We start from the raw sequence: 72,089 nt of genomic DNA, 5'->3' as shown, positions 1-72,089 counted from the left end.
GAGCAGCTTGTTTTGCAGTGAGCAACAGTTGAGGCAGAGGCTTCATGGCTACTCAAGTGGTGAGAGCAAGTGTCTGTTGAGTGTAGCAGTGAGCGTCACCTCTGCTGTAAGGGTCTAGGGACAGGGACAGTGCTGTGAAAGTCTCTCATCTGCATGACCAGGCTGCAGCAAAGCAGCTGCTGTGGCTACCTTCCTAAGACCTACACACAAAAACACACGAAGGGAAGAGGGAGGCTTGTTTGTAAAAAGTAGGTCAGCAGGAGTCGGAAGACCATCAAAAAGTCCAAAAGGGTGAACCTCATCATAATATCAACAGATAAAATTGTCAAAAATTTAAATAATAAAAAAATATTTCAAGTCAAAAAAAAAACAAAAAAAAACAAACAAACAAAAACAAAACAAAACAAACAAACAAACAAACAAAACAAGCCCAGAGGTTTGGGGTCATGGGAATGAATCAGTCTGATTTATGAAGTCGTTCAAGCCTCTCATGGGGAAGAGAACAGTGGGTGGCTTCAAATCTATTAGCACTACAGCCTGCTGAACCCAAAGGTGTTTAATCTGCAGAACACCTTCAGGCTCTCGGGCAAGAAGAAGCAACTTTTATCCTTACGTGCCAGGTTAATGGAGAAGCAGGTTTCAGACTGCAAATTTTAAGAATTTCAGTCTAAAGGTCAGAGGCTCTCGATGCTTCATAAGAAATCACACTTGTGAGGGCTGGCATGGCCTCTGCAGCTGTTTCAATCTGCTGTGAGTCAGATAGGCAGCAAATGGAGCATGCTTGTTCTTTATAGATGCCTTTGCTACAAAGACCTGGCAACAAAGAGGAGCGGTTTTCTTCAAGTTTAGCCTCATATGAGCCAGAGAACCTTTGACTAAGAGAAAACGTCAAGAAATAAAGCAAGCAACACCAGTGAAGAAATATGCACGTGATGTCTGGGGGTATCAAACATGTTTGCTTGCAGTCTGTGTTCTTTAATAGAACTTTGGCAGAGTGTTGGGTATTTGGGGCACAGTAGTGGGAGTGCCGTCACGATGTAACCAAAGACAGTGGGGATTGTTTTGGAGAGACTGAGAGCCAACTAAACCTTTGCCCATGCCAGGAACTAAGAGCAAGTCAACCCACTGCAAGTGTTAAAAGTGTTGAGTCATTAACTTCCTGTGTGGCTCATCTGCTTCTGAATATGTCTGCTTTCTTTCTTTTCTTCTTTTTTAAACTTAAGAAATAGACGTTTGGGTGGCATCCGGGAAATAAATCTCTGCTTACTATAGCTCAGAATATACAAAGGGATGAGAACTGAATGAAAAATCCTCATTAAGATACACTCATGAATTCCACAGTTTTTATTTGATCCCCGATATGCCTTTTTATAGTCTGTTCTCTACATAGAATCTGAGAAATGTCAACAGTTATGAGACTTGCTTGGGTAGCATGTATTTCAGAGAATATTAGGAAATGGAGGCAGGAAACTTTAAATATCAGCCCCAAATCCTTTAGTCTTGAAGTAGCCATTAACTGTTCAGTGGTGTGAGGTGAAATCTAGGTCTTCAGTTTATTCTCTCTCTCTCTCTCTCTCCCTCTCTCTCTCTCTCTCTGGTTCTCTAGATGAGAACACGGCTTTTTAAATTAGTTCAGTTCTCTATAGACATTAGCGAGACAAACAACTTCGGAGTACATTTATTCAGTCTTAGATAATCATGGTATAAAAACCCTCACCAGAAGGAATGAAAAGGGACCTCAGCAAAAAACCAATGAATTCATTCAAAACTGAACTGTATCCACTTGTCAGTGAGTACTTATTGTGTGAGTTCTTTTGTGATTGAGTTACCTCACTCAGGATGATGCCCTCCAGGTCCATACAAAATTCATTCTTTTTAATAGCTGAGTAGTACTCCACTGTGTAAATGTACCACATTTTCTGTATCCATTCCTCTGTTGAGGGACATCTGGGTACTTTCCAGCTTCTGGTTATTATAAATAAGGCTGCTATGAACATAGTGGAGCATGTGTCTTTCTTACCAGTTGGAACATCTTCTGGATATATGCCCAGGAGAGGTATTGCGGGATCCTCTGGTAGTACCATGTCCAATTTTCTGAGGAACCGCCAGACTGATTTCCAGAGTGGTTGTGCAAGCTTGCAATCCCACCAACAATGGCGGAGTGTTCCTCTTTCTCCACATCCTCGCCAGCATCTGCTGTCACCTGAATTTTTGATCTTAGCCATTCTGACTGGTGTGAGGTGGAATCTCAGGGTTGTTTTGATTTGCATTTCCCTGATGATTAAGGATGTTGAACATTTTTTTCAGGTGCTTCTCAGCCATTCGGTATTCCTCGGGTGAGAATTCTTTGTTCAGCTCTGAGCCCCACTTTTTAATGGGGTTATTTGATTTTCTGGAGTCCACCTTCTTAAGTTCTTTATACATATTGGATATTAGTCCCCTATCTGATTTAGGATAGGTAAATATTATAGGATAGGATAGGATAGGATAGGATAGGATAGGATAGGTAAATATTAGCCCAGAAACTTAGGATACCCAAGATAAAAGATACAACTTGCTAAACACATGAAACTCAAGAAGACCGAAGACCAAAGTGTGGACACTTTGCTCCTTCTTAGAATTGGGAACAAAACACCCATGGAAGGAGTTACAGAGACAAAGTTTGGAGCTGAGACGAAAGGATAGACCATCTAGAGACTGCCATTTCCGGGGACCCATCCCATAATCAGCTTCCAAACGCTGACACCATTGCATACACTATTTTATTGCACACAAGATTTTGCTGAAAGGACCCTGATATAGCTGTCTCTTGTGAGACTATGCAGGGGCCTAGCAAACACAGAAGTGGATGCTCACAGTCAGCTATTGGATGGATCATAGGGCCCCCAATGGAGGAGCTAGAGAAAGTACCCAAGGAGCTAAAAGGATCTGCAATCCTATAGGTGGAACAACAATATGAACTAACTAGTACCCCCTGGGGCTCGTGTCCCTAGCTGCATATGAATCAGAAGATGGCCTAGTTGGCCATCAGTGGAAAGAGAGGCCCATTGGTGGTGCAAACTTTATATGCCCCAGTACAGGGGAACACCAGGGCCAAGAAGTGGGAGTGGGTGGGTGGGGGAGTTGGTGGGGGAGTGGGAAGGGGAGCATGTGGGGACTTTTGGAATAGCATTGGAAATGTAAATGAAATAAATACCCAATAAAAAAAAGAACATTAAGAAAAAACAAAACAAAACTGAACTGTAGTTATCCACGTTCTCCGTCTTTAAATATACTAAGCAGCCAGCCAATCAACACCTCAGTGAAGCTTTCTGAGAGCTGATTAGATGCAACACTAGAACCAGAGAACCTTGGGATGCCGAACAGCTTCGTCATTTACAGACAGTGCTGATGTAGATAGGTGACTAGTATATCTCATCAAACGCAATGTGCTCAGTTTTCACCCCTCTCTTCCCCTCCCTGCTGCTCCACACAGACCACTTTTTGTTTGTTCCTGAAAACTTCTTATACTGCTCCAGGCAGAATTCTGCCTTTGCATCTGCTTTCTTGGTTCCAGGGATAGACCTCTATGGAGGAACTTATTTGTTGTGGCATTTTGTATACGTTTGACCTGGGGAGTGGCACTATTAGAAGATGTGGCCTTGTTGAAGTAGGTATGTCTCTGTGGGTGTGGGCTTTAAGACCCTCATCCTAGCTGCCTAGAAGCCAGTCTTCCACTAGCAGCCTTCAGGTGAAGATGTAGAACTCTCAGCTCTTCCTGCACCATGCCTGCCTGGATGCGGTCATGCTCCTGCCTTGATAATAATAGACTGAACCTCTGAACCTCTGAACCTGTATGCCAGCCCCAATTAAATATTATTTTCATAGGAGTTACCTTGGTCATGGTATCTGTTCATAGCCGTAAAACCCTAACTAAGCCAGTAGTTTTCAGAATTATCTCTTTAGGTTTATATTTCTCCTCATCTACAACTAGGCTATGACAAGAATCATTCCAGAGTCAGGCTTTTGCCTCGGTACTCAGTATGTAGAAAATGGCCACGAATTGCCTGCTGAGTGTGCATGTAACATGGACAACTGAGTTAATGGAAGCATAGAGAGTGAGTAATTTTGGAAAACTAAAAAGCAGAAAGTGACTTGTCTAAAGTCTATAATGTGCCAAGCATCTATCATAACCTTTAAACTCCGATCTATGTAGCTATATTGCCTGATTCTTCTGAAAACCTTCCTAAGTACCCAGGCTGAGCTTTGCCTGTAACAGGGACATCGCCTCATGCCTGTGGATAATCTTACTTCCCACTTGATTCCTCAGCACTAAGAGAGTCTCACTTAAAGTAGGGATGAGTAAATTGCTTTTTTTTTCTTGCTAACAAATGTAAAGAAAGTCAGTGGCTTCAACATCTTATAGGTAACAATTTATCTTTACGTTTTATGCAACAGGGTAATTCCTCCAAAACCCAAGAGCCAATGATCATTGCCTTTTTATGCCTGAGAAAAATCACAACACATTGTATATATGCATGAAACTATCAATAATAAAACGTAAGAAGAAAAAAAGAAAATTATAAGAACATCGTAGTGAATCCATATTGAGTGTGGAATTAATTCCCCCCTGACCTATACTTTAAGAAGATAGAGTAGTTATTAGCAATACAATCACAGGTAGGAAGACAGGTTCAGTCTGGTAAAGCACTCGTCATGAGTGTGAGTGTGAGTGTGAGTGTGAGTGAGGACTGAGACCGAATCCCTGACCCGCAGGGAAGCCAAGTACGGCAGCACACAACAGTAATCCCACTGCTCTTAGGCCATGATGGGAGGTCGAGGAAATTCCCAGAAGCCTGTGGGTCACGGTGGTGTTACACAGCAGTGAACAACAAAGAGAGACCTTGCCCCAGACAGGAGGAAGTCAAGGACAGGCAACCAAGGTCATTCTTTGAACTGTGTGTGTGTGTGTGTGTGTGTGTGTGTGTGTGTGTGTGTGTGTGTGTGATATGTATGCATGTACACATATGTCCACACATATCACAGTGTGACCCAGAGGATGAGTGCTTTCTATAGTTACCATAAGCATGGGGTAGTTTCCTAAATTCCTAAGGAAGGTTCAAAGTCATGGTTTTTACTCAAGTTGAGAGAAATGTATACTTTATGTAAACATTTAGAATGCATTAACCTTGAAAGTAGATCAGTAAGACACATGAGCAAGTTAGTGATAAATTAAGAAGCTAGGGATGGCATCTTTGTTTTTTGAGGTTATAGAAAAGAATTATAATTTCCAGCCAATTACAATTACATTTAGGATGATTATGGGCCTTGGTGCTCCCATTAGAAGTGAAGAGATAGAAAGTTATAGGGACGACTTGCCTGAGATGTTTTAGAGTACTTTCATGTGGATGTAGTTTATTGGCAGGTTGTAGTGAGAATTCTAGATTTTTTTTTTTTAACACAGAAATATTACAAGAATGAGCTTTGGTTTTAATCCCAGGTGTGGGACATGGAGCTGCTTCAGACTGCACAGCAGCTGACAATGATTTGCCTCATGCTCTAGCAGATGCATGATTTTGCCAGTTACAGATAGTTGTTGTGATTGTGTGACTCTGGAATTATGAGAACTTTTCAGAGGGTGTATAGATACTAGCCCCCCTCCCCCCACGGGGTTGGTGGTTGGTTGTCTTCTAGAGAGGCTGGTTGTGGCTTGTTAGTAGCTGTGGTCAAAGAAGAAACAAAAGGAAAGAAATTCGATTCTGAGATATCTCTCTCTCTCTCTCTCTCCTTCTCCCTTTCCCTTTGTGCCTTCCTCTCCCCCCCCCATCCTTTCTCTCCAGTGTGTATGGGTGAATAAAGGGTGGGGAAAAAACCCCACAATGAAGCAAATCCCAGCTACAGTGGGTCACTTGTCTAGTTTTTGTAAGGCTCTAGGCTTAACTCCAGTACTCAAGATAAAATAATAGCCAAGCTACAGACATTGGTGGAGAGTGTTGTGTTAATAAGCCCAGCATTTGCTGGCTGCTGGTGATACATGCCTTTAATCTCAGCACTCTGGAGGCAGAAGCTAGCTTGGTCTTCAGAGAAAGTTCCAGGAAAGCCAGAGCTACACAGAGAAACCCTGTGTAGGAAAACCAGAACCAAAAAACTAAACCAACCCCCAAAACCAAACCAAACCAAATCTCAATAAGAACAGTCTTGAAAAGGCTGAACCAGGAGAGTAGTGAAGTCTGAGTTTGAGATCTGCCTGTGTTATACACTGTGAGGTGAAACCCAACTACTGCTAACAGCAAGACCGGATCTCCAGTACAGAGGCACCTAGCGCGAACAAGACCCTCAATTTCAGCCTCAGCAGCATACAAATAAACTCCAAAATAACATACTGTGCAAAGCCCGGTGAACAGTTTCTCTCATGGAAGAGAGCCTCCTTATATTCATGTCTCCTCTAATGGTACTGAAACTCCAAACAACAAAAACCAAAGGATTATGAAACAATGTTAACACGAACCTGGTCATCTTCATTTTCCCTCTCTGCTTCCTGTTTCCCTGATTCCCCTACGGAATTTCTCACATTATGTCTCTAGGATCTGATGTCAAAGCATGAAGTACAGAGTAAGATATTCCCTTGGCATTTTGCTTTCAAATATCTGATTGTGGATCTTGGGTTTTGTGTGTATGTGTGTGTGTGTGTGTGTGGGGGTGTTTAACACAGAGCAGAGCTCTTGCAATCCACGGGATTACAGCTAACACTTTTGACAGAGGGAAGGAGGACAAATTAGGGGACTCAAGACACGGATGGTGTAAATGAATTCTGGACCTTGTCTTGCAATAAAGGCAAAACCTTAGGGAAGGGTGATAGCCAGACCTCAGGTCTGCATACCTGAGAACTGAGGGACTGGGCCTTCCTTTGTTTCCTCCCAGGAATGGTGAATAAATACCTACCCTGTGCAGAAGAGAAGGCCTAAGACTTCTTAGCTCAGATTGGGATGGAGCAACTGAGTTTGGGAAGGACACAGTGTTGCCAGCCTAGAGATCTGCATCGTCCACTTCCCCTTACCAGAAAGCGATACATCTCTGCCAAGCTCTCCCATGTACGTGAGAAGGATCTTAAAGGGAGCCACTTGGATGGCATCACCTGGTTGGTACGGACCAACCAGAAGTAGTTGCATGACTGTTGAGCCCCCTAGAGGGCTTTGGCTGTATCTGATTGCTGAACGCACTGTGTTGAGAATGTGGATAGATTAGCATCAGCGCTGGGGACCATGATGAAAGTCCAGCAGGACTTCTTCATCGTCTTTAGTGGTGACACTGAAAAGCCAGCAGGATTCAAGGGGTGCAGCTATCCGAAGATGACTTACAGACCAAGATGCCACTGCTGCTCTCCAAGTCCGAGCTGGGGAAATTACACACAAAACTCAGGGCAACGAGGCTGGGAAAGAACATATAAATCAATTGCTAGATAAGTAAAGCTGTCTCTTCTCCACAAAGAATGCTACGGGCGCTTGGGCCACTGTCTGCCCGAAGGAACATCTCAAAGAGTTGCCTCCTCTTTATCATAACGGCGAGGACAGGGAGGGCCTGGGAACCCCACAGACCTTCAGCGGTGCACAGGCTTCTTGCATTCCAAGTCTCAACTCACTTGGAAAACTGCCATGTGTTTGAGGATACTGAGCGTCAGTGCTTCCTAATACATCTCCAACGATATCTCATGGTTTGCTTGATTTTATTGAACTCGTCTTGAAAATGAACGCTGCAGATGGGCGCGCGTGCTCTTTGTTCCTGTAGTTCTTCCTGTTATCTGAGAAGTGGAGAACGGGAGTTATATGGTTCAGCCTTTTTGTTCGTGATAGTGGTTTTATTCTGTGCACAGGGAACAAGATTTGGCTCACAATAAAGCGAGCCCGCGAGAGAGAACACTTTAAGACAGTCTCGCATTGTGCTCGGCAGTGGAGAGTACAAATAAAGACGCCAACAGAAGCCATTCAAACTCCTGTTCAAGTAGTTTCTAAATTATTGGTCTCTCTGCGAGAACATTTTCCTCTGATATAAACAGTGCCCATGAATAGGATGAGTGTTTGAACAGAACAAAAGTACCAGGTTTCTTCCTGTTACCCAAACAGCAATCAACACCAATGGTACAGCACCCTACACAGCAGCTCACATCTCACAATGGGCTCATGGAAAAGGGCTGAGACGTTCAGTTCTCTGCTAACATGAATGTCCAGTTCCAGCTGGGGAGACACCAACAGCCAAAATGAACAGTTGCAAAAAAAAAAAAAAAGCCATTGAAGGGACAGGGAGAGGCTTCATACCCTCCAAAGCCACCGCTGAATGCATCTGGATACATCTGGATGTAAGGATGAATCATGCCATTGTCTTAGGAACTGAGTGCACAGCCTCTCTTATCCTTCTTGCTTCTGCAAGCTGTTCCCAAAGATGTTGATTTATTTTATCAGGACTGCTTGTAGCTATACATGCCTGTGTTGAAGTGTGAACACACACACACACACACACACACACACACACACACCCCACACACACCCCAAAAGGAAGGCTATAAACAAAAACATAAAATGCTAAGTGGTTCTGAAACACTAAAAAGCAGAGATGATTAGTCTAATGTTTATAATGTGAGAAGGGTCAAACCTAGCTTTAAAACTCTAATACACCCGAGGCTTGAACACAGAAGGCTTTGTGAGTGAGATGCACCTCGGGTGTGTCTGGCTCCCGATTCTCTCTCGGTGACTTTTGCTTCTTTTGACTACAATTCTCGAGAGGAAATCTATTTTCTGTTGAGATCTAGTACTTGATTCAAATGGGCAAAACCCGAAAGATTCACAAAATAACTACTGAATAGTGTGTTCCCTCCCTTCCTGATCAGGATGTCAGTATTTGGGCAGTTATATTTTCCTTCACAGAAGGAACACTACAGGGACATGGTTGGTGAGGCTCAAGCCACAGGCATTTTAAAGTGACATACGTCAAATATCCAAGTGCCCCACCCCACCCCCAGCCTTGGCTATCCTGCCTATCAGAATCCAAATTCCTCTTTAGCTGACAATTTTATTTCTGGGCTTTTCTAGGATAGAGATTACCCCACTGTAGAAACGACTTTCAGCTTTCTTATGAGCCATTTTTTTTTCAATCTGTCTACTTCTACTTTCTATTTTAAGTGACAAGGCTTCTATTCTGTCAGCACATCCTGGTGTTAGGATATGCCTTACCACACAAGGCAGACAGGAACACTAACCTAGGCTTTGCCATATAAATCTAAAGGGTATTTTTCTTACAGTTTAAAATCATCTTAACATTTTAGGGATCGCTTTGGCCTGTGTTACCAAGAACGTTCCTTCACTTGACGGTTACCCTTGCTTGTCCTCTCAAGTAAAAAAAATTGGAAAAAAGGCAGATGGGAGAGGATTGTCATTGGTGACAGTTCTGTGTCTTGTCTAGTGGTCGTCAAGATTGGTCAAGCGGCTGACGAGGTTACTCAGTAGATTAAAACACTGGTTGTGAAAACCTGAAAATCCAAGTTCAAATTCGCAGCATCCATCTGAGAATGGATCTGTAACCTGAATGCCGGGGTATGCAAAGTCAGGATGCCGGCCTGGCTCCAGCATCAGTGAGGAGCTTGTAACAAGGGAGCAAGGCAGGGAGTGGCACAGCAGATGGACTGGCATTTTCAACCAGCCTCTGGGTTACCACATGGGAATGTGTGCCCCACACAGATACACACATTTGTTTGTTTGTTTATTATGTTAAGAACGGTCAAAACACTGTCTGCCAATCCTGTGTAGGTTGGTTATATTGCATGCACATCATCATTTTATGGTTTCCTCTGTTCTTCATACCCTGTCCTATTATAAAAATGCCAGTGGCTAATGAAAGATGACTCCCATGTCACCCTCATACAGAGACCAACCAAGGCCCATCAGCCATCACCTAAGAGTCTTCATTTGCTGGCTCGTTTACACTGTGCCTGGAAATCTGTGACGTGGTCATCATTAGTCTATGCTTGTTCGTTTCTCAATGGAAAGACGGAGTCTGTTTCAAAGAAGCCTTCACCTGATAGAGTTGGAACTAAGTTTAAAATATTATTTCAAACCTTAAGAGCTCATAGCTCACTGTTCGCTGAAGAGAGAACTTCACTTCTCTTTAGATTTTGTTTTCAATTTGAGACTCGGTTTCTCTGCACACCCTAGGCAGGCTTTCAACTCACAATCCCATCTCAGCCTCTTGAATGTTGTTATTATAGTTGTACGCCACAATGTCGAGCCTCTCTTTAGATTACCTTTAAAGTTTAACATCCAGCGTTTTAAAGATCCTTTATATTTCAGGCCACACAGTTTCAAGTGAGAAATCAAGCTCTGACTAAGTATGGTATCGTTTATTCCCCACCCTACCCCCTGCCTTCCCTGAAGTGTGTGAAACAAGAGTTCTACAGAGATCAAGGCCATCACCGGAAGTGAAGGCTTACTAATTGGTGAACAAATGAATATGATTCACAGCAGCAGGATTAAAAGGAAGAAGGTTATATTTAGGAAGTATGGAAAGTATAGCATGCACTGTGGGATTGACTATGTCAGAAGTGAGATAACTCAGGATGTCCTCAGGAGCCATGGGGCAGATATGATGGTAGTGGTGGCATGATGATGATGAAGATGATGGTGGTGGTGGTGGGATGATGATGACGGTGATGATGATGAAGATGATGGTGGTGGTGGTAGTGGTGGTGACGACTAAGAAGGAAGGTGTTGTTAATGGACATATTCAGACAAATATGGAACTTGTTTGGCTCTAGGTCCCTGAAGGTCAGTCCAGCAGAAAGGACACACACAATAGATGAAGGTCTAGAAAAGTGAGCACAGCTTCTAGATTCTATCAATGTATGGGAGACATTTGCTGGACTGCAGTTCCCGAGTCTCATCCTTAGCTCTTCTGCTCCATGAGGCCCATCAATGTACACTTTAAACCCTCACCCTAGTGATTCTAGGGAAGGCTGGGGACAGTAAGTTCCAAGAAATCATAATGAAGTACCAACCATCCATAGTGTGGCAAACTGTTCTGAGCAGTTGGTGAACAGGCTGGATGTGTCATTTCATCATGTAGAATATTGTAGTAATGCGGCTGGACCTCACACTTGTGCTGTTAGGTACTATTGCTCCCCGTAGTTTACATTAGGAAATGGAATCATGTCACACTTGTAAGTAGCAGATAGGGGATTTGAACTTATGGACCCCACTTTGATGGCTGGAGCCTGCATTTGTGTTGGGAGCCGCGCCCACATTCGCCGTTACAAGATGGCGCTGACAGCTGTGTTCTAAGTGGTAAACAAATAATCTGCGCATGTGCCAAGGGTATCTTATGACTACTTGTGCTCTGCCTTCCCCGTGACGTCAACTCGGCCGATGGGCTGCAGCCAATCAGGGAGTGACACGTCCGAGGCGAAGGAGAATGCTCCTTAAGAGGGACGGGGTTTCGTTTTCTCTCTCTCTTGCTTCTCTCTCTCTTGCTTTTCGCTCTCTCTTGCTTCTTGCGCTCTTGCTTCTTGCACTCTTGCTCCTGAAGATGTAAGAAATAAAGCTTTGCCGCAGAAGATTCTGGTCTGTGGTGTTCTTCCTGGCCGGTCGTGAGAACGCGTCTAATAACAATTGGTGCCGAAAGACCGGGAAGAAAAACCCGGGAGGGAGTTAACCATCACCGGCGCAGGAGGGATACTTCATTTCAGAACCAGAACTGCGGATCACGTTTATAAAGGTTCCCGTAACACAGACTGTTGAGAAGGATTCAACTGCCGAATTCAGAACTCATCAGCTGGGGAACGACGGTGATAAAGGTTCCCGTAAAGCAGACTGTTAAGAAGGATTCAACTGTATGAATTCAGAACTTTTCAGCTGGGGAACGAGAGTACCAGTGAGTACAGCTTTACGAGGTAAGTCTGATCTTGAACTTTCTAACGAAATTCAAGACAGTCTATCAGAAGTAAAGTGGAATATGTTTGGCCTTGAATTTTTTCTGGTGTTAGGAGCCCTTTTGTTCCTTTTCACATGTTATCAAGTGATTAAGATAGGGCTGAAAATTCTAGAGGAAATTCAGGACAAGCTATCAGAAGTAAAGCGGGGAGAGAGAGTAGGAACAAAGAGGAAATATGGTACACAAAATAAGTATACAGGCCTTTCCAAGGGTCTTGAACCCGAGGAAAAGTTAAGGTTAGGTAGGAATACCTGGAGAGAGATTAGAAGAAAAAGAGGAAAAAGGGAAAAGAAGAAAGATCAATTAGCGGAGGTCTCTAGGAGATACTCGTCACTAGATGAGCTCAGGAAGCCAGCTCTTAGTAGCTCTGAAGCAGGTGAAGAATTCTCCTCTGAGGAAACAGACTGGGAGGAAGAAGCAGCCCATTACCAGCCAGCTAATTGGTCAAGAAAAAAGCCAAAAGCGGCTGGCGAAGGCCAGTTTGCTGATTGGCCTCAGGGCAGTCGGCTTCAAGGTCCGCCCTATGCGGAGTCCCCGCCCTGCGTAGTGCGTCAGCAATGCGCAGAGAGGCAGTGCGCAGAGAGGCAGTGCGCAGACTCATTCATTCCCAGAGAGGAACAAAGGAAAATACAACAGGCATTTCCGGTCTTTGAAGGAGCCGAGGGTGGGCGTGTCCACGCTCCGGTAGAATACTTACAAATTAAAGAAATTGCTGAGTCGGTTCGTAAATACGGAACCAATGCTAATTTTACCTTGGTGCAGTTAGACAGGCTCGCTGGCATGGCACTAACTCCTGCTGACTGGCAAACGGTTGTAAAAGCCGCTCTCCCTAGTATGGGCAAATACATGGAATGGAGAGCGCTTTGGCACGAAGCTGCACAAGCGCAGGCCCGAGCAAACGCAGCTGCTTTGACTCCAGAGCAGAGAGATTGGACTTTTGACTTGTTAACGGGTCAGGGAGCTTATTCTGCTGATCAGACAAACTACCATTGGGGAGCTTATGCCCAGATTTCTTCCACGGCTATTAGGGCCTGGAAGGCGCTCTCTCGAGCAGGTGAAACCACTGGTCAGTTAACAAAGATAATCCAGGGACCTCAGGAATCCTTCTCAGATTTTGTGGCCAGAATGACAGAGGCAGCAGAGCGTATTTTTGGAGAGTCAGAGCAAGCTGCGCCTCTAATAGAACAGCTAATCTATGAGCAAGCCACAAAGGAGTGCCGAGCGGCCATAGCCCCAAGAAAGAACAAAGGCTTACAAGACTGGCTCAGGGTCTGTCGAGAGCTTGGGGGACCTCTCAGCAATGCAGGTTTAGCGGCTGCCATCCTTCAATCCCAAAACCGCTCCATGAGCAGAAATGATCAGAGGACATGTTTTAACTGCGGAAAGCCTGGGCATTTTAAGAAAGATTGCAGAGCTCCAGGTAAACAGGGAGGGACTCTCACTCTTTGCTCTAAGTGTGGCAAGGGTTATCATAGAGCTGACCAGTGTCGCTCTGTGAGGGATATAAAGGGCAGAATTCTTCCCCCACCTGATAGTCAATCAACTGATGTGCCAAAAAACGGGTCATCGGGCCCTCGGTCCCAGGGCCCTCAAAGATATGGGAACCGGTTTGTCAGGACCCAGGAAGCAGTCAGAGAGGCGACCCAGGAAGACCCACAAGGGTGGACCTGCGTGCCGCCTCCGACTTCCTATTAATGCCTCAAATGAGTATTCAGCCGGTGCCGGTGGAGCCTATACCATCCTTGCCCCCGGGAACCATGGGCCTTATTCTCGGCCGGGGTTCACTCACCTTGCAGGGCTTAGTAGTCCACCCTGGAGTTATGGATTGTCAACATTCCCCTGAAATACAGATCCTGTGCTCAAGCCCTAAAGGCGTTTTTTCTATTAGTAAAGGAGATAGGATAGCTCAGCTGCTGCTCCTCCCTGATAATACCAGGGAAAAATCTGCAGGACCTGAGATAAAGAAAATGGGCTCCTCAGGAAATGATTCTGCCTATTTGGTTGTATCTTTAAATGATAGACCTAAGCTCCGCCTTAAGATCAACGGAAAAGAGTTTGAAGGCATCCTTGATACCGGAGCAGATAAAAGTATAATCTCTACACATTGGTGGCCCAAAGCATGGCCCACCACAGAGTCATCTCATTCATTACAGGGCCTAGGTTATCAATCATGTCCCACTATAAGCTCCATTGCCTTGACGTGGGAATCCTCTGAAGGGCAGCAAGGGAAATTCATACCTTATGTGCTCCCACTCCCGGTTAACCTCTGGGGAAGGGATATTATGCAGCATTTGGGCCTTATTTTGTCCAATGAAAACACCCCATCAGGAGGGTATTCAGCTAAAGCAAAAAATATCATGGCAAAGATGGGTTATAAAGAAGGAAAAGGGTTAGGACATCAAGAACAGGGAAGGATAGAGCCCATCTCACCTAATGGAAACCAAGACAGACAGGGTCTGGGTTTTCCTTAGCGGCCATTGGGGCAGCACGACCCATACCATGGAAAACAGGGGACCCAGTGTGGGTTCCTCAATGGCACCTATCCTCTGAAAAACTAGAAGCTGTGATTCAACTGGTAGAGGAACAATTAAAACTAGGCCATATTGAGCCATCTACCTCACCTTGGAATACTCCAATTTTTGTAATTAAGAAAAAGTCAGGAAAGTGGAGACTGCTCCATGACCTCAGAGCCATTAATGAGCAAATGAACTTATTTGGCCCAGTACAGAGGGGTCTCCCTGTACTTTCCGCCTTACCACGTGGCTGGAATTTAATTATTATAGATATTAAAGATTGTTTCTTTTCTATACCTTTGTGTCCAAGAGATAGGCCCAGATTTGCCTTTACCATCCCCTCTATTAATCACATGGAACCTGATAAGAGGTATCAATGGAAGGTCTTACCACAGGGAATGTCCAATAGTCCTACTATGTGTCAACTTTATGTGCAAGAAGCTCTTTTGCCAGTGAGGGAACAATTCCCCTCTTTAATTTTGCTCCTTTACATGGATGACATCCTCCTGTGCCATAAAGACCTTACCATGCTACAAAAGGCATATCCTTTTCTACTTAAAACTTTAAGTCAGTGGGGTTTACAGATAGCCACAGAAAAGGTCCAAATTTCTGATACAGGACAATTCTTGGGCTCTGTGGTGTCCCCAGATAAGATTGTGCCCCAAAAGGTAGAGATAAGAAGAGATCACCTCCATACCTTAAATGATTTTCAAAAGCTGTTGGGAGATATTAATTGGCTCAGACCTTTTTTAAAGATTCCTTCCGCTGAGTTAAGGCCTTTGTTTAGTATTTTAGAAGGAGATCCTCATATCTCCTCCCCTAGGACTCTTACTCTAGCTGCTAACCAGGCCTTACAAAAAGTGGAAAAGGCCTTACAGAATGCACAATTACAACGTATTGAGGATTCGCAACCTTTCAGTTTGTGTGTCTTTAAGACAGCACAATTGCCAACTGCAGTTTTGTGGCAGAATGGGCCATTGTTGTGGATCCATCCAAACGTATCCCCAGCTAAAATAATAGATTGGTATCCTGATGCAATTGCACAGCTTGCCCTTAAAGGTCTAAAAGCAGCAATCACCCACTTTGGGCAAAGTCCATATCTTTTAATTGTACCTTATACCGCTGCACAGGTTCAAACCTTGGCAGCAACATCTAATGATTGGGCAGTTTTAGTTACCTCCTTTTCAGGAAAAATAGATAACCATTATCCAAAACATCCAATCTTACAGTTTGCCCAAAATCAATCTGTTGTGTTTCCACAAATAACAGTAAGAAACCCACTTAAAAATGGGATTGTGGTATATACTGATGGATCAAAAACTGGCATAGGTGCCTATGTGGCTAATGGTAAAGTGGTATCCAAACAATATAATGAAAATTCACCTCAAGTGGTAGAATGTTTAGTGGTCTTAGAAGTTTTAAAAACCTTTTTAGAACCCCTTAATATTGTGTCAGATTCCTATTATGTGGTTAATGCAGTAAATCTTTTAGAAGTGGCTGGAGTGATTAAGCCTTCCAGTAGAGTTGCCAATATTTTTCAGCAGATACAATTAGTTTTGTTATCTAGAAGATCTCCTGTTTATATTACTCATGTTAGAGCCCATTCAGGCCTACCTGGCCCCATGGCTCTGGGAAATGATTTGGCAGATAAGGCCACTAAAGTGGTGGCTGCTGCCCTATCATCCCCGGTAGAGGCTGCAAGAAATTTTCATAACAATTTTCATGTGACGGCTGAAACATTACGCAGTCGTTTCTCCTTGACAAGAAAAGAAGCCCGTGACATTGTTACTCAATGTCAAAGCTGCTGTGAGTTCTTGCCAGTTCCTCATGTGGGAATTAACCCACGCGGTATTCGACCTCTACAGGTCTGGCAAATGGATGTTACACATGTTTCTTCCTTTGGAAAACTTCAATATCTCCATGTGTCCATTGACACATGTTCTGGCATCATGTTTGCTTCTCCGTTAACCGGAGAAAAAGCCTCACATGTGATTCAACATTGTCTTGAGGCATGGAGTGCTTGGGGGAAACCCAGACTCCTTAAGACTGATAATGGACCAGCTTATACGTCTCAAAAATTCCAACAGTTCTGCCGTCAGATGGACGTAACCCACCTGACTGGACTTCCATACAACCCTCAAGGACAGGGTATTGTTGAGTGTGCGCATCGCACCCTCAAAGCCTATCTTATAAAACAGAAGAGGGGAACTTTTGAGGAGACTGTACCCCGAGCACCAAGAGTGTCGGTGTCTATGGCACTCTTTACACTCAATTTTTTAAATATTGATGCTCATGGCCATACTGCGGCTGAACGTCATTGTTCAGAGCCAGATAGGCCCAATGAGATGGTTAAATGGAAAAATGTCCTTGATAATAAATGGTATGGCCCGGATCCTATTTTGATAAGATCCAGGGGAGCTATCTGTGTTTTCCCACAGAATGAAGACAACCCATTTTGGTTACCAGAAAGACTCACCCGAAAAATCCAGACTGACCAAGGGAATACTAATGTCCCTCGTCTTGGTGATGTCCAGGGCGTCAATAATAAAGAGAGAGCAGCGTTGGGGGATAATGTCGACATTTCCACTCCCAATGACGGTGATGTATAATGCTCAAGTATTCTCCTGCTTTTTTACCACTAACTGGGAACTGGGTTTGGCCTTGATTCAGACAGCCTTGGCTCTGTCTGGACAGGTCCAGATGACTGACACCATTAACACTTTGTCAGCCTCAGTGACTACAGTCATAGATGAACAGGCCTCAGCTAATGTCAAGATACAGAGAGGTCTCATGCTGGTTAATCAACTCATAGATCTTGTCCAGATACAACTAGATGTATTATGACAAATAACTCAGCTGGGATGTGAACAAAAGTTTCCGGAATTGTGTGTTATTTCCATTCAGTATGTTAAATTTACTAGGGCAGCTAATTTGTCAAAAAGTCTTTTTCAGTATATGTTACAGAATTGGATGGCTGAATTTGAACAGATCCTTCGGGAATTGAGACTTCAGGTCAACTCCACGCGCTTGGACCTGTCGCTGACCAAAGGATTACCCAATTGGATCTCCTCAGCATTTTCTTTCTTTAAAAAATGGGTGGGATTAATATTATTTGGAGATACACTTTGCTGTGGATTAGTGTTGCTTCTTTGATTGGTCTGTAAGCTTAAGGCCCAAACTAGGAGAGACAAGGTGGTTATTGCCCAGGCGCTTGCAGGACTAGAACATGGAGCTCCCCCTGATATATGGTTATCTATGCTTAGGCAATAGGTCGCTGGCCACTCAGCTCTTATATCCCACGAGGCTAGTCTCATTGCACGGGATAGAGTGAGTGTGCTTCAGCAGCCCGAGAGAGTTGCAAGGCTAAGCACTGCAATGGAAAGGCTCTGCGGCATATATGAGCCTATTCTAGGGAGACATGTCATCTTTCATGAAGGTTCAGTGTCCTAGTTCCCTTCCCCCAGGCAAAACGACACGGGAGCAGGTCAGGGTTGCTCTGGGTAAAAGCCTGTGAGCCTAAGAGCTAATCCTGTACATGGCTCCTTTACCTACACACTGGGGATTTGACCTCTATCTCCACTCTCATTAATATGGGTGGCCTATTTGCTCTTATTAAAAGGATAGGGGGAGATGTTGGGAGCCGCGCCCACATTCGCCGTTACAAGATGGCGCTGACAGCTGTGTTCTAAGTGGTAAACAAATAATCTGCGCATGTGCCAAGGGTATCTTATGACTACTTGTGCTCTGCCTTCCCCGTGACGTCAACTCGGCCGATGGGCTGCAGCCAATCAGGGAGTGACACGTCCGAGGCGAAGGAGAATGCTCCTTAAGAGGGACGGGGTTTCGTTTTCTCTCTCTCTTGCTTCTCTCTCTCTTGCTTTTCGCTCTCTCTTGCTTCTTGCGCTCTTGCTTCTTGCACTCTTGCTCCTGAAGATGTAAGAAATAAAGCTTTGCCGCAGAAGATTCTGGTCTGTGGTGTTCTTCCTGGCCGGTCGTGAGAACGCGTCTAATAACACATTTGTAGTAGTTTCAGCCTACATCTTGCTCTGTTACTTTAGAGAGTGATGGATCATGCAAATGAGGTAAGATTGCTTATGACTGTCACTCATGTGAGTGAAGCAATACATACTGGATTTTAAATGTTTGTTTATTTGTTTGGTGAGTGTGTGTTTGTGTGTGTGTTCATTCTGTGTGGGTACACATGTATATGCAGGAGCTCAAACTTAGGTATCATTTCCCAGAAGCTATCTGCATTGCTTATTAAGACTGGGGACTCACTAGACTGCAGTTTACCAAGGCTCATGGGAGTCATGGGGGCCCCAAGATCAACTCAACCCTATCTCACCAGCACTGGAAATATAAGCATATATAAGCATGCACCACTCTTTAAGATTTAGTTATTTTGTTTTATTTATATGAGTACACTGTCGCTTCTTCAGACACACCAGAAGAGGGCATCAGATCCCCATTACAGATGGTTGTGAGCCACCATGTGGTTGCTGGGAATTGAACTCAGGACTTCTGGAAGAGCAGTCAGTGTTCTTAACCGCTGAGCCATCTCTCCAGGCCCCACTGCTGTGGTTTCTAATAGGTGTTCTGGGGTGGGACTCAGGCCTGCATGCTTATTTGTTTGCTTTTAACAGGAGTAATACATTTCTTCTGGTTTTGTTTTTTGTTTTCCAAGGCAGGGTTTCTCTGTACAGCCTTGGCTCTCCTGGAACTTGATCTGTAGAGCAGGGTGGTCTCAAAAACTCCCAGACATTGTCCTGCCTCTGCCTCCTGAGCACTGGGATCACAGGTGTGTGCTACCACTGCCCAGCTCCACATTTCTTACTATAAAAAGATGCGGAGAATGCAGAGCTCTTACATGAATGTCACAATAATATTACTGATAAAAATGTAGTTCTTTTTGTGTGTTCTGATGGCATACCTTTCCAAAATTATCACTTAATAGCATAGTATGAATGTATTTCTAGTATTTTCAAGTGTACTAGTCTTTTAAAAATTGCTAAAAATGGAAGAAAAACCTACAAGTCACAGAAGATATATAAATATTTTTTGTGGAATATATTTTACTTGTGAATGTTAAGCAATGGCTGCCAATATGAAGAAAAACGATCTTATTCCAGTGGGGGTTACCAAATGGCAATGGAAATAAAATTAATTTTGTTAGAATAAAATAAAAATAAAAGATAATAAATTCCACCCTGCTTGTTTGTTTGATATAAGGGGTTGGCTGTATGTGATAAAGATGTGTGTGTGTATGTGTGTGTGTGTGTGTGTGTGTATTGGACAGTTGTGGGTGGGGTGGGTCTGAGAAGGGAGTAGAAAAGAGACTGCTGAGCTGGACTCTGGTCAAGCTGAGTTATCTCAAGGGAACTGCAGAGGCCCTCGGCATACAGAAGGTGGGAGGGTTGGAGGATTCTGAGTGATCTGCATTCTGATCATGACGGAGACAAAGGAGTTAGCTAGACTTACCAAGAAGAGAAAACTTTTTGTTTGTTTGGTTGGTTTTAAGTAGAGCCTGGAACTTTTAGGAATGATGACATTTGCCTTGACAAGTGGAAGCGAATGTGGGTCACACAGTTAACAGTGGTGGCCAATGAGGATCTAATTCAGATCTGAATTAGATAACAGTCGCATCACAGCAAGCCACTCTTCTCCTGCTAACAGACTTTCTGAAGCAAAGAGCTAGTATGACAAACTGCTGGTGTGAGTTTTACTTTAGCTCCCTTGCCATAAAGTTATGCTAAAGGTGCTGGTGCCCAATAAAATAATTAAAAGTAAGATTTTTAGATAAATGAGTTCTAATTCATGATAAATGCTTTGATTTCCAAAGCTAACTAAAACAAATTCTTGTCTCCACTATCTGCCTGAGGAACACAAGGCCCACACCTGCATTTCTTATGCTACCCAGTAACCCCTTTTTCAGATCAACCCACTCTCAGCCCTCACCTGAGAGGCTTCTGTTTGCGATAGATGATAGTTGACATAGAGACCCACAACTTGCCACGGTGCAAAGAGGAAGAGAGTGCAGAGCGCTCAGTCTAGTATGGAACATGGCTGCACAGCACACACCTGTCCTCCCTGAGGCCCAGGGATCATTTTGGCAGAGAGTAAGCTTGAGGCAAGAAACAGTGTCTTTTAATCACAGTATGGCGGCTGACCACATACACTCACAGAGGTTGTCACAAGTATGCAGAAAGCCTGAGTAAGGCCAAGTCAGACCACACCCCACAAAGGATGTGGGACTTTGGCATGCAATCCCACCAGCAGCTAGGGAGTCATTGGCAACCGTTAGCTACTGGGACACAGAGAATCAGTTTTCTCCAAGAGTTCAGCCCCTGGTAAGTTGACCACACTGCACTGGCAGATCATACACACATGAACATTTGGGCACAGATTGGTCTTGATGAAGTAAAAAGGAAACAAACCTGGACCGATACCCAAGGGAGAGTGGATCTGGGAGGAGTTAGGGGAGGGCGGTGAATGTGACTAAACCATGTCATACAAATTCTCAAAGAATATAGATATTATTCCATTGGTGATTTCTAGTTTCTTTATATATATATATATATAAACAGATGTCTGTAGGTGTGTGGACTTGTGTCTGGGTCTTTGAGTTGATTCCATTGATCAACCTGTCGGTTTTTATGCCAATACCATGCAATTTTTACTACTATGGCTCTGTATGGAGTACAGCTTGAAATTAGGGATGGTGATTCCTCCAGAGGTTCTTTCATTGTACAGGATTGTTTTAGCTATCCTGGGTCCCCATCTCCCCCCCTCCCTTTTGAAGTTGAGCATTGTTCTTTCCAGATCTGTAAAGAATTGTGCTGTGATTTTGGTGAGGATTGTGTTTAATCTGTAGATTGCTTTTGGTAAAATGGCCATTTTTACTATGTTAATCCCACCGATCCACAAGCGAGGGAGATCTTTCTATCTTCTGATATCTTCTTCAATTTCTCTCTCCAAGGACTTGAAGTTATTATCATACAGGCCTTTCACTTGCTTGGCTAGATTTACCCCAAGATATTTTATATTATTTGTGGCTACTGTGTAGAGTGTCATTTCCATGATTTCTTTCTCAGTCTGTTTGTTATTTGTATAGAGAAGGGCTAGTGATTGTGTTGTTGTTGTTAATCTTGTATCCAGTCACTTTGCTGAAGGTGTTTATCAGCTAAAGGAATTTTCTGGTAGAGTTTTGGGGGTCACTTATCTATACTGTCATATCATCTACAAATACTGATACTTTGACCTCTTCCTTTCCAGTTTGTATCCACTTGATTTCCTTTAGTTATCTTATTGTTCTAGTTAGAACTTCAAGTACTATATTGAATAGATATGGAGAGAGTAGACAGATTTGTCTTGTCCATAACTTTAATGGAATTGCTTTGAGTTTCTCTCCATTCAATTTGATGTTGGCTATTGGCTTGCACTGGAAATGGTTTGTAATTCTCTTTGTTAAATGTTCGTGTGGTTTGGGCATAAGGGTGACTAGGGCCTCATAAAATGAATTTGCCAATGATTCTTATGTTTCTATTTGATGGAATAATTTGAGGAGTATTGTTATTAGCTCTTCTTTGAGAGTCTTGTAGAATCCTTTGCTAAAGCCATCTGCTCCTGGGCTTGCTTTGGTTGGGAGACTTTTAATGACTGGTTCTATTCCCTTAGAGATGTGCTTAGTCTTACTGAAACTTGAAATGCCATGTTTAGTTGATATCCTTGAGAGGTCTGCCCTTTTCTGAAGGGAAGTAGAGGAGGAGTGGATCTGGGGGAGAGGAGAGATGGGGGAAAGGAGAGGGGGGAACTATAGTCAGCTTGTAAAACATGAGAGAATAATTTTAAAAAAGAATATAAATATTAAAATTAGAAGACTTAAAAATAATTCCTGGGGAAAATAAATTAGAATGTTTCTCTATTTAACCAATCATGAATAGGTTTGCAATGATTTCAAATGTGGAAATATATAATTTGATGTCATTAATCACAGCACTCTGTGTAGTTATAAATCATACTCTATGTAATATATACTCTTAAAATTAATTTTTATTGGCTATACTCATTAAGTACATTTTGATGTGTGAAGTGATATTGTTCACATTGGTTGAAATGTAAGGGGAAGCTTTAATCTAGTAAAGCGCCTGGTCTAACCTAATGCAATGAGTTAAGGACCAGCCTTGTCAGCCATAGAAAATTACAGGTCCTTTAGAAGCAGCCATCATCAGCCACACAAACTCCTCCTCATTTTTCTCAGGATCAATCTAAGAATGGAAGCAGATAGAAGAGTTTCCCATACTAAATAATGAACTAGGATTTAAAGAGAAGATCTGCCACAGGCCCTCAGTGCTACCTATTGAGCCCCCAACCCTTTCTTGAAACAGTCTCTCTTCATTCTCTAAGTCCTAAGAGGAGACACTGTTTTCAGCAGCTCCTTCTCTCTCACTGTCCCAGTATACCTTAACTTTGGGCAATAGAAGCCTAGTAGCCAAAGTTCTGAATTAAATCATATGATTGATGATGCCAGTAAGTGCAGATCATTTGTAGAGGGACTGTATACTTTCAATGGATGGGCAGTCCTGCAACTGCATCCAGGCAGGGCCAGCTTCTGAAGGTAGAATGAAGGTCCTGCCTAGTGGATGGGCTGTCCTGCACCTGTGGAAATCATGTGGAAATCATGCCTCTACAACATGGGCCCGCTGGAAAAGGAGCAAGAGTTCCAGGGGCCTCCAGAGAAGGCTCTGTGGCCTAACAGTGCCCAGGTCTCAGGTAGGTAACCAGCCAGTGGCCAAAACCTTACCTCCATGACCTGTTAAGACAGGAATCCCACTCTTGTGCACAGAAGACTCTTGGAACTCCAGATGTCCACAGTTCCCTTCTCTTCAGAGCTCCCTGGCGTAAACATCCCTGGGTGCTTTGTTCTTTCCCATATACAATCCCCACAGCTGCTTTTGTTTATGAAACTTATGTCTGTTACATGTTCCTGCAACCAAGGAGGCCTTTTACATCCCGAATCAGCATCACAGGCTCCAATGAGAACAGACTCAGCTGAAAACTAGGCTTGTTGTGAACAGAATAAACATGAGCTTGGTTACCAGGTTATTCACACAATGAAAAATATTCACACAGAGCTTATCACTAGGAAATCATAAGACCGAGGGGATGGGGCGGTAGTGGTTCCACTGAGAGGTGGTCTCTGAGGTCATCATCAGCAACCACCTTCATCATCATCTTTCTGAAAGGTTAAAGTTTCCCAGTCTGTATGCAGGAACAGACAGCAACCGAAAATCGATGCATACCCTGAAACAATAAGATGCGGAGACAGACCAGCGCCAGAGAGACAGAGCCTGCTCAGCTGTTTCCTGATGGTCTGGCCCTGCACACTTCCGCCTCACAGTGAGTGTCTAAAGAGTAATTATGCAAAATGATGTCATGATGGATGGACTCTTTCCAAGGACCTCGTGGCTTATCTCTGGGGACAGAGAGTTAGGAGTAGTAACAAGCTGTGAACTGTTGTCACAGTTTGGTGGAGGGAGAGAAAGAAAGTTACAGGCCAGCTCTGTACTTCTCTCTTCTGGGTAGGACCTGCATTCTACCATCAGAAGCTGGCCCTGCCTGAATGTTACTCCTTAATAAGTCAATCTCAACTTCATTTACATACATAAATGTCAAGGTCACTGATTTTATAGTATGTGTTGGGTACTGTGTTTACTAGTTAGTTGGTAGATACTCCTATGAAGTGTGTAGTATGATGGGCTGGTGACTTGAGCAGGCCACATGGCTGATAAGTGGTAATGAGAGATTAAAGCCTGGCCTCGGAGACTGCCCTCAGTCAGTCTGTCCTTTTCATTGTCAGTATTTTCAATTCATTCTTATTCTAAAAGAAATTCTTAAGTGAAGCATTTAAAAATAAGACATGCTTGTCTCAGTAATAGACTTTGATTATGGGATGTCATGAACTTGGCAATGTTTTTGGTCTTAGTGAAGTGGTTTATTCTCTAAACTATCAAGTATCTTTGGGGATTTCTGGCTCCCACTTCTCAAACCAAAGAATGCGCCTTAAGGGAAGCCTGGAGCCTACTGGAGGGAGGTACAAAGCATGTCTCTGGGGAGCACATGTGCTTCTGTGGCAGATGCAGGAAGCTAGAGACCTGGGAGCATCTGTTGTTATACAGCAGGGAGAGTTAGCAGAGCCGGAACAGGAGAGACACAAGAACCAGGTCACTAACAAGTAGCTTTGTGCTGTAGGCTGGGTCTGGAGTTCTGGGTTAGTGTTCATGACTCCCTTCTATAGCTTGAATGTGCTCTGACGGAGACTCTAAGGCATACCAGCAGAAGGGAATGTACAATGTCTGTGTGAAAAATAAAGTTCCCGAAGACTCGGTGTGATCAGAAGGAAGGCTAGAAGAATTAAGTGTTGAAAATAGAAAAGCAGTTCTTAATTCAAGAGCCATTGACAATGCGTTTTACAAAAGCAGGAGGAGGGGGAAATCACCTCTTGATTTGAGGAAGGAAGAAGGAAAGGCACAGGAACAGCGAGGAAGAGAGTGAACGAAGGAGAAAGGAAGGAGGAAAGTAGTTATTCTCAGATTCTCTCAACCGCTGCTTCTGAGGGCCAGTGTTCGCTGAATCATCTCTGTGGGCTAACATCTCATAGCAGGCGACTTCCAAGAAAGAGAGAAAGAACACTCGCTATGAACCCACTAGCAGCTTTCAGGGAGACAGTATGGGTGAAATAAGCATAATTTCAGAAATTATGATGCTTAGGAAATCAAAGAGGTTAAGTGTATAGAGCAGCTGAGAGCAATTCTAATCTGGTAATATGATTACATATTGTACGAGTGGAACTCCAGGGTTTGAATCTATTCACTTTGAGCTTCAGTGCCCAACAAGTGGTGCAGCCCTAATCAATTCTTAGTTCACCCAGTGAATGCAGTATTTTATGATTTTATGTTTAAATGCAAGAGCAGAGAGAGGCATTCTCTGGATCAACGTTGTTAAGGCTGTTAGTGGGTCCTGTTCCTGGAGCATAGGAGTAGAACTCAGCTTGTTTTCATGGTCACTCAACCAGGAACCATTAAATACATAGGGAGAGCTTCAAACCCATCATGGCCATCAGTTCTGATGTTGGATGAATGCTCACACCCAGACCTGTCCCCCTTGTCTGATCCTGTGCTCTTGTGCTCAGCGTCCAGGGAGAGCTCCACCCAGCAGTGTGGGCCACACAGGTCATCCTAGGAAAACATGTAATACTCCGCTGTCCTAGGGAGAGCAGTGGGCTGAGATTTCCATAGTTAAAATGTTAAATTGGTCCCAAATGTTAGTGAGATCTCACTTTCCAACATGAAACATTGACTCTAATCTGTGGCTTCTGCTCTTTTCTCACTCCGTGTTATATCTTAGTCTTGTCTTGGATCAGGTTTTATTCAGAAAGCAAAATGCAATACAAATCCTTTTACTTCCCCTGTATGTGAGTACATGTAGGGTGTGTGTGTGTGTGTGTGTGTGTGTGTGTGTGTGTGTGTGAATTTATGAGACAAAGTCTCCCTGAGGTCCGGAATGGCTTCAAACTTCCTGTTTTCACCTTTCAAATTCTAAGATTATACACATGCACCACCATGCTAGGCCTGAAAATGTATTTCTCTGTTGATCAAATTTAGCCAGTGTTCTCTGGCATGTCGTTGATCTCAAGAACAATTCTGAGTCTGTTTGACCATATTATAGAAATTATTATATCAATTAAATTCCAGTTCAGTATTATCCTTTCTAAGCAAAATATGACCTAATAAAATCTTGGAGTCAGACAAATCAATAAGCAAACAAAGCCAAATTTTTTTCAATTATTAAAACAAACAAACAACCCACCCCCCTGCTTTCTGGGGTGGGATAATTCATGTCTATTCTAACATTTGGAAGACTCAGATGGAAGGATCATGAAGCCAACCTGGATTATATAGGGAGCATGTCTTTTAAAAATACAAAATAAAATACCATGGAGAGGAGATGGCTTTCCATGGAGGACTGATGGGCAGGGTTGGACATCACTCCTAAAAGTTAGTCTGACCTTCGTGTGTGTGCCATGGTATGTAAGCGTGCGCTCTCTCTCTCTCTCTCTATCTCTCTCTCTCTCCCTCTCTCTCTCACTCTCTCTCTCTCCCTCCCTCTCTCTCTGTCTCTCTCTCTCTCACACACACACAAATAATAATGCGATTTAAAAATTATCAAGCAAAAACAGAAATCTTTTTACACGTCTTGTTTTTACTTTAAGACTCTAAGTTTCTTATGCTTTAATAAGTTTGTTTATAATATCAGAATGCCTTTTAATTAGTCAGCAGGTCATTCCTGGTACAGTTGAGGTTTTCATTTACCCAGAATAAACTGAAAACTTTATTTATAGCAGAATAAACATCAGAAAACTCAGAAACTTAATCAACATTTATTATACTTTGCAAAAGCAAATAGTGCGACATATCTGGGGAAGTGCCCTGGGGAGGTTGGCTGCTATTTTCTCTGACTGGAGCAGAATTTTTTGGTACACTGGAAATTTTCAATTTTAAAAAAAAGTATACCCTGAAACATAGTATGTCTGTGAGTGATCACTGAAATGAACCACCTATATCTAACTACATAGCTATTGTGTTGACAATAAACAGAATCCTGCCAGGTGCCAACAAGTTGAGATTTTTATACTGTCATGACTACTTATTCATTGTTAATTTACTGTGTAGAACTGTACTATTTCTAATCATAAAATAAAAAGATGCTATGAAATAAAAGAATGGCTATTTAGAGAATTCATTGAAGATTCTATATAATTAATTAAAAAAATAGGTTTATTTAAAATCATTTCTCAAATTAGAAAGTTAAATTCAAGAAAGCTCCAATAAATGTACTTGAAAAGGGTCAAATTACTATGCAAGAGAAGTAGAGACTGTATTCAAGGGAAGCATAATTACTGAAATATTTATGTTTTTCGGCTGATGGTCTGAATAGCTAACAACTTTAATGTTTTATTACTCTGTTGCTATGCAGAACATTCTACCTTGAGCATGTATTGACTTTCTCCCCTGATGACACCCTCCCCCCAGCTCCTCCTAGAGCCCCTATCCTGTCCATCTCTCAACTCCAGGTCTTCTCTTTATACCCTAGTGAGTCCACCCAGTGCTTCCTTCATGCACATGGATATAGGGCTGTCCACTGGAGCATGGGCAACCTACCAGAGGCCACATCAGTGAAGAAAACTGACTCTCCCTATTCTAATTCTTTCAACTGTTGGTAATTCCTCAACGAGGGATGGGCCTCATGTGCTGCTCCCCTAAAATTCCATGCCAGAATTTTATCCCAACTTGTATAGGTCTTACGTAGTCACACAAGTGTGACAAGAGTGACAGCTGCTGTGAGTTCAGTTCGACAGCTGTCTCATGACTAAGTGACACTGTTTCACGTGGTCCTCCCAACCTCTGGCTCTAGCATTCTTGCTGTTCTGTCTTCCACAGTGTTCCTTGAGCTCCGGTGTGTGTGTGTGTGTGTGTGTGTGTGTGTGTGTGTGTGTGTGTGTGTGTGTGATATCTCACATGTGCCATTTGGGGCTGATCTTTCCACAGTCACTCATTCTCAGCACTCTGACTGGCTACATTAACCTGTCTCTTACTTAAGTGCCATTCACTGCAAAAAAAGGGGGTGGGGTGGGGAGAGCTTTTCTAATGAGGGTTGAGAGCTGCCTTAATCTATGATATAATACAGGTATTTAGGAGGCGATTTGATGCTGTCCCTGCTTAGTAAAGTAGAAATGGGGTCTCCCATCTGATCTTCCCAGCCACACAATCTTGGCCAGGTTTCAGTGTCAGGCATAAATTCTCTCCTCTGAGGTTGGCCTCAATTCTAATCAGAAAGTGGCTGGTTCCTCCATAGTATTCATTCTACTATGGCACTGAGAGGCATGTCTTGGCAGGTTGGTCATCATTGTAGCTCACAGGGTTCAAAGTTGGATAATACATTGATAGCTGATGACACAGCACCATCTAGCACTATGGGATTTTTTTTTTTAATTTTCAGATAGCGTTTCTGCATAGTTATAGAATGTGATGTTCTTATTTCCTATGAAGGCTGTAGCATGGTGAAGCTGGGACAGATGCCTGTCTACACTATACCATGCTGGCATCCAGCTGGTCCACCTTCCCTCCCTATTGTGCATCTAAACAGACCTTGTGAAAAACAGCAAGATAAAAATTTTAGAGTCCTACCACACTTAAAATATTTCTTTTGCAAAGGACAGTGGATTTGAAAAGCTCAAGATGCTAAGTAGGTAGAGACTTGTGGAAGCTGGTTTACATAAAGCTATGTGAGCTCTAAGGAATAGAGACCAACTCTACTTTTGGGAAGTGAGTCAAGTATTATCTGAAACTAGTCGCACAAACCCAAATGGATCAGAAGGTCATAAAGTCCTTGGTCTGTCTCTGGTTTAGTCCCTGGTCTTTTTCCTTCTTGGTTTCCTTTATGTGTCTTGTGTGGCCTCTAGGGCAGTCTCCCTCAAGGATATTTATCCCTGACCAGTCTGGCCTTTCCTCTCTGTAACAGCTCATAAGCTTTTGCACATGGCTCTGGCTCACTGTGCCTGTGGCAATTTGACAATTGCAGTAAAACTGCTTCTTGGTCATTTACTCCTCATTTCTTAGTCCAACTTTCCAGAGGAAAGCTGTAGTTGGTTCAACTCTTTTCCATATTTCAGGCCAAGGGTAAGGGAGGGCGCAGCTGTGAGATGGTCCTGAGGTCAGGCTTGTCCAATCTCTGCCACAAAAATGAAGTTCAAGACTTTTGGGGGGAAAAGATTATGGATAGGCGATATTCTCAAGAAAGACTGCCAGTCAGGTTGACTGTGTGTGCACATATTTACAAATTCATTTTCTGTTCACAAATTACAATTATGCATAGCTATGGAGTAAAGTTTTTATCTGGAAGCCACTTTTGATATGATCTCAGGTCTTTATTAAATTTTTAGCTATTCATTCAACAAGTTTTCATTAAGTGGTCTGAGTGGGTCTAATCTAGGAAGAAATAACAACTCAAATAGGACCTGGGATGCTTAGAAATACTGGATTCCCCAGTGCGACCTTGCCCCATGGTTCCTATGTCCTACATGTTGTCATCACTTACAGCTCGGTTTTGATTTGTCACCTCTGTGAGACTTATCTATGCTGTCAGTAGAATGGAAGGATACTTTTTATGCACAGCCGCCTTCACAAAGATTCAGGATTATCTTCACCACACACGTCTTGGCAACGTGTCTGAGTGGTTCTGAAGGGTTATGGCACTTTCATCTATGAGATAATATGAATTTATAAGCACACATAAGTATCAGATGGGTATATGAGAAGAAGAGGAAACAGCATGAATTCTGCTAGTCATAGGTTAAGGACTTACTGCTTATAAACTTTTGCCACATTTTTAAAAAAAGAAACTCTTCCCTTTGGCAGATACTCAAGTGGTGAACCATCTTAAAGAGACATCCTGGTGCCTCCCCCAGGAGGCCAAGGTCAACACTAACCATCTGACATTCATTCATGCTTATTGTGTGCATCCATAAAGAAAGGAGTGAGAACAACCCTTGACCTCTGTGGTCTTTCTCCAAAGACCCAGGCCCTATTCAGTCTCAGCCTAAGCAGAAAAAAAAAATAATGTTTGGGCATACTGTCCAAGAAGCAAAACTGTCTAACAAATTTCCTAAAGACATCCAAGGTTGTAAAACAAGAGGAGTCTAAGAAACTATCTCAGTTATGAACACAGCCTGAGATGACAACTCAATAAGCATGTTATAACTACATGGATGTAGCTGTCAAGTAGAAAGGGCCACTGATGTAAAGATAAGGAAATAGATAAAGAGTATACTTTAGCCAGTAATAATCCATACATATCTAAACAAATATAATTATATTAATGTATGACATTAATATTTCAGGGATGCTGAATACAGGGTATATAGAAATTACATCATCTTTTAAACTTTTAAGTAAATCATTACCTACCTATTCAAAAATAAATTGTATTTAAAAACCCATTATGTGTTAGAAGAAAATTGAAGAAAGACTCTTTTGATTTGCTTTGTTTGTTTTCCTCGGAATCTTTGAGTATGGTACTTCTGGTGTTACACCAAGATTGTCCTGGAAATCTTTGGAGTGTCTGAAGCTCGGATGCCTTATATACCCATCTTCCCTGGAGGCTCTGCAGTGAAAGTACAGGGCAAAACTAGGTGCTGCTTGGGGGCTCTCCATTTATCAGGTGTTAGCATAATTATAACAAACAGACCACTTAACAGCAAAACTCATCAAGTCTGTACTGTACTTAAAAAAATAATGTGCAAACATTATAACAAGTAGCATAGACAGATGGGAAAAAAAAAACCTGCCCATCTTCCCTCTTATTTCTCTCCCTGTATCCCTTGTTCCTTCTGCCTGGCTAGTTACAGTGCTGAAGAAACTAGCCATTCTGATTTCTATATTCACATTTCATCACAAACATTCTCAGGTCATTTCCTATCGTCAACTTTTCATTTTGAAAGGATGGGTAACAGTGAAATAAGCTGCTACGCTATAATTGAATTGAATTCTCTAAAAGCCAATGCTTCAGTTAACCATGTCTACCACAAGGGACTGAGCTCCCTGTGGCTCATCCTGTGTCACCCAACTGAATGCTCAGATGATGTCTAGAGTATATTTATTCCTTGGGAAGACATTCTGAACTCCTGACCTGAGTCTCCTGCCAGGGGTGCACAGAGTCCATGCTCAGCAGTTTTGGGGATTGCAACGCAGAGCTGCACAGCTCTGCAGTAACCGGACCTCATCTTTCCTTTCTGCTTTTTAAGATGCCTCACTGTGAAATCAAACTTGTTTGGCTCCAGGCATTCAAAATGCCTTTCATTTACTCACGAAGAGACGATAACTGTGGTTAACTTTATGTACCACATGATTGAAAAATGAAATGTTCTCATGGACAGGGTTGCAAAAAAAGATAACCAAAATGGATGAAGGAAGGAGGCGATGATGGACCGACCATAAGTCATCCGGTTACAGTTTCTTGGAAGATGGAGAGAATGCATATCTTGTTTGATGTCCTCAAGCCAAGAGCGTATCTAATGCCTGTCAACTCCTCTAAGGAGAAAAACGCTGGATACACCTAACCCTCTTCCTCTTCTCCTCTCCCCCTCTCTCTCCTGCAAGGCATAGATTATTAAAAGGAAATTTGCTTTTCTTCTTAAGGTCATTGCAAAAACCTAGCTTCAGTTCTGATCTTGGTACACATAAGAGACAGGAAAGAAAGTGGATTGTTAAACTGAAAAACAAGCAAGCAAGCAAACAAACAAACATATAAATGGTTCTGTAATAAAAGGTACTGGACACTAGAGGGATTGGACCAAAATGTAGAGGAGTGTTCAGTACCAACTTATAAAAATGGTCACTACACTGGCAGAATTTATGTCAGAGGATGGAAAACATGAGTAATGTTCTTGCCAAAAAGGACATTCTGGACCGACCCATGCAAACAAGCAATCAGAGGCTGGAGCCTGGCCGAGCCAGCCCCATGAGGAAACAGCTGTGAGGTCAGCCTCAGCTTAGCAACACAGGCAGTCTCTTTCTCTCCGTATTAGAGTCAACACAGAAAGCTCATGGCCCACCCAAACAGGGAATGGAAGGCTCCAGAAAGCTGGAATATGCATACGGTGCCCTCGGGTTTCCTCTGACTCATGCTGGTAACTGTGAGCCACAGGGACAAATCTTCACCTGTGACTTTGCTTCGATCGGGCACTCTGACTTGTTGACCTTGTGAAACGTTAAGAGGCAAGTGGGTGTTCATTTTGTGTTGCTACCACAGATTACTTTATCACAGGAATTATGTGAAGAAAAGAGATTTGACTCAATTTTGGGGTCACAATGTCCAAATAGAACAACGATATTTGTAGGTAACATCCCCAACTGTGTCACAGTATTGTGGAGAAGTAAAAAATGAAAATGTCTGTGGGCATAAGAGATCAAGTACATGGGATGGTCTCATTATGTGCAACTCATCCCCAAAAGAACTACCTTAATGCCCTTCAAAGGTGCTGCTGCTATGACCTAACCACCTTCCACTAAGCCTACCCCTTAAAGAGGCAGACTATTACAATGGAGCCCAAGCTTCTATTACAGCACATGGCTCTCTGGGGGACAGAGAACATACCTAAATCATACTGGGGACCAACTACATAGAGCTTTTGATAGCTGAACAGGAGAAAGGGTTTTGTTTGTTTGTTTGTTTGTTTTTGCCTTTAATCAGGCTGGTTTACTTTTCAATAGGACTCCTTATGTCATGGACTCCAGCCTATCTTTAAACAATTTAAAGTTACAAAAAGCCCATGCTTTTCCTTCCTTCTGAATATTTTTGTTCCTGTCATATTTTTTCTCTTTGGAGGTTACTTCTTAAAACTTCATGCAGCATTTTTCTATGTTTAAATAACTCAAAATCAGACAACACATCATTTATTTCTTGCAGCATAGTTGACCTTGTGATGCCACATTTTCTCGTTCTTCATAGGAAATCAATCTGGGTAGTAAAGAACCCATGTGCTTTATAGTCTACTTCAAACTCTGAGCTAACCTAGTAAATCAAGCTATAAATGAAAATTACCAATGGGGGAAAGAGTCTTTTCTATTTAACTTTTCAGGGAAAAAAAATCAGTCCAGTAGTTTCCAAGGCGCTGCGTTTACCTTGCCAACTTCCATTACAAACCCTGGCTAACAGCATGGCCCAAAAAGTGGCTCATTATTAACTATGTGGGCAAATATTAAAAAAATAAAAGAGAGAAACAGAGTTGGGGTCTACTTATCGATTAAAAACAGAGAGATGCAAATGCCAGTTAAAGATGGAGACCTTGTATGAGATCCTCTAAGGTGGATACAGACACTGCCCTTTCTGCCAAGCTGTGCCAGGCAGGGCTGTGCTGCAAGAGAACCTCAGACTCCTAGTATAGAGTCTGACTCCCTTCTCTGGACTCCCGGGTTCAAGGCAGGGGATTGGTAAGGGCAAGGCTTAGGAGGTCAGACAAGTCAAGGATAAATGAGACTTATGTGGCTGGATGAACAAGAGCCACCTGACCCAGAAAATATACCTTGATTGGGAGGCTGGGGCAGGATTTCACCCTGGTCCATTTTCTCTGAAGTCCCATTTTATACAGACAGCAAGCACACATTTGTATATGCAATGGGCAGGTAGCAGAATGTAGGGCTTATTCTGTGGACATTAAGTGGGAAGACAGAAGGTCTGGTCCATTACTAAGGCAGTTATGAGATTGTCGAGTGAGAGGGACCATTTCTGTCTTACTCAGATTCTCACCATGCCACTAGCCCTTACATGTAGGTAAATCTGTTTGGAAAGTTCAAGGGCTTCTGACTGTAATTCATCTTGCAGCATTACCGTGAGGCTTTGTCTGAGACTCTCAATGCTGAGTGAGAAGCTGCTCCAACCACACAGCACTCACTTCCCGACAGACCTTCTGTGCGCCTTTTGTTCTTAGCCCTTGGAACTTCTGAGTTGTTTAGCTCAAGCTCTTGGTAGATGCCTCTGTGAGATGTTTAGACCAGCATACAGATTCACCACTGGCTATTCAGCAAGTTACATAGAAAACACAGCACACAAAGAAATCGGAACCCTGTCAGAGCAAACTCAAACTCTACCGAGTAGGTGCCGCTGCTTTTGGACTGGAGAAACTGTTTCTTTGACACGTAACTGATTCGAAGTGTAGAAGTTTTTTCTCAGGGCCACCACATCCCATCCTAGCTTCACCTTGTTGTTCAGGCTGTGTACAGATGCTGTATGCTCTCATTTGGTAATGCACTGAAATGTATCCTTGTCTACTAAGTTTGGAACTCAAATTACCATGCCAAAGTGGACACACTCTATTACTGGTGCAAGGCATATTATTTTCTTGATCACAGAGCTATAATCCTTTTCATCTTGAATCCAGATCTTAATGATGAAGCAGTCTTGTATTAAAACAAAGCTGTCACACCATTTCATTCCATGAATATCAACTTGTCTAGGGTAAAGCATGATTTCCAAGTGGAAATCCACTTTGCTTTTAGGGCACAGCGGCAACACATAGTGGGTACTTGAATCTGGGCACCTTTGAAAGTAGATGGGAGGCTTCCAATCAGCAAGAAATTGGCCCGTTCTTCCCATATGCTTCTAGTTGGCTTCTGGGAGGAAAGGGGGCATGGGGGGCTTTCTTACTAATCTCACTGCATCTCATCTAATTCTCAAGCCAACACTCAAGGGATAACAATACAGGAAGTTTGAACAGAGCTATTCTAAGCAGTTTGCAGATAATCACTGGGTAGTAAACGCCAGTAGTATTTTTAGTACATTATCTCATAAGCAAAAAAGCTGGAGCTTGTCAACCACTAAATAGCATGGTCCAACATGCTCCACTATGTTCATAGCAGCCTTATTTATAATAGCCAGAAGCTGGAAAGAACCTAGATGCCCCTCAACAGAGGAATGGATACAGAAAATGTGGTACATCTACACAATGGAGTACTACTCAGCTATTTAAAAGAATGAATTTATGAAATTCCTAGCCAAATGGATGGACCTGGAGGGCATCATCCTGAGTGAGGTAACACATTCACAAAGAAACTCACACAATATGTATTCACTGATAAGTGGATATTAGCCCCAAACCTAGGATACCCAAGATATAAGATATAATTTGCTAAACACATGAAACTCAAGGAGAATGAAGACTGAAGTGTGGACACTATGCCCCTCCTTAGATTTGGGAACAAAACACCCATGGAAGGAGTTACAGAGACGGAGTTTGGAGCTGAGATGAAAGGATGGACCATGTAGAGACTGCCATAGCCAGGGATCCACCCCATAATCAGCATCCAAACGCTGACACCATTGCATACACTAGCAAGATTTTATTGAAAGGACGCAGATGTAGCTGTCTCTTGTGAGACTATGTCGGGGCCCAGCAAACACAGAAGTGGATGCTCACAGTCAGCTAATGGATGGATCATAGGGCTCCCAATGGAGGAGCTAGAGAAAGTAGCCAAGGAGCTAAAGGGATCTGCAACCCTATAGGTGGAACAACATTATGAGCTAACCAGTACCCCGGAGCTCTTGACTCTAGCTGCATATATATCAAAAGATGGCCTAGTCGGCCATCACTGGAAAGAGAGGCCCATTGGACTTGCAAACTTTATATGCCCCAGTACAGGGGAATTCCAGGGCCAAAAAGGGGGAGTGGGTGGGCAGGGGAGTGGGGGTGGGTGGATATGGGGGACTTTTGGTATAGCATTGGAAATGTAAATGAGTTAAATACCTAATAAAAAATGGAAAAAAAAATAGCATGGTCCAGGCCATTGAATGAGTCTTCACTGTTAGCCATGAAGCTAACTGTCTCTTTGACTTATGGCACAGTGTATTTGAAGAAAAATGGAGGCACAGTGAGCTAGGTATGTTTGTATTAACTGGCTTTAGGGTCGTTGCTGCGGTGTGTAAATGACATGCGCATATGTGCAAGTGGGTGCTTACCCGTGTGTGAAGGCCAGAGATGTCCTTCTTTTCCAACACTCCTTTCCAATTTACTTTTTTTTTTAATGTAACAACAACAACAACAAAAAAGTGGCCTCAAGAAAGAAATGGCCAAGTGTGTGACAGGCGTCTGAGTAAGACAGGATATTCTTAAGTCCTAAGCCATTTTCTTATCTACCTTAGGATTTGAAAGAAGGCCTCTGATAATCTCAGACCATATTTACTCATTTCCTGCTGGGCCAGCAAAGCTTCCAGATTCATTGTCTCTACCTCTCTAGCATTGAAGTTACAGAAATTTCCCTCCCTGTCTAGCTGACACAAACTTGGGTCTTCATGCCTGTATGGCAAACACTCTTTTAACGGAGTCACCTCCCCAGTTTGACCAATGACACTTGATCCTTGTGATTTGCAGGAACCCATATTCCATGTCACATCTTCCTGTCTTTCCCTTGCCTCCTGCATCCAGCTATAGCTGATTAGACTGCATACAGATAAAGCAAAAAATCACTCATATGTCCGTCTGTTGGATAACTTTATGTCAACTTGACACAGGCTAAAGTCATCTGAGAGGAGGGACATTCAAGAAAATGCCTCCAGGAGATCCAGTGGGAGGGCATTTCTTAGTGATCAGCAGTGGGTCCCAGCCCATTTTGGGTGATGCCATCCCTGAGCTGTTTGTCTTGGGTTGTATAAGTAAGTAGGCTGAACAAGTCATGTCAAGCAAGCCAGTAAGCAGCACCCCTCAACGGCCTCTGCTTCAGCTCCCATGAGCAGGTTCCTGCCCTGCTTGAATTCTTGTCATGACTCTCTTCAATGATGGACTGCAATGTGGAAGTGTAAGCAGAATAAATCATTTCCTCAATTTGCTTTGACTTATAGACTGGTACCATAAATAAAATGACACAGGGATGATGTTAATGAGAAATTAATCAACCAGAGAGGCAACCAGAATAGGCATGAGAAATGAATTTTAAGATTCTATGTATATAAACTCAGTGGGTGTCTAGAGTTGGCCCTGGTCTAAGAGAGTTCCAGCTCTAGTCTCCACTGTGCCCAGCACCATGGTGGTTCCTGCTTCATGTCTCCTCCAAGATTCACTGCCATGTGGTTCCCCAGTGTTAGCCCTCTTGACTTGAGCTGACTCTGCATCTCATCACCAAGACCCAGATGGTCCCACTTATCTGAATCCACAGCCCACAGGGTTCCACAGTCTTCAACTCAGACCAAGGAGAGGGTGGTGTGTCCAGGCTGGCACTGTGTCCAGGTGCATTTGAAAGCACAAAGGACACACACTGGGTGGGATGTTCAGCCCCTTTAACAGAAGCTAGGTGGAGACTTCACAGTTTCTTCATCAGGAGAAATCCTCAGAGGGAAGAGTCTACTGGAAGACATCTGGATCTTTTAGACCTGGCAGGGTGAAGCCTGATTAAGTAGTCTCTGCAGGGTACCACAAGACCTGGAAAAGGTGCACCCCGCAAAAACGTGGAAGTAATGGAGGTACAGTAAGCATTAAGCCTTATCCACCACTGAAATGCAATAAAAACAGAATCTAGTTTTTCTCCTTAGCCCCTAACACCTCCTGAAAACATGCAGGACTCTGTACTGAGAGCAGCAGCAATGCTTCCTGAGTTGTTCATTGATAATTTTCATTGTTGTTGCCTTATTTCTCTAAGTTTTAAACAAATCATTTTGTATGTTTAGCTCACATATATCTTCGCCTTACTATTGAAGTAGATCTCCACAGCTTTGTCCTTTCTGTTTTTACTCTGGGCTATTTACTGATCATCTCCAAACTGCTATTTTATAACTTATAAAATGACAGGAAGAGAACAGCTGTCAACACACACCATGTAGGATCTCCCATGAAGGGACCTGTCCTGCAGAAGTGACCTTTTCTATACTCTATTAATTCTATTCTATTATTAGCCTTTAGATCAAAGTACAGTATGGCAAGATACTGGATTTGTAGCCAGACCTATGTTCAGCTTTCAATCTTTCTGCCTTTAACTTGCCTGACTGGTTCCTTCACGAACAGTTACAGGAAAATGACTCAAACCACTAAAGCATTCGCAAGTTCAGGATTCTTACAAAGTCAAATGTATCCTTTCTATATAAACCAGCAACCAACTCATAATCTGACCCAGGAGTAATAAAGCTATGCACCCACCACCACTTCTGCTTGAAGCTAGAAATAACCCAACCTTTCTTTATTTAGTGAATGTCACCATATTCACTAATACCAGCACAATGGACTGCTGCTGAGGATGGGAAAGAAAGAATTGCTGATGCACACAATGCTATGGATGCAGTTCCCAGACAGACGCTCTATTGAACTAAAATAAGACAGAGTCCACACATACTTTATAATCTTTATGTTATATTTGGGCCAAGAAAGCTAAGCAGTAGTTGTCAGGGGCTGAATACAAAGGGTCACAAAAGGACATTTGAGCACGGGAACCTCCCCACGTGTGGATCGTAGTGGTGATTCCCCTACAGTAATAAGCACTAACCACAACTCAGACCTGTACGTGCAGACAATGGAGCAGACGGCATACAGATTGCACCTTATTAGGGAAACATTTCAGAGTTAAGGTTTGAGAATCAGATTGTGTTCAAACTGTAGCTCCCCAGCATTTTGGTTATAGGACCACAAGGCACAGAACCATTCCGAGTCTCATTTTCTTGACTTATAAAACAGAGCTAATAACTGTGGAGGCTGCTGGGAAAACATGAAGAAAATAATGCACCTCATTGTTTACCGTAATGCCAGACCATCAGAGAGCTCTATAAATGGACCTTATTGCTACCTTTCTCCCTCACTAAAGAGTTAGGAGACTGTTCAGGGGAAGAGATTTCTAAACAGAGTTGTATGGTTTCTCATTTAAATGGGAAATCAGAGCTTTACTGGAGAGCTTGTGAAGAATACTGGCGCCTTATATAAATGAAGACAGATCTTTCACTTCCTCAGCAGAATTTAATTTCCTCTATGAAGTCTTCTCAATTCCTTCTCTAAATATTGATGGATGGGCCCGAGGTCATATGTTTATCTTTCTGGAGCAAATACGGCCATGATGGATAAACTCGAGTTCCTGGAAAATAGAGAAAAATGTGAGCAAAGAGATAAATAACATGTAGAACCTGCACTCCCGTTCCTACAGTAGCATTTATCCATCTAGACAATGAAGGGCTATTTGCACCCAGTACTAATGGTCCCAGAAGCTAGAGACTCAGTAGTCACCAACAGAGGCAGGAAGATGTCATCCTCAGGGAGCTTGTGTGCCACATTCTGTCAGGGTCACTGAGCCAGCTCTCTGTGCCTCCCTCCCACGAAATTCAAATGGCATCTCTGTCTGCTGATCGTCAGGAAAAATCATGCTCACCGGCCCTGTGATGTATACTTAGAGGCTCTGGCACTGAGTTTTATGTGTACTTCTTTAATAGCTATTGATTGGTTTTGGTAGGAACGAGGGTTGAACCCAAGGCCTTGAATACACAAGGCAAATGTTCTACAGCTAAGCTACATCCCAAGTCTCTAGCTTTTTATTGTGAAATGATTGCTCAGACATTTCAGAGAAGAGACAGATGGTCTAGGGTACCCTTCAGCCAGCTGTCTCTAATTGCAAAATTTTATATAAGTCTCATTTATCAAGGCTAAGAAACAGATCTTAGTACACTATCATTGCCTGGAAGGCAGGCCATATTTAGATTTGAACCCACACTCCTTAATGATTAATCAAAACTCTTCAGCTCCTTAAGCTTTTAGTACCTTCTTAGTTTAAAAAAAAAGTTTTTTTTTTCTCTCTTAAGACTTGAAGATCAAGACCTTTTTATGGCTTGAATGTATTCCCCAAAAGTTCATGAGTGGAAAATTTATGTCAGTGTTACGTTGCTCTGATTCTCTATTTTCTCCTGACAATCAGTGTCTTCCCTAAAGTCACTTGATTTCTAGCCAGACAAGCCTAAGAATGGTCCATGACTTCAAGCTGTCCCGGCAAGCCAGCCCCCAGGTAGATGCTCCTCCTCTTACACTGTTGTGTTACTGTTAAGTCCTAACACTGGGGCACACGTAGCATTGGGTGCCTGCAATCCCGACACTTAGCTAAGGTGGGAGTGTGCTACCCTGGGCTACATAGTGGCACCTAGCCTCAAAAAAAAAGTACAATTTCAACCTTGCATCACACCCAAACTCTGCACTGGTTCTCCATCTAGAATGCTTAGCCCCGACCTTCAGCTGACCCCTGGCATCATTTTACAGCTCCCCCTGCTTGGCAGGCGATCTACCTACCGTGTCTTCTCCCATCGTGCTCTGTAGCAGTACCACACCCTTTCTGTTCTCATCTTTCTATCCACGCTACACAGTCACTGTATCCCCTTAAATAGCCAGGTCAGTGTAAAGGGGATGAAGCTGCTACAAGTAAGGATGGTGGTGTTGGTCTTCCACTATTCATGGCCCTATGCAGTGTCCTCTCTTCACCAGATTTCACAGTCACCACAGTACTCTAGGTATTAACAGGTGACTCTCAAAGTGAGGATATAAAAGAAGTGGAGGCATCTTGCCTTGTCAACTTAGGTTAGGAAGAGGCCATGAGGTCACATAAGCCATTCTGTATGGAGAACTTTATTTTTGGAGGGGCAGGGGGACAGGATCTCAATGTTAAGTTCAGGCTGGCATGAAATTCACTATGTAGACCAGGCTAGCTTCAAACTCACAGACACTTGCCTCACCGACACCTAACGGCTAGGACTCAAGGCATGCACCACCCTGACTGGTTTTACACAAGCCACTCCGTGGAGAAGACCACAGAGAGGAATGAGGACCCCTGGCACACACTAGTATACAAGGCAAGTGACAGAACCACCTTGAAAGGGGAACCCAGGAAAATCACTTAAAAAAAAAAAAGATTTATTTTATGTGTATGAATACACTGTACACTGGAGCTGTCTTCAGACACACCAGAAGAGGGCATCAGATCCCATTACAGATGGTTGTGAGCCACCATGTGGTTGCTGGGAATTAAACTCAGGACCTCTGGAAGAGCAGTCAGTGCTCTTAACCACTGAGCCATCTCTCTAGCCCCTGTATCCAAATTTCTAATTGAGATAGCTGTGTTCTGATAGAATTCTCATTTTATGATTGCTGTAATTCTATATGTGTGCACACAAACACAGACACACAGGCACTTACATATACACATATCAGAAACATGGGGAAATCTGGGGTGTGGGGTTCTCAGCACATGGCAACAGAACCTTGAGTTAGTCATCAGAGCTGTTTACAAATACTCCTGTTGCTCCTCTGGACACATCCTAGAAGTCAGCTGCCACACCCCTTTACTTTTAAACCAAAGTGTGGTCACTTGCTTTTGACAATGGCGTAGATGTGAAGAGACAGCGCATGTGCAATGCCTGGCAGTGTTCAAGCTAGCACACACTTCACTAAGTTTCCTTTTGACTCTGGGGCCCTGAGAGGCTGAGCAGAGTTTGCTGCTGATGTGCATGAGGCACGAACACAGGAGAATGAATGCTTGCTGTATAAAGACAATGAACTTAGAAAAAGCATACTGCTATCTAGCTTCTCCTAACAGACACCGCTATAATAATATCCTAGCTAATTAAGAGTACATCTCCTTAGGTTTAGAAGTCCCTGGTATCCTGTAAGGAATACTTGAGAGAGAGAGAGAGAGAGAGAGAGAGAGAGAGAGAGAGAGAGAGAGAGAGAGAGTGATGTCATCTACAGAGTTAAACAAGCATTTCTGATGTCTGTGTCATCCTGGGCATGAATTCCAGTGCTAGGAGAAGCAGCTGGAGATGCCTGCCTTTGTTTTCATTCTCTAAGTGGGAGATCAATAGTTGGCCGAGGACTGCACTTTCATTTTCAGTTTTAAAACTTGGACTAAATTTAGAGTATACTTTGAATCTCTGAGCATCCTCTGGACTACTAAAGGCTACAAACTAGGCAGAATACTACCTAAGTGTGAATGTTCAACATTACTTGAAAGATATAATAAAGTGTATGTTCTCTTGGTGGTGGTAAAATAAAATTATGAAATGTTTACAAGAAATTAACATCATTATATTTCTTCTCTCATCACTATATATTAACTAATAAGTATGTTATGACAGGTCACTATTGTTAATTTCCTATTAACCTAGGTAACTTGTATAGTGTTGACCTAGAAAAAAATGGCAGAATTCTATTTATGTTAAAATGGGTTTTTTTTAAGAGTTTTTGTATAGTATTACATAATTTTATATACCTGTGTGTGTGTGTGTGTGTGTGTGTGTGTGTGTGCGTGCGCACACACACATGTACGCATGTGTTCAAGTAAAGAAAGAAAGGTTAGGGGCTGGTGAGATGGCTCAGTGGGTTAGAGCACCCGATTGCTCTTCCGAAGGTCCAGAGTTCAAATCCCAGCAACCACATGGTGGCTCACAACCATCCGTAACAAGATCTGACTCCCTCTTCTGGAGTGTCTGAAGACAGCTACAGTGTACTTACATATAATAAATAAATAAATCTTTAAAAAAAAAAAAAAGAAAGAAAGGTTAGACAGGGTCTCACTATATAATCTAGGATGGCCTCAAATTCTCTTGCCTAACACATATTGCTGACAGATAAGATTATGATCTTGAGTCACCATGCCTAGCACACATCTTAAATAAAAGCCTTATGAAAACTTCTCAAGTGTTTCAACACTGTACCTGTTGACCTATTGCTACAGAGGGGAATTACAAAGGAAGGCAAACATGCTAAACAACAGAACAGGATACTGTGGGTGTCATCCATATGCCTATATCAGTCTCCTTATCTACATCTTTTTGGAAAACTTGCAAGACCCCTTAGAAACTCTTAGCACTCTGAAGACTCGCTGAGCTAGGCCTTGCTGGTTCAGACTGCTTGGTATAGTTTGCTTTTCTGTTGCTATGATGATGTACTGAGACCAAAAGCAACATGAGAAAGAAGTTTACTTGGCTCACACAGCACATGACAGTCCATCACAGAGTGGAGCCAAGGCAGGAGCTCAAGGCAGGAGCTTGAAGCACAAACCACAGAGCAGTGCAGCTTACTGGCTTGCTCTTCACAGCTTCCTCGTCATGCTTTTTGACACGAACCAAAGCCACCTACCCAGGGATGCCAGAGTCCACGGTGGACTGGACACTCCAACATCAAGAAAATTCTCTACAGACGTGCCACAGGCCAGTTTGATAGAGACAAGTTTTCAATTGAGATTCCTTCTTCCCAGGTGAGTCTAGCTGATGAAGACTTATCAACACACTGCAGTAATACAGTTATAATACAGATACTTGAAGAGAAGATACTCATTTCTCAAAGTTTTGGGGTTGGAAATCCAGGATCATGGTGTTGCCATGGTCAGGTTCTGGTGACTAATTCCTTTCTGACTTTTAAGCAGCTGTCGAAAAACTGTATATACAAATAGTTTTTCTTTGATGGGTATGTGGAGACAGAAAACCTCTTGTCTCTTTAAGCCAACTGATCCAACCATGAAAGCAACATCCTTATGACCTAATTTAAGCCTGAGCACTTCCCAAAGGCTCCATCTCTGCACACCATCACAGAGAGGGGCAAGGCTCAAGCACATGCATTTTGGAAGGGAACACAGACACTCAGCCTCTAAGTACATGATGTATCACAGAGCTCTCTGAGAAAGTTTTACTCAAGGGTGACTTTTGCCAAGGGTACAGCAGCCTGTTCTTAGTTACAGAAAGGAAACATGGCCTTGACATGAGCAGTGAGAGTATTAGGGAAGAGTGAGGGCTGCAGATGTTTGAGGCTAGGGGAGACAGTGTAAACTATTCACCTTAGGGAGTGGGAGGACTTCAGGGATTTAAAGTGGGGCCAGTCAAGCCAATTTTCTCCTGCTCCATTGAAGCCTCTAGGTTAAGACTTCAGACAGGTAGATTTCAATAAGGAGGGCTGTGGCTTCACCACAATAAGTCCACTTTTCAGAGGTTTAATCTCATCTGAGTCAGCAGTCATGCTAGAACACTAGTTACAGAACTGTTAGTGTATGCCCAGAGCCACGCTGTGAGCTCGGTGCTCATTTACTCTCCATCACCCTTGGCAGGGACAGCAGGCCACTTCTGTTACTGCTTTAGAGATTAAGAAACTGAAGCTAAGCTTAACTGCCTTCGCACAAACACGTACATCTACCATCAGAATCATCTGAGAGTTGAACCCATCATCTTCAGCCAGCATTCAATCTAGGGGAAGAGTTGGTAGAATTTGGGCACACTATGCAGCTTATGGGCACCCTCTACAGTCCTAGATAGGCCAAGGGTTACTTTTATTTACAGTAACTAAATAATTAACATTGGTTACCAAATTGGTAGAGTCAAGAACTCGAGGATAACAGATATTCCAGTGTATGTGAGTGCATCAGTCATATGTGCTCTAGTTAAATGGCTGTAACTGCAGGGCAGAATAATCCTGTGACGTGGGGATGACCCACAGTGACCATTATGACTCCACAGTCACGCTGACTTCCTAAAGATTCCATCTTCAAAGATATCTGGAAAACAAGTTTTGGGCTTTGGATGTTAGGGCCCACAGTAAGCAACATAAGTGAAAGGGGAGTTCAGATGCCAGAGTTTCTGAAATATTCCTAACAGAAACAACTGGAAGGCCTTCTCCAGGCATTACCACCAAGCTCTTCCAACCCCAGGCTCTTGGAGGTTTTTGATTTGTTTTTTAATTCTTTTGAGTTTCACCTGTTATAAGTTTTATCCTGTTCTTTTGTGGTTTCAAGAGCCTCCACTAGGAAGAAACCCAGAAACCGCTTCTGGAAAAAAATGACTACCAACTTCTGCTCAAGTATTACAGGAATCTGCATATTCTGTGTTGGCCTACTATGTGTCAGGCTTGGCTAAGCCACTTTGCAAATATGATCTTGCGTTTTCACTTCACCCCAATGAGGTGGCTTTAGGGATCTTGAACATATTATCCAAGAGTTCTCTCCTGAGAGAGGTGCTGGCTGGGATTCTAACCCACCTCCTGAGGAGCAACAACCTCCATGAATTAGCAAAAGAGAACTGCTTCAGTCAGCTCATTTGTTCTCTTTCTCTCTTCCTTCCCAACTTGTGTGTGTGTGTGTGTGTGTGTGTGTGTGTGTCTTTGTGTCTTTCTGTATCTGTCTGTCTGTCTGTGAATATCTGTATGTTTGTGTCTCTGTGTGTCTGTCTCTCTCCGTGTGTGGTGTTCATCTCTATATGTATCTAGCCAAATCCTCCTTTATAAATGACCCAACTTTTCAATAAAAAAAATGTGCTTCAAGTTTATTTTATTCTTGTTTTTTTCTAAATCAGGAAACAAAACTTGGCTGTCCACTAGCATTCTCCTAAGCATAGTGTAGGTTACAAATGAGACTAAGAACAATAATGCTGATTTTTTTTCCTGCACTTAGTGGACCATCTTCTCAAACAGCTACGGCAGCCTAGCATGCTGCTAGGCCATGAAGAATTGCCAGGTGAGGCTTGTTGGGCTTTAGAGAGAGCTCACCCTCCAAACAGCAGAGGTGTTAACAAATGCGCCCGTGTTGCTGGGGTGGCACTGTCCTCGTGACTGATGAGCCTCCTTCCCATCTCATTCTTCAGCTGTCACTGCTTATACTAGATGCTCCATAAATGTCCGTGGCAGCTGAATCTCATGGTGGGGGAGGGTCTTCAGATGGATGTGAATATATACCAGTGCTCTCTGGCTTCAACATAACATCCACGCACCACACAGATCAGAGAATTTATGTTCTCCTTTAGAGAGAAAAAGGCCATGGTGCCTTAAAGATAGTAAAATATTTTCTAGAAACCAAAGATGATAATCTTCAGTTCAAAGCTGCTTTATTGGAGCAGCCTTTTTATAAGCCCAGAGAGTGCTCACTCCAGTTTATCTTGGGCTACTCATTGGTAAAGGAGCTCTAGCAACAACTGGTTTCTTGACCAGTTTTTGTCAAGCCTTAAGACACTGTGTAGGGTGCCAAGAACATGCATTCTCCACACTGGGGAAGTCACATCCATTAATATAACAAGATCAACCAGGAGGACAGGTGGGGTGACCTGTGCCTTTGTGGCAACCTGGCAGCCTAGGCTGATGCTTCCATATTAACGTTCTCTCTCTGGAAACAGTCCATGTTAACAGCCATGTTAACAGCCATGTTAAACTGGCTGGAGCTGCTTGCTGCTCCTAAATGCTCAAGTTCTCAGTAGGTCAATTCAGAAAGCACACTGAAGCCAGACTGGAGAGAAAGGCTGTCAGCTTCTCAATGCTTCTTTGGAGGACCAACAAGCTAAAATCACACTGTATTTTAAAAACCCTTTTGGAAGCCAACAAAAAAATAGAATATCCAGGAAGACCAGAGTGGAGTTTTCCCTGACTAACATCTCAGTATAGTGGAAGAAGCCATAGTAATTTATTCACACACTGAATATCATACATTCACAGCCCAAAGGACCTTGTGATCTGTTTGAACATCCTCCTTCTAGGGTCTTCTGTCTAACTTTCGTCCCAGTTTTCCAGCGAGAAAGCCTTCTCTGGCACTCATACTCCCAGGCCCCTGGTCATCCCACAGGTCAACCTTTCTTACCAAATCCAAGCCACTGAGGGAAGCTGCTAGCTCATTTAGTTTACACAGTGGGATAGTTCTCACTAGGAAGTACCTCAGAGACTTAGGTCAATGATTCAAGATTCCAACATTTTAGTATCAAGTATTAGCACTTTAAAGATAGCTGACATTAGAAAATGCAATAGCTAGAGTAAGGAAGCCACTGTGGATATATACTTGCAGTGAGTCATTCAAGTTTTGCAACTTAACCTGCTTCTCACTGTCCCTCTGGCCTGGGCAATAGAAAGGTGCACAAGGAGAAAATAAATTCCACAAATATGGGAAAGTGGTTGTTTGATGGACCTGATCCAACCACAGTCGTACTGGTCAGTGTACAAAGAAACCATTTTGCCTTGGGAGACAAAAAATCCACCTAGATGAGGACTAACTAAAGCCACTGACCTTTGAAACTCTATGTGTTACAAGGTACTGGAGCTCTGTGTGGATGTGCCTAAAATGGCAGCTTAATTTGTGGGAAAGATCCGAGCTGCAGTAAGCATTCTATGCCTTGTTCTGCATGCTCCATGAGCCAAGGTCAAGGTCACTTAAAAGTCCTAAGCAGAGCATCCAAAGAGACAGATGAACAAGCGATTCCTCTGACAGTGGAAACCCTGCCTGAAACCCGAAGCAATTTTTCATGAGGAAACATGACCATGCTCTGCCTAGCTCTAGAGGAGGTGAGCCCTGGCAAGCATCCTTAAATCTCAAATGTGGTTAAGAGCAAGCTTCACAGAGCCACAGGCCTGACCTTAAGCAATTTCCTTATTTCTTTAGATTTATGATGTTATTGGAACACTGCTGAAGACTGGCCATTTCTCTGACCTTGAACACAGCTTCTTATTCAGTGAACAATTAACTTGCTAACCACTTGCTTACCTCTCTATGTTGGACAGTTGGCATTTAAGTATCTGGATCCTGGCAGCAAGCCACAGCATCTGAGTCCTGACCTGACTGTATGACTTCCCTGTTAGTGTACACATTGGGTCTCAGTTTCTTCAGGTGAAAACAAGATGCTGTGACAGGAGTGATCTCAAAGGGGGCTATGCTCAGATGGCATCATCTTAGGGGAATGTAAAATGCTGAAACCTGTCTACCTTCTCTACGAAACACTAGCATCTGAAACAAGTGCTCACAAAGATTACGACTAAAATTAAATATTAACTTAAGAACCATCTTTGACATTCTTCAGTAAACAATTTAGAAACATAAAAATGAGTACTTTGCTCAGACTTTCAAAGAACATCAGTGCTTAAGATAGCAGGCCATCCATATGCACCTGTCTGTCCACTGTTCAGCCGCTCAGGCTACTTCACCAACACCAACATGGCTCACTACCTTCAGCTCAGTTTCAGGGTGTCTGGACCACTTTCCTCCATTGTCCTTGCTACCATTAGCTGTGTCCTCTGGACAATGTACTTTCCATGTGTGCTGGGAAGGAGCTCGACTCTGTTGTGTGCTATTTTTAATCTCTACATTTCCTCTTAATTTTTCTATTCATTATATATCAGGAATGGCTAAGGAAAATGTGTAGAATGGAAAGAATTTGTGCATGTCTTTATGCTTTACTTCAAAGGTAGTCGGAGAAGTGGAGAGTCAACTGTCCTGACAAAGCTTGGTAATTCTCAGCAAAGATATTTCCAGAAGCACCAAGTGGCTAAGTTCACTGCTCCTTTCTTTCCCTGAGGCTTCCTGCATTGTTCCTGCCTAACCACAGAATAAACAGATGCTTAAAAAGACACGAGTGTCCTTTGGAGGGAAAGGACACAGATCTAATGTTAAAACAAAACAAAAAGACCTTGAGTTTGAACAGCTCCACTATAGAGCCATGACCTGGAATGAGAGACTTAGCCTTTCCAATCCAAAGTGCTACTGGTGAAAGGTCTGTTGGATTGTCACAAACGACTGTATGACTGAGTCACAAGTGTGGCCTGGGTAAATACTTGAAAAACTGGAATACTCATCACTGTGAAACTTTGGCTCAGGTCACTTGCTACAAGCACTACTGTGGACTTCAAAGCTCTGACATGAGGCATAAAGAGGCTTACAGTTGGGTTCTAACCACTGTTTCCTAGTGGGTGGTGTTGAGTGTGAGCACGTTCTCACCCAGACCCATCATACAGAGCTCCCCACAGGACTGCAAGCAGCAGAGACAGCGGTACATGAGTAGGCAAATCCAGGATGATAAACCTGAAGGTTTAAGTGAACAGAACTCTCGTATAGAACAACACTACCCTTTCATGGAGAGACGCAACCATTTAACCACGCTGAGATGCCTTAAACAATTTATCTCTAAGGACCAGTGCCTTGACCTTTTTATTTTCACTTGTCCTGTTCTCTGTGGACAGTCTACAAGCTTGCTGAAGCTAGTTTTCTAAGAACTAATAACATTTCCTATGTCAGCATGGAAAAATTAATTACTGAAATAACTATTCAGGACTTTGTGTATACACCAAATGGAATGACATATTTTCTTAGTGTAATGCCAAAGTCCTGTTATAATGATCTGATATCTGGAACCCTATATTATCAGTACAGCCAACATCTGAGTATCTTGAGTTAGATAAGAAATAAAGAACAGAATAAAATCTAAAGTAAAGAAATGAATTGATGTTCTATTTAAATGTACTGGCATCCCGAGTGGTAGATAAAATGTAGGGTCAATGTACTTATTCATTTTAAATATACAGACAAGTTTAAAACTATTTCCAATAAATACTGACTACATATAGAAAAACTCCACATATGCCTTGTTTAGTCTTGTATGAATCAGTCTTGTGTGAAAAAGGTATAATAGTAACTCCACACACAAAAGAGGAAATCACCAGTATGAGAAACCTTTTCTAGGAAGCATCTTCCTAACATGTTATTAAGGTTAATAAAGGGCTAAACCCGATTAATCTGACACATCTGTGACCATCTGACTTTCAGTCCTGGCGTTCAGCATGCTCAGAGTAAGTCACATTTTCATCTCAACTCCAGGGATGGTGACTATGAGTAATGTAGAAGTGTTAGTGAGCAGAGTGGAGATGAACAGAGTACGTTCCCTGCTCCTGATGAAAACAGAGCAGGTGCTGAGCAGAAAGGCTAACGCCAAGCACACACAGAAGCAAGGAGGGAGAGGAACCAAGTGGTTGCAGAAATCAAAACTGGCACAATCATACTTGTCCAGAATGTATCAAAAGTCCTTAAAATACTTACACATTCTACTCAAAAACCTTGTAATAATAGAAGTTTTACATCAGAGTGACTATATCTAAAAATTCATACATGGAAATACATTTAACTGTTTTATAGCAAGCATAAATTGCAAACAATTTGAACTTCAAGAATAATAAATAAGTCATGTAACATCTTGGAAGGGAATGGTATATTACCTACTAAAATTATGCTTCAGGGAAGTATTTACTAATAAGGAAAACACATGGTTTTATTAAGTAAGGTGAGAGCTGTAAAAGCATATGTTATACAACACCAATTTTGTAACAGTTGACAACAAATGTGGACAGGCTAGAAATATAGGATTGTCCTCTTATCCACTGGAAAGGACAGGTCCCAAGGCAGAGAGCTGATCTGGATGGCTCTTAGGAAGGTCACAGAGTAGGGAGCCAGTCACTGAAGACTTTCAGGTCCCTTTTCTGAGATCCCTGAAAACCAGGATTACAAAGATTAATTCTGCCAAGCATAGCGGCGCATGCCTTTAAATCTTGGCACTTGGGAGGCAGAGGGAAGGTAATCTCTGTGTTCTCAAGACCAGCCTGATCTATGGAATGAATTCCAGGGGAGCAAGGGCTACATAGTAATACCATATTTAAAAAAAGAAAAAGGAACAATCTTTATAGATGCCAAATGAATTTATCAGTGGCACCTTAGCTCCCAGAGTAAGTTAAAGTTGATAAAACATTTGCAAAAGGAGGGTCATAAATGAACAACCCAATGTACTACTGACATCATCACCTCACTAAAATTAATTTTTATACCTTAGGAACAATGTTAACCATTGTGCAGTTTAAATGAAACGTAAACATACCATTTAAATCTGGAACATCGCAAAAGGAACACAAATCAAAAGAGAGCAGGCTAAAGGAAATGCCCAGAGCTTGCGTGGCTCCTGCCAGAAAGATCTTTCACCTCTGTGTACAAAACCCATGTTCCCACAGATCTCTGGAGCAATAAAAAATGTACTGTACATCATGAGCTGACTTGCTATAAATGTTGTGGACTGTGCAAGCGTGGAAGGCCACCTGCTCTTTGTACAAAGGACACAGACAATGGGGCTGGGATCTGAAACTAAGAAGAGGAAGAATTCAATAAGGACACTGACCCAGACAAGGGTTGAGTCAGCTGGGCAGCCTCAGACAGCACAGCTCTTGTATTGCTCAAGCTACAGGGTTCACTTGCTCAAAACTAGAGGCCACAGCCAAGTAGGTGGAGGCCAGAGAAAGACTGTTCTGTGGGTTAAACGATGATTAACCTTGGCCTTGCAAGTCACTCAGTCTTCCAAGGAAAAGCCTGTAAAAGACCTAGACTGTTCCTATTTCTGCACTACTGACAGGCTCAGTGGAAAAACTTGAGCCTTTTAAGATAGAAAGAGCTGGGTGCAGATCAAGCACAGGGATTCATTCACTTACCATCCTACAGGAGCCTCTTGCCCTTGCTGGCTACATTGTCTGATCCACAAAGTGGTGTTAATATCTACTTGGCAGAAGTGTACTGGAGTAAAAGAAATAAGTAATGTAAAAGGGCTGGCGCACAGCAGGTGTTTAATAACGCTCAGATCCTGTCTATGTCTCCCTTTGAGCAGCTTCTCCAGGTACACCCCTACTTAGTCACTGCCCTAAAACATGGAGAAAGACCAGGAGGAGGACAGACAGGATGATTTTAGGGAGCTGAGACATCGTAAAACCTTCGCAATATAAAAACAGCTTACTGAGCTCTGAATGTTTACAGTTTATGTTTATTCCAACTGTGTGTGTGTCTGTCTGTGTGTCTGTGTGTCTGTGTGTCTGTGTGTGCTCATGCCTTTAAAAAAATGTTGTTACCAGATTGTTCAAGTACAAGTATGTCTATGTGTGTTTCACATTGACTTTTGTGTTTGTTATTTTTTTCCATTAAAAGAACTAAGGAAATAAGAATGTAGGAAGTAAAACTTCCCTAGGCATCATTCAAAAGATAAGAAATGAGGCCTATCTTTAGGGCTTTATCATGACTGCCTGAGGAGATGGCTCAGTTTCATGGAACTAATCTGTATGGAATAAGTAGGTGAGAGGAAAGTAACAGGAAGTATGTATTTGCAGTGGAGTGCTATAACTATATCTATCCTGTAAGAATATCCACACTGCAAATGTATTAATCTAACACACGCTGATTGGGGAAATGGTATGTGCCTGGGCTCTAACCATGTGTCAGGACCATATGAGGGTCATGGGTTTCCCTCAAGACACTAATTGCACACAGTTCTTGGGCAAGAACCACAAATGCCCACAGCTCTTAGCTACATTCTTCTTCTTTCCCACTAAGTGTCACCGTCTGGGACCCATATGATTCTTTACAACATGCAGAAGTTTCCAGAATGTAATGCGTCGGGGTGCTGATGGTCAGAAGCTTCCAGAGTGATGGTCTAGTCACATTTGCAGACAGTAGGGGCTACAGACCATGAAGCAATCCCATCAATGAGAGACCGGTCCTAAGAAAGCCGCTTAGAGGAAGGAGGTTTGCTCACCCAGTTGGAGGCATATGTGTTTTCAGTCCCTACAGAACGCGGTTAGCCTGCTCCTACTCAAACCTTTGTGAACGCCACAGCTGCTTTGTTCCCAGGGCATACAGCTAAGCAAGGGAGAGATTCTCTATAACACTTGCCAGTTTCACAAGGCAGACTTTGTGACAGTGGTCAGAGATAGACCCTGTCACCACAACACTGAGGTAATGACAACTACCAACCCTTTAGCAAATAGAGATTGCAGAGACTGCTGTTCCCAATTCATCTGGAATGAGAGTCTTGCTTGCTATTGCTCTGGTTGGGGGAAACATGTACTATCTTTTCTTTTTAGAAAACGTTTTCAAGTGGGATGTTTTACTAGAAGAAACAACTGCTATGATATGTTAAGATGAAGAACAGGAGAAATAATGTTCATAGTCCTAGAAGTGAACTATTTCTCTGTTGTCCGCGCATGTGTGCACATGTGTGTGTGTGCGTGTGAGACGGAGGACACCTTTTATGAGCTAGTTCTCTGTCCACTGTAGGTTCTAGACGGGACATCATGCTTGCAGGCTAGTGTGGCAAGTTCCTCCACCTGAAGAGCTATCTTGCTTTGGTCCCCAAAAATTACTGATAGAAAACAAGAAGTGAAAAGAATTTTTAAAATATTACTATAATCAAGTGGCTGAGACTGTAGCTTAGTGGTAGAGTGGTTTTATCATCAATACCAAAACAAATACATGAATGAATTAGCTAACTAGAATAAAAATACCCCAGATGCCATCACTTCCTGCAGAAACACTGCTGATACCCACGTGTCTTTGTGCTTCCGTGAAGGTACACACTGATGTACTCTGAGGACTGGGATGAAGGCACAGCCTCTGTCTCATGGCCCAGTGTTTTCTTCATCATTATTTCTAATGGTGGAGTAGTCTCTGCTGTATGGGGATGTATTTAGCCAACTGAGGCCTAGTTTTGTGGAGCCTGTGCGCGGACTGTCTCGAGAGCTTGGGCCTTAGGTGATCCCTCCACGTCTAGGTTGTCCTGGAAGTTCTATTTCCAGCTTCAGTGTGAGTCTGAGCCTCTGCTGTTCCCAGAGGGAGACCTTTGGGAGGATTAGGCCCTGGAGTCAAAGCCATCCAAGTCACCTGCTGTCACTTGGGAAAGGGAAACTACAGCCTATGTTAGAAACTAACATTCTTCTGGCCAGAGAGATGCAAAGTATGAAACTCAAGAGCCCGTTTTCATTCACACAGCTAGTATTTGTGCAGCCACTGGCGACATGCCAGGGTCACTCTGAGTGACTCAACTCTCCAGCCTTATGGAGCTTACCCTGTGACAGATTCACAACTTCAGAAGGGTGAAGTGGACAAAAGAACAGTCGGGAGTTCTCTTGTCACAGGAAATTGGACCGTAACTGCACACAACAAACGTATGCATATTTGAAGCTACCACAAAATACTTGAGTCTTAGAGTTACAAAGTCAAGTGATATATTCTGTTACCAAGTAAAAATTCCATAATGTCATTAGAACAAGCACTTCCAAAAGGCAACAGTATCCAGAACAGGTACACTCAAGTCTTAGTAATCAAATTAAAAAAAAAAAACCCAAATACCATTATACTTAGGATATTAATTTTTATTTATAGAAAAAAACAGTTCCCTGTTGTTTTGAATGGATGTACCCAGATTGTAGGTGACATTAGTTTGGATATGACCCATCTCCAATTATAAAAACATGAAAGAATATCCGAGCAATCAGGCTATGTGTAGATCAAGTGGGAAGCTACTTACAAGGGCTGGAGTATCTCCTATAAGGAGAGGATGCCTGGGTCAGTTATGAGATACTTCTATGCCCACTGGAAAGAATGAGTGGGCTCACCTTGACTCAGGAAGAGCTATATAATTAAGTAAAAAGAAAGTCAACAAGGCTAAAGGGAAATGACTACAGAAGTTAACACGATTTTTTTCTTTAAAAAATAACATGATCTCTCTCCTCCCCACTCTCCGTGTACAAGTATGTGCACACACATATACCCAGACACATGTTTGAACAGACATATATACATGGGAATATGTGTGGAAGACTAGTTGCCAAACCATACTATTTTGAATGTATAAAATGGGATTATTACTATTTATGCAGTATGTATTTTCATGATGACCAGGCATTAGCTCACTAATTTTATAAGGCAGGAAATCTTAAGAAGGTATTAAGGTGGGTCAGGACTAAAAACATGTCATCGAAAGCATCTTACTGTGATATCAACTGACATCTTCAGAGTTCGTATTGTTTACAAGGATGAGAACATTAGACTTACAAAGGACCAGTAACCTGAGAATAAAATCCTAGTCACATAAAAGTCTAAGCATTATCATGCCAAGAATAAAGACTCTATATAAATCCTGGAGTTTGGGCATAAGTCTCAAGAGCCAGTGTGCATGTGTCCTACCAGTGAGCTGCATCTCCTTGGTTTCTCTAAGCAGGGTCTTACTATATATAGCCCAGGCTGGCCTTAGACACAGGGTCCTCATACGTCAGCATTCTGGAAGCTAGGACCTATGCCTGTGCTTTCTAGTTGGTGACAGAGTTGCTGCTGTGAGTCCCACTCAGCCCCAGCACACATGCCCACCCCTACACTTGCCATCTGTCAGTACCGTGACAGTCTCTTATGTCTGCGACTCTCAGAAAAGAAATCTAACTACAAGGCACTGCATCCGGCTGCCATGAGAAGACCCCACCCCACCGCTGCCCCATAGACACATGCACCTTTGACCTTCCTTCTGTGACACTGGGGATTTGGGTTGCTCCTTCATGACTTAGTCTTTGAAATTGAGCCCTCCAGGCTATGGCTGTTAGGAGACCTCTGAGAACCAAATCAGCCCCAAGAGCTCAGGGTTCTTGGCTAAGCACAGGCCCTTCGATAGTCAAACTGCAAAGCCAGACAACTTCTGCTCCCAGGGCTAGCTGCAAACCATCTGTCTCTGTTCAAGTGAGTGTGATTGGGAAACATCAGGACAGAAGTCAGGATCCAAAAATCCTGAGTCTAACTTACTCTCGATGTCTAGGCTCAGTGCCAGAGGCACTCCTCCACAGGTGGCCTGCCAGGCCAGCCATCTGAATGGCAGTGAGCCCTGTGCAGTGGGGAACCGTAGGGAAGGAGAATAGGGGTAGGAAATATTCATGCCAGTCTTCCACAGAGCAGGGAAGAAAGGGGAAGAGACTTGTGACAACTTGTGTCACTGACAGCCTCAGCAAAAAATACCAGTTGGCTCTTCTCCAGGGAGTTCCCCCATCCAGCTGCGGGGTGAATGCTTCAGGTCCAAAGGCCTTCTGCAGCCTGCAGTGCTGAGCAGCCCCAGGCTCCACCACAGTGGACTCCACTGGCTATGGGACACAGTTCATGGACTTTGAATTTTAGAAGAAACATTGGGGGAAACCATATGGCACCCATTCTTCTATTTCCCCTGCTACATGTTTATATGCTGGCCTTAAAAATGAAAACTGTAAATTCTGATGCTTGCGTTGTCTTGTGGGCCAGTATCATGTTATTTTTTCCTTCACGGTGTTTATAATTGACATAGTGCTAGATGCTATACAAGGAAAATAACACAGACACTGTCCTTTAAGAACTGCCAGATATCTAAATTGGAGACTGCAGTGAAAAAATAAGGCATATCAAATACAAGGCTCATTTTAGGGATGGGTGGGAGTTCCACGTAGCTGTGTGGGAAGCCTGGAGCAAGCTGCCAATCAATGTCTCTTTATGATCACTTAGCGGGGAAGGCAGTGAAGAGAACTAAATCCCTTCGTGAGCCGAGCAGACGGAGAAGACCTACTGGCTTTCCAGAATATGAAGAGCCGGAGTGAGAGTGGACTGCCCCCACTTCTGGCTCTCCCACCACCTCCCTTACGCTATGCCCTTCCCTGATCTCAGTCTGTTGATAATCCATCAAGACTCATGCTCCAAGTCAGACAACCCTAAGATGTGTCTGAGTCCATGCTCCTAGGATATGTTTAATTGGAAAGTGGCCTTATATTAAAAAGTGGATTTAAAAAAAAATCAAAACATGGCAGACAAGGTAGCACATGTCTTTAATTCCAGGAGTCGGGAGCCAAGGTTACACAGAGAAACCCCTATCTTGAAAAGCCAATAAATAAATAAATAAATAAATAAATAAATATCAAAACTTAATTATCTAATCAGGTCACTGAAGGTAGTTTGTGCTTTCCTTTTAAATTGCACCCGAGGGAGGAAACGGCTTGTTGTGGAAGGAACACGCACCTGGGAATCGGCCTTCCCTCCTCCAACCCCATTTGCCACTCAGAAACTCTGCAACTGTGGATGTCTGTGTCTTACTCTCCTCACTGCAGTGAGAGTGAAATAAGTCACCTTTACATCCTCTTTCTACTGAGGACTAAGATTCCAACACGTTGCTTATCCTGCGCCTGTCCCGATTTATCCATGTTGTGGAATGCTGTCCTATGCACACGGCTGCCCACTGTCCTCTGGGACTGTAATTACCACAGGGGGACGACACAAGGTTGAGACCACTAAGGTTCCACCACAGAAGGGGAAGGGGTGGAGCTTAAGAGACCCTATTCCTACCAGGGGGTTTACAGGCAGCTGATGGCTGCTTGAAGGAAGACAGTTCTTCAGTGGGACAGTCACTCCTATGTCACCTCGCCCCTCTCCTGTGAGTAGCCACTGCTCTGTGCTCTCACTAGTGTCCAGTGATACTCGGTTGTTTCCTTTCTTTGTCCTTGGTGCTCCACTTGGGGTGAGTACATGGTTTTACTCACTTGCTCCTGGGAAAGTTCACACAGTTGAGCATCACTACTGCGACAGGATAGCTTTAAAAAATCGGTTGTTGCAGTGTCAACTGGCCAGACGCCCCAAGCTCCCGGGAATAGGACCATCAACCAAAGGGCTCCAGCCACATATGTGGCAGAGGATGGCCTTGTTGGACATCAGTGGGAGGAGAGGCCCTTGGGACTAGGGGGTTTGGTGCCCCAGTGTAGGGGAATGTCAGGGAGGGAAGGCAGGAGTGGGCAGGGGTCAGGGGTGGGGGAAGCACCCTTATAGAGGCAGGGCAGGGTGGATGGGATAGGGGTTTCCAGAGGGGAGACCTGGAAAGGTGATAACATTTGAAATGTAAGTAAAAGAAAATATACAATAAAAGAAAAAAGAAAAATAAACCCCGGTTGTTGCTTGAAGCACTCTTTTCCCTGGGAGCATGTGCGCACTGGGGACAGTCTACCATTCCTTCAGTTCACTGAGTTTACACTTCTCACCAGTTCCCATAGCCTGAGAGCCCCTAGGGAACATAGCCCCAAGCAGAGATAATTGGAAAAATGACAAAGATCTCTTCCTTGCACACTGACTCAGATGCCATCCGGGTCGCTGTGGGGAGACACAGACCTACTTTTCGTCCTAATTATCTTATCCATGGAGAAGCTGGTGGTGAAGCCCATGTTGAATGAAGCCCCTTAGCGGTCAGCAGAGCACCTGAGCAGCACAGCTTTATGGGAATATGTGACCCTTTGGGTGCCGACAGACCAGGTTCAGGGTCTTGTTTAATTGTGCCCTAGATCTGTTACTATTTGAAAGTCACTTCGTTTCTCTTAAGCCTCAGCTTCTTTATGTGTAAAATGGGAATAACATTTACCCTACATAACTACGGTATGTGAGATGTTTAGCACAGTTCATAGTACATGGTAAGGACTTGCTAGGATTACAACCGAATGCAGAATTGGCCTCAAACACAACAGAGTTTACATTTGTGTTGTTAGGAATGGTACAAATGGTAACATCAGAATAGTAGAAATGCACCTAGAAGATGCGGTGTTGTTACATAGACACAAGCAAACACTGCGGCAGAAATGTAGGGTACCTGTGCAGGGACAAAGTGCTTGGAAGGAATAGTGTCCCACTAGAGATGGCAGACTTGTTTTCACATCTGGGACCACTTTCCCAAGTCTCCTCCCCTACATCTATGAGGAGAATGGGATAATAGGAAGCCAACACAGGACTGCTCTCAAGTGTAAACGCAATGATGCTTAGACAGAGTCCCTCAGTGTTAGGCCTACGGCTACTCTATTCCATTTCCATAAGTGATGCTCGTCTATTTTTATTGTGCCTGTAGTCACTTCATCTCTATCTACATACTTCTTATGTCCACGCCTATTCCTATTCCATCATCAATGCATCTAGAGAGGAGAGCTTGTGTCTCACTTTAAACTGTGTCATTTGCTTTTAATGGTGACAGTGACAATAATCACAGTGAGACATTGCCTTAGTCATTTGTTTTAAATACTGTTTGAAAGTTTAAAGGCATCTGCGCAGTGTGGTACTTGTAAACATAGCTGGCTCTTGTCGTTATGCTGGATATACAGGCCTCCATTTTCTTTCTCATGGTCATGCTGAAGTACCCTAATGACACATAGGCCATATTGTTCACACAAGGCTTCTCATGACAGAATGATCGGCACAGCCTTACTTTCCTAAATAGTTTGCTGATTCACTCGGTCCATTTTTAAACACCAACAGATTGGCACTGATGACATCTGCTAATTATTTGATTTTCCTCGTGACTGGCATAGGACTGCTGTCTGCAGCAATCACTGTAATATGACCGGTGTGAGGTTTGCACCACCCAGTCACTCCATGACCAATTTGCAGTAATGAGTAGCCTTGTCTATTTTTCTGTTTCCCCTAGAGGTATCATTATTTATTATGTGTTGCAAACACAGCTTCCAGAAGTGCAGCAAAAACCCAGCAACACCTAACTCCAAGTGGAAATCTCACTGTGTTCCTAGTAATGGTTTATCAACTCAGACGGCCTAGGCCTGCCAATAACACAGTTAAGATTCCAGCATCTCTCTGGTTCCGCTCCCAGTCCCCATCCTAGCAGGGAACAGTCTTGGAAGGCTGCTGAAGACCCTGTTTTCTAGACTATGTGTCCCTTTTAGTCCCTGAGACTAGAGTTAAAGATTTTGAGAAGTCCTTTGAAATATGTTCTGTTGATGTTTCTAAACCATTATCATGAACCCCCACGGCTTCAGTGACCCCCGATTGAGGCAGCTTCTTGAATTCAGAGAGCATTAAATCATACCTGTAATCTCAGAGATCTGCTGGCTTGGTTTTGTAATGCTTCAATAAGATGAGAAAAGCGATGGCCTGCACATGTGGTATGACCTCCCTCATTAACTCAATGTGAAGGTCAAAGGTCAAAGCCCATGGACAGTCACCATTCACTGGCTTACCAAAAGAAATGTAGGAAAACGTTCCCTTGCCCCCTAGTGCCCACAGCCTGCTATTGCAAGCAGGTGACTTGGCTCAGAGAACTTCCAAACAGAAGTGAAGGGATTTATAGGTCTACCACTAAGGCACATGGGAAAGTCAAAATTTCGATGGGCTTGTCACACCATGTAGAAGCTAAACTCCAAGTATCAGGTAAACAGTGGCGGAACATCACTAAGGGCCGTAAATTCTCAGCCCCTTCGTGGAGAAAAGCATAAAACAAGCTCTGATTCATTTTTACTGACCTGGGAGGCCCCTGGGGTACAGCCTGGGCCACTGTTTAATAGTCTCTCGATTATGCTAGATTATTTCCCACCTCAGTAGGCTGAAATTTGCTTCTCCCACTGTTTAGAACTTTACCCCACACCCCCACTAAAGCCTCTCTCCCATATGGCCTTTAACAGAAGGGGCTCAACTCAATCTTGTGAAACCACCTTCTCCTTCAAGGCACTCAATCACGGCTAGCTGAATGATTAAACTGTTTTTGTTTTGTTTTTTTTTTTCTGTTCTCATCTCCAATTCTTACACATAGTAGGAGGACAAAGGTCTATCTCATAATGAATGAATGAACTCTAAGTTGAAAACAGACCAATCTTAAATGCAGCAACCCTTCTACTAGGTTTTCAGTCAATCCAGTCTACTAGGTTTCCCGAGCTAGGATGCAGTATAATTCAGAGATCAGCAGAGTGTGGAGAGAAGAGGTGTTAGGAAGGGCAGGGTGAATCAGGAAACACTTCTGTAAACCTCTCTAAGTATAGAAAGAGCAGGAATTCTTTCTAAAGCCCACTTACTTTTCCTATTCTACTTAGAACATAATTCTACTCCAACACTCTGTCTGCACTTTGGACAGACATTAGATGGTAGGTCAACCCACCACATTGCCTGACTGTGTGTGAGGGCCTCTGTCTGTGGTTCCGTTCTCTATACTCCTACACTGGACATAAACTCTAGTGTGCTTTTCCTTTTACAATGGAGGCAATGAGCACAAACAGATCTGAACCCATTGTGCACTGTCACACAGAGGTTAAGAGCAAGCCCGGAGCTGCTCCAGAGCAGCAATGCAGGGAAATGCTCAGCCTTTTGGTAGTTTTGCAGGGCCCACAACTGACCACAGACCATTGGCTGAAATCATAACAATGGGCAGTTTACCTTTGTAATGGCCAATGGGGAAAAGAAAGACAGGAAAAATCCCAGAAGGTTGCTTTGAAGGTCTTCTTCTTGCTTGGTGCAAGTGGAATGTGAACTTGAGATAACATCAAAGGTAGCTCAGAGAGTACTTCCCCTAGAAACCAACCCAATTCCAACCAATGCTGGAAACTCTGTAAGGTCCAGACAACGCAGGCTACTTATGATAGAGCTTGAAAAAACGAAAGGAAACAGACAGTCAGTACTTGTGTAAGTCTCCCTAGATGGAAGATATCAGAAGGGAGGAAAGGTGAGAAACAGAAACCACATGCGAATCCCATTAGTCTAACAACACAATGATTTCTTACTGAAGTCCTTTTACCAAATATTTAAGATTGATTGACAGTGTACTGAGTTCTGTGGCCATGACAGAATAAAATGAAGCCCCTGGTCTTTGGGACTTAACATATCAAAACCAATGAAACAAACAAACAAAGAGAATTTGGCAAAGACATAAACAGGATAATCCCAAAGTCTAACAAGTGTTATAGGAGTGGAGTAGCCAGAGTAGTTGGAGTAGCTGAAGTAGCTGGACAGAGTGAGTAAAGTAGATAGTTGTTTTATATCTGTGCTGTCTCATGCAGTAGTCAGCAGCCACATGTACCTCACACAGTTAAAATGTGAGTGGGGCTGGAGAGGTGGCTCAGTGGTTAGGAACACTTGTTTTTGCAGAGGATCCAGGTTTGGCTTCCAGGACCCACATGGCAGGTCACACCAGTGTACAACTCCAGTTCCAGGGATGGGACACTCCCTTCAAACCTCTGCAGGTGCCAGATGCATACATGGTAGACATAATACATGCAGGCAAAACATTTACACACAATACAACCTAAAAAATCCCCATTACTAGTCCAAATGGAGGTGTGCTTTCAGAGATGGTTAGACTTACTATGAAGAACAAATGAATGCAAAGTACCTCCTTAATAGTTGCTTTAACAGGGCAGGGGATGGCTCAGTGGAGAAGAACGTCTACTATGCAAGCACAAAGACCTAAATTTGAATCCAGTGTATCCGAATAAAAGCCTAGCATGGCTGTGCAAGCCTACAACCCCAGTATCAGGGAGGAGAGACAGGAAGGTCCTTAGAACTTACTGTTAGCTGAAGCAGCTTCAGATTCAGTGAGAGACACTGGCTCAACTAGTCAGAAAGATGTACAAAAGGACATGTGGTGCCCTCCTCCGGCATCCACATGAATGCAACTGGGCACACATATGCACATGTGCACTTATCGTGAACACAATTTCATACTCAACTCTGAAAAGAATACTATTTTAGATATATTGGACTAAACCAAAATATTATTGAATTATCTTTAACAACATAACTGTTGCTACATAATGCTCATGTGTGTGTCCCATTTTATGCATTAGATGACAGCATAGCCAGGGAACGCCCATGTGGAGGTGAGAACACACTGGAAGAGAATGGCCATTTGAGGGTCCAGCACTATTGTCCAGCACCATTTGTAAAGAACCTGAGGAGAAAATGGCTTGAGGAGAGGTGAAGGGAGAGAGCCTGGCTGGACAGATGGAGCAAGCGGCAGCAGAAGTGAGAGCTTTCGCTTTTATGTAAGTACAGATATGACCACAAACTCGTAGCTTCTGTGCAGTTACGCAAAATTCAGTATTCAGCGTGGATGCTCTTATAAAACAGTGCAGCAGATTGCACCGAGAATAGGTCCATGCTAAGGAAGGTTTAAACTGGAATGTGCATTATTTAAGCCCACCCCCAAGGTCAAACATCCCCCATTTTGGTCACACTTCTTAAGCCTCTCCAAACTGCAGAACCAACACTGGTGGCTTAAATGAGAAGGCCCTCATGATCTCGGGAATTTGAATACTGGATCCCTAATAGGTGCTGAGTGTTTGGGGAGGCTTAGGAGGTGTGGTCAAGGAGAAGGAAGTTCATCACTGGGGGCAGAGGGTTTTGAGGTTTAAGAGCCTCTCACCATCCCCAGTTTGCTCTCTCTGCTTCTTGTGGTTCAAGATGTGAGCTCCTGGCTGCTCCTCCTGCCATGGCTGCCTGCTGCCAAGTTTCTCCAACCTAATAGTGATGCCTCTGGAACTGTAATCAACCCCATAACCAACTCTTCTTTCTTTAAGTGGCCTTGGTCAAGGTGTTTTATCACAGTGACAGGAAAGTAACCGATACTGAAGGGGAGTCCAAGTCCACCTGTAATGAGTATGATCGAGGAGATAAAATATTACAATTAGCCCCTCTTTATTCACGAGTGTATCGACCATAAATAAAATCTTCTCTTGGGCTACTTCCAGAAGAAGAAACTGGATATGGGTTTTCTCCCTTCTCAATGGAGTACTAAGATTGTATCAAATCACTTAATGGCCAAAAAGACAAATACGATCTGTTCTCACATGCAGATCCTGGCTCTAACTTTTCTATAGGCTTAGGTTATGGGGGCGAGTGCGGATGCAGGGCATGAAAGTACACAGAGGTTATGGCAAGGGAGTGGAGAGTAGCAGAACTCATGGCACATGCATGTGGAAGGAATAATACCAGGGACACGAGGATGCAAGCACAGGCAGAAGGAGATGGTGGGAGGGAGGGAGGAACAGAGAGAATTGACTTAAAGTTATGTAGGAAACCTCAATTTTAAATATTGCGAGGGAGACTTTGTTTATGTGTTTAAAATTATCCAGGGACACTGTCAAGACTGTGCTTAGTTAACCTAATTTCAGCCCAGTCAGCCACTGAGACATGAACATCACAACCAACGCAGAGACCTTGTTGTATCTGAATCACTGAAAACCAGTGCGTGGCTGAGAAGGCTGGGTTGCGGGGCTCCAGTGGAGTTAGGAGTAAACCAGGTATAGCCCTTTTCTTTAAGGCTCCTTAATCTCTGATGTCACAGAGGGGTGGGCTCTACCTCACTCTGATGTTTACAATGCTGAACTCACAAACAGTGCACAGCCATGCCTAGAACGCACATTTAGCCTTGCTGAGAATCTAACAAATGAAAACTTCTCGATGGTGATGTGCTAAATGCATCCCAAACACATCAGCATTTTGCCTTCTTAAAGCACAAGTCTCCACTTAAGCAAAACAAACAAGACCGATAACAATCTAAACTAATGTTAGAATACAAATATTAAAGTTCTAGGTAATCTATTGTGAGATCAGTCAATAACACAAGGAAAGCTCATATCCTATGCTGGGGTAATTAACTCCCCCTAGTAAGTTTCCTGGGGGGAACTAGACATAGAAGAAACAAATACAACCAACAAGTTAAAAACACCCAAAGACCCCCATTGTCTCATTAGTGACCTCTCTGGCAGGCTGATGCTACCAGGTGGTGGTGGTGGTGGTGGTGGTGGTGGTGTCATTTTAGCTCTAAGGTATCTTCCCAACACACGAAGTTCAGAGCCTGAAAAGGCAGTCTCCAGAATGCTGACGTTTACTCTCACAGTAAGAGGAAAAGCTGAGCCTATGCTTTCAATGCTATGATCGTTCCTACAAATATCAGGCCTTTGAGCTCAGCCAACACATTTATAGTTCTGTTCCCCCCCCCACACACACCCAAGGTTTTGAGGATAGCAATGACTTTGATAGAGGGGAAACTGGAGTGGAATTCAATCTACTTTACTCACTATCCAGATACTCTCTCCCCCACACTTCACATGTGCATGTCTGTGAATTAAAACCAAGTCATAACACTGCCAACATCAGTATGGTGAAAGCCTTAATGGAATTTCCCAAGCATATTACATGATTTGTTCTCCTTTACTGTTATTGATATAATTTGCATTAATTATGCCTATGAAAACATGAATAATTAACAGGGGAAGATACAGTAAGGAGCAAGCATTCACAGTGGAAGAAAACCCCTACACCTACAGCAAGAAAAAGTTGTTTATTGGCTTTCTTTCTCTTTTTGTGTGTGTTATGTAGGCACAGAGTTGTGGAGGCCAGAGCATGTGTCTCATTCTGTCCTCTGCTTCATTCATTTTAGGCAGGCTCTGTTGCCCACCTGGAGCTCAGTATCCATCCAGTGCACTCCAGGGATCCTCTTGGCTCCACCCTCCCAGTACTGGGGTTACAGGTCCTTGTGACCATGCCTACCTTTTTACCTGGTGCTAGATATTTAAGCTCAGGTCCTTGTGCTCTGAATATAAGCAAGTTTCAGTTAAATGCTTTCCTTTATGAGAATTGCCATGGCCGTGGTGTCTCTTCACAGCAATAGAGCATTGACTAAGCCTGGGAATGTTGATTATTCCCTAAATGAAGGGACTAAAGCATTAGATGTTATCATACTAACATTCCCTTCACTGGGGTAACCTTGGGAGAGGCTTTTGAGAGACCAACAGTCGTAGCCAGGTCCAAAGTCCTTAGACACCAATGCTAACTAGACCAAATTAGATGTTGGACTGTCTGCCACCTTGTTGTTCTATCTAAGACACTAACTTTGAGGTGCCCACAAAAGGTGTCCCTTCCTGCATGGTGGTAAAAGTCAATTCTTTTCCTAAGCCACTTTCATATACTGAAAAGAACAGTACAAAGTTAAGTAAGCATTAAGTCATTGCATCAACAGGTCAATGAAAGCCAGAAATCCCAAGGGTGCATGTTTTGGAGACTGAAGGAATCCAGCCCAGCAGTCGCACACACAGTTAAGAAACCCCAAAGACTGAAAACCTTTGGATACTTGCAGCAGATCCAAGCTCAAAGGTTTCTTTCAGAAGCTGTGCCATATATACACTAAAGGCATCAGGAGGAGGGAATGTGGACTTCTAGCAAGCTTAGATCCCTCCATTCTTTCCAAGGAATCAGGAGACAGCATAGAATCTACCTTCCCCGGGTACTTTGGAGGGATGGAGGTAAACTGCACAACTGACTGCTGGGACAAGTCAGTTTCTAGAGAAACCAGAAGAGAGTAAGTGGTGACAGATGACACATAACCCTGGGGACCAGAGTCCTCCTGAAAGCACTGTGTATGCACATAACTCAAGCAGGACATCTCTCCTCAGCAGACAACTAAGGTAGAGTTCAACTTCTGATCACTGGCTTCAACAGGAAGTTATTACTACTAGTAACTATTTGTGATTCATGAGATGTCAAACAAAGCATGCATTTTCCAAACTCTAACTCTCTCTCTCTCTTCCACCGTGAAATCTCTGGTATTAAATGGGCTTGAAAGAGTCGACTCAAAAGGTTACTAGAAGTCCTATACTTATGAGGTATTTAGTCAATGTGCATTTTCACATGGTAAGCTCATTGAAAGCATCTTCTCTAGAGTTTCCGACATTTGTCAAGTATTTAAGGCATTACTGCTATGTGAAATCTGATATAAGTGAAGTGACCACTGAAGTATTTTCCAGTCACGCAACTGAAAGTTCGCCATATGGCCTTTCTTGTGTTGAGTGAGGTAGGATATATTGATGGAGGTTTTCATCTACTGCACATAAGGCTTTTCTCTGCTGTGAGTTTCCTTGTGTTATAAAAATGAGATGATTCCCCAAATTTATCACTTACACACATTTCTATGGTGTGGCCATTTCTCATATTTAACAATGGATGTTTTAGAGATTAAACTTTTACTAGAACTTTTCCATACCTGAGACCTTACCCCCACTGTGAAGTTAGAGGAGCCTAGCAGGTATGTATTTGAATTAGAAAGTTCTCCTACATCCATCATACTTAGAAGATTGTGATCCTTTGTGAAATCTCAGGTATAAAAGCTTGGAAGTATGCTAAATAATACACACACACACACACACACTCACTCACTAACACACACACAGAGGCTCTTTTTTGCTGTGAAACTGCTCATGCTGAACAAATTCATTTTTTGTGACTGAAAATTATTCCACATCTGTCCAGTGTATGGGCAAGTACGGGGCTCACTGAGCCCTTCTGTAACTTCTCTGATACTTGGGACTACAGCTCTCCACAAATGAAGACCAGCCTTTTCCCCTTTCAAAGATTATCTTATGACTCTACTGCAAATTTAACAAGAGTCTCCTAAATATTAGACATTCCACATGGCTACTATGCAGTGGGTTCTCCAGGCTGGATAACTGGTTAAATTTTTTATTTGATGCCTAACACTCTTACAGAGCTAAGCTTCAGGGTGTGAAGCATTTGTTGAAGATGCTCTGCTCACATCCTTCATCCTCCACATCAACCTCGGGAGCGAGCTTAGATTACCTACGCCATCATGCTTTGGTTAACAGGGAGTCCCTATTGGCATCTGTACTGGCTGGGTTTGTGTCAACTTGACACAGCTGGAGTTATCACAGAGAAAGTATTGAAGGGTAAGCTGAATAAACCCTTTCCTCCCCAACTGCTTCTTGGTCATGATGTTTGTGCAGGAATAGAAACCCTGACTAAGACAGCATCTATCGCTGGGGTACCTGGGAAGGATTTGGAAATCGGAAGTCCCAGGGACAGCACAAGCAAGAAATTCTCCAGCATCACGTTGTGGTACAGGAGCTTCTGAGTGTCATCGAGGAGACCCCACTCCTCTGCAGTGAAACGCAGGCACACGTCCTCCAGGCTCACACAGCTCTCGCCTTGGTTCCCACGGGCCTCCGCCATAGGATCAGCGCATACACTGGGGCCTAGCTGCTCAATGGGTTCTCAACCTCAGCCGCTCTGTGGAAGAGACGAGAGAAGAGGGCACACTGGGTATCCACGACACTACATCTCAGGACGACACACTGATCACCACCGAGGGACGCGGAGGACTCACCTGGGAGGTCACCTCCGTGGGGTCACACGGCCACACGCTGCAGAAGCCACCCCACCGACAGACCTCGGGCCCTACTTCCAGAACGCAGCCAAAGCCCTTGCTTTAACGAACTTTCTGTGGTGATGTCACCGAAAATTCCGCCCTGGAAGTCCCGCCCCTCCCCTGCCGCAGTGTGTTGTAAACCCCGGAGTATCAGCCATGTTTGCATGAGGCTTTAGGGAAAGCCGACTGCAGACATTACAAAGCCCAGAGAAGTCTCAGCTTCAAGTCCAGTCATGTCCATACTAGTTGTTGGTTATCTGAGAGGGTTGATACGTATAATCATACTAATTTTGGAAGCAATATTTCATACACTGCGATATCAGAAACTATCCACTTTTTAGAAAACGCCGATTGCCTTGGCTAGACCCTTGGCTAGGATATTGTTCATTAATATGAAGTGCTTTCTATTTTTATTTCGTACTCTCATTGATTCTATAAGTGAATGGGACTAAGTGTGATATTTCCATACGTACCCGGGCATTTTAAAACTCTTGCATTATTCTACTTACTATAGGTATCTGTTATGCTTATGAAAATTACATTTGGGGAGATTTATTACTTCTAAGCAAGGTCTTACTCGGTAACACAAACCAACCGCCAGCTCATTGCAATCCTCCTGGCTCTGCCTCCTAAGTACAGATTAATGGTGTGAGCCAATCACACCAGCCTGGGAAGGATTTTTAAAGTGATAATTAGTTACCTGATACTGCTAATTGGTCGACACCAATTTGGTCGGTCTAATTTTTCTCATTTTAGGCGTTATTTTAGTTGAATGTCTCGAATAATGGGTCTCATTGGCGTTTTCATACATGTATATGTTGTGATATATTTTAAACATATCCCTGAATTACTATCTTTTGTCCCTGTCATAGTGTCCTCTTGCTGTGAAGAGACACCATGACTACAGAAACTCTTACAAGAGAAAGTGTTTAATTAGAGCTTGCTTACAGTTTCAGAGTTTAGACCATCGTTTTCATGGCAAACCTGGTGCTGGAGAAGTAGCTGAGAGCTCTGCATCCTGGTTGGTGGGCAACAGGAAGAGCGAGACTATTAGACTGGCTTAGACTTTTTAAACCCCAAAGCCCAGGCCTAGTGACACACTTCCTCCAACAAGGCCCCACCTACTTCAACAAGGCCCGCCTCCTAATCCCTGCCAAGTACCACCATCCCCTGAAGACCAAGCGTTCAAATATACAAGCCTGTGGGGACTATTCATAACCAAATACCACAGTTCCCTACAACTGCGGTCTCTTCTCAAATTGTCTCACTTCCACTTCCATGTATTATTATTATTATTATTATTATTATTATTATTATTATTATTATTATTATACCTAGATTCTGCATGTGAGAGTAAATGTAGCTTTGTCTTTCTGTTTTGGCTTATATGTCTTTAGATGATGATTTCCAGTTTCAACCGTTTTCCTACAAATGGAATAATTTTGATCTTTTTAATGGCTGAGTAAAACTCTGTTGTATTCAAACTCTACCATCAGTGTATTGAGGACCAAGGCGTCAGTGAAGTCATGTGATTCGGTACGGACAAGCACTGCCAGAAACACCTCATTTTTATTACTGGTTTTGTTTGTTTGTTTGTTTTGTTGGTTTGTTTGTTTGGCCACACTCACACATGACCCCATATGAACCCACAGTTGAAGCTGGGCTCTGCTGTTTCACTAGTTTCTTTGTGTATTTTGTCAGTGCCACATTATCTGTTCCCTTTTTGTTCCTATAGCTCTGCACTATAATGTGAAATTGTGTTACTTGGGCCATTCACTATCCTTTGTGTTTCTATTTGAATTTTAGCATATTTTTCTTTTTCTGTAAAAAATGACATTGGATTTTAATGGGCATTACATGAATCCATAGATTGCTCCTTGTAGGGTCTTCTTCAATTTCTTTCTTCACCATTTTGAAACTGTGGTTGCAAAGGCCTTTCACAGCCTTATGTATTCCTAGGTATTTTATTGAGTGAGTGAGTGAGTGAGTGAGTGAGTGAGTGAGTGAGTGTGTGTGTATGTGTGTGTGTGTGTGTGTGTGTGTGTGTGTGTGTGTGAGAGAGAGAGAGAGAGAGAGAGAGAGAGAGAGAAAGAGAGAGAGAGAGGAGTGTAATCTCTTTACTGATTTTCTCCATAACATGTTATGTTGGAAACAGGAAAGCTGCTGATTTTTGTATGTTTCATGTCCTGCTGTTTCCTGGAAGTATTTATTAGAACTAAGAGTCTTTGGATAGTGTGTTTAGGGTCTTTTAAGCCTAAGATTCATCACGTACAAATAGGGATAGCATTAGCTTTTTTTTTCTCCTTTCTAAATCATGTTTGCTTGTTTCTCCTGCCTTATTGCTCTGGCTATGTTTTCAAGCACTGTTGTGGGGCAAACACTCTGTTCTATTCCTAACTTTTGAGGAAACGTTTCTGGGTTTATTCCCCCAGGGGTTTTATTATGAACGGATTATTTAATGTTGTAAAATGCTCTCTCTGCCTCTATTCAGATGAAAATATGATTTTCCCCTTGATCATATATGTGTATATACTCTCCTTATTACATCCACTTAGTTGTGTGTCTGGAAATCCTTGTATCCCTGGAATGAAACAACTAGGTAATGTCATATGAAGTTCTTCATGTGTGCTATTGAATTTGGCTTGTAAATATTTCATTGAAGGCTCTTCTCTATATATACTTTTAAGAATTTGGACTATAGGTTTTGTTGTTGTTGTTGTTGTTGTTTTTAATGCTTTGCTGTACCTTTATTTGGTTTGGGGTAGTGCTAGGTTGTTGAATGAGTTTATAAGTGTTCCTTCCATTTATGTTTCATGGAATAGCTTGCATAGCCTGAATGTCCTTCTGTGAAGTTAAAGGTGAATTCATCACCTGATTATGGGCCTTCTTTACTGAGAGATTGTTATTACTTCAATGTCATTGCTCATTAAAGAATTGTTTAAGTTTTCTATATCCTCTTTGTTCAATTTTGGAAAGTCTCATTTGCTCCAATTTTTTTTCAAGTTTATTGGTCTATATGCTTTAAAGACTTCTTTGTTTAACATTGGTGGAAAGAATTTCTTAATGATCTCTGGATCTTAGAGGTGTCTGTCATAACACCTCCTTTGTCTGTAATGTGGCTCCTCACCCTTTTGTTTGGTTATTATGGCTGAGAGTCTTCTTAATAAGCAGCCCTCTCTTGAGAGTAAATTGCACAGTACTTACGACATAGAAAGAACGTCTACAACTAAACAAATCAAATGCAATAAAATTCCATTTTAATTAATTTAGCTAATGTAATACAATAAAATTCAATTAGAGACAACTGCTATAGCATAGATAACCACAGGGAAAAAGTGGTAAAAAAAGAATATAGAATGAGCTACGAATTTAATTAGTTAGGTTTAAATAAATAGTACTAAGAGGGATGTGGCTGAGGGAGGGGAATGAGAAACCAAGTTTAAAAAAAAAAAAGGATGTAAGGGAAAGAAAAAAAAAAGCAAGATTTAAAATATCTGTGTATCAAAGAAGACAAACGTATTAATACAGCCAGGCAAAAGTACAAAGGAATAAAAAATTAAAATGAGAAACGGTAAAATCAATATTAAAGATAGTGTAAAAAAACAGGGGGTTTTGTTGTTGTTTGTTTGTTTGTTTGTTTTATGAAGCTGCTCCTTTCTGAATCTCCTGGTGTTAGAACCTACCAAGTCTAGTAGGATTGTACTCTATATAGCTTTGAAGGGAGTTCCTGGGTCAAAAGGGGGAGAAAATTGGGCATTAAGCTTCCTAATAGAGAGGGGAAATCAAGGCAACCCAACATTTTGCTTTCTGTTTTCAGTAGTCTATCTCCCATTTAGCAGCAAAGCCACATAATCATCTGTAAAAGAGGGGACTTGAGAGATCTAAGCAATCCCTAGTCTTGGGCATATAGCTTTCAGTCCCATACAGCAATAGGATGTGTGTAGCAGTGACCTGTCTCTGGAGGCCAAGCAATCAGACAGCTACAAACTTAGAGGTCTCCGACTCTGCAGGAAGCCACAAAGGGCAGGCCTCACCTCTGACAATAGAGTTATGGACCACCACCACTTGTTCCAAAGCGCAAGCTATTAGTTACTAAACTTCCTTGGGGCATCTATGAAGGTCTGACCCTTCCCAAGTACAATAGCCAATCAGACCATTGTATCTGTGATAGGGGGATATCCTGAATTGTTTTCAGGACCCCAGATAGCTCAGCCGCAAGTGATAATCCCTGTCCGAAGATGGTGTTTGACTGTAGCATTCTGAGATACAATGAACAACACAACAAGTTGTGTTTCTTCTCCAGTGCTGGCTTGGTACTCAGGAAGTCATTGTGGGATCTAATGCTTCCACTAGGTGTAAGTGAGAATTCTCTCTCTTTCTCTCCCTCTCTCTCTCTCTCACTCTCTCTCTCTCTCTCTCTTTCTCTCTCTCTCTGTGTGTGTGTGTGTGTGTGTGTGTGTGTGTGGTCTGTAGCTGGAATTCCATTCCATTCTATTCCTTTCCATTCCATTCCAC

The 72,089-nt window shown here is 42.9% G+C and overlaps 1 long non-coding RNA gene across 1 annotated transcript, besides 1 other annotated feature; it reads right to left on the bottom strand.

Annotated features, from left to right (window-relative positions):
* Positions 37,243-40,066: an enhancer, noted in NCBI's record as "VISTA enhancer mm1426". NCBI's record gives its function as "enhancer in: limb[4/5]" and the evidence as "EXISTENCE:transgenic organism evidence [ECO:0001131][PMID:17130149]".
* Positions 38,392-67,622, bottom strand: 1700020N01Rik (RIKEN cDNA 1700020N01 gene). The gene is made up of 3 exons (NR_027968.1): positions 67,533-67,622; positions 67,195-67,435; positions 38,392-39,121 (listed from the first exon to the last, which is right to left on the bottom strand). It is a non-coding gene; the product is annotated as an RIKEN cDNA 1700020N01 gene (long non-coding RNA).
* Between the last annotated feature and the right edge of the window lie 4,467 nt (positions 67,623-72,089).

The sequence above is a fragment of the Mus musculus genome, chromosome 10 (genome assembly GCF_000001635.26).
Source record: "Mus musculus strain C57BL/6J chromosome 10, GRCm38.p6 C57BL/6J".
Classification (NCBI taxonomy): Eukaryota; Metazoa; Chordata; class Mammalia; order Rodentia; family Muridae; genus Mus; species Mus musculus.
The sequence above is the reverse complement of the archived record's forward strand: the minus strand, read 5'-3'. Positions and strand labels throughout refer to the sequence as shown.